Genomic DNA, 72,089 nt, shown 5'->3' with positions numbered 1-72,089 from the left:
AGTGAGTGTGAGGTATGATAAAGCTCCAACAAGTCATCGATACTAACTAGGGTCTTCCATGAGAGTTTCATTGAAAGAATTTTTTGTTTTAGCTTCAAGTGTTGTACTCATGGGCTTACAATCAACCATATTGGAGCGTTCAAATATGGTAAGAGCATAGTGTGATTGAGATAGAAGAAGTCCATTGGTTGTTGGCGTGATTTCCATTCCAAGGAAATGATGAATTGGCCCCAAGTCTTTCATCGCAAATTCACTACTCAGTAGTTTAATGAAATTTGCAAAAAGTGTCGAAGTGGATCCTATGAGCAATATATCATCCACATAAAGAAGTAAAATTAATGAGCCAATATCAGAGTGAAAAATAAATAATGAAGGGTCAGCTAGACTATAAAAGAAGCCATATTTAAGAAGAAATGCACTAAATCGATCAAACCAAGCATGTGGTGCTTGTTTTAATCCATAAATTGCTCTTTGTAGTGTACATACGTATGTTGGATGTTGCGGATCTGTCATTCTTGGTGGTTGTTGCATATATAGATCTTCAGAAATTAAACCATGCAAAAATGTATTTTTTACATCTAGTTGACGAATAGACCACTATTGAACAAGTGTTATAGTTATAATCATGAAAATTGTTCCTAGTTTGATAACTGGAGAAAAAGTTTCAGTGTAGTCTACTCCATCAATTTGATGATACCTTTTTACAACCAAACGTGCTTTGAGTCGATCTAAAGTGCCATCAAGTATAAGTATTGATTTGAATACAATATAGAACCAATGACATGCATGTTAGACATGCGAAAAACAAGTTTTCAGGTCTCGTTTTGATGTACAGCAACAAGCTCTTCATTCATGATTGCTTTCCAACCAAGGTGTGCTAAAGCAGTTTTTATGTTGTGAGGCTCACAGGGTATGTTGGCAGAGGTAATTGTGGCATATTTTAGATTGGGTTTTACCACACCTAGTTTAGATCGAGTGACCATAGAATGTGTTTGTTCTGAAGAAGTAGGTTTATGATGAAATGATTCTAGTGGTGCAAACACAGGTTGTAGGGCTACAGGTTGGGATATTTCCAAATTTTCAGGTGTGTGTGACTTGTGTGATGGTGATGTTTCTAGTGAATTCATGCTATGAGGTAACTCATGAGGGTCATTTGCAATATTATATGCTATGGTATGAGACACTATGCTAAGGGGAAACAGAGCTAAAGGTTTGGGTGACATGAAATTTTGTGAGGATGATGCTATATCTTGGAGTGGTAGACAGGGACTTAACCATGGAGGTGTGGAAGAGTCCAAAGATGTCCCTGCATAAGAGTAAGTGTCAGTATGTGGTAACCAGGTTTCAAAAATACTAATTACCTGTGGCTTTCTTGTTGTCATGCAGGAGGTGTTTGTAGACTTATAAGAAAAAACTAATTGATCAAAGAAAACATGCTGGGAGATAAAAGAGTTTTTTCTTGATGGATAAAAACACTTATAAGCCTTGTGTTTTTCACTATAACTAACAAAAATGCAAATGAGTGTTTTAGGGTCAAACTTATGGTGTCATGTGTCCCAACTGTATGGAAAACACTTAGACCCAAAGGCTTGAAGTGAGGAGTAAATCGGATGGGTTCCATGCAATGTAAAGTATGGGGTTTCAAAGTTGAGAGTTGATGAGTGTAGTCGATTCATGAGATAAACAGCTTTAGTGAAAGCTTCTATCCATAAAAATAAAGGAGCACCACTATGAAACAACATAATCATACATAATTCTCTTATAATCCTATGGCATCTTTTAACCATACCAGTTTGCTTTGGAGTATATGGAGTTGATACTTGATGGACAATGCCTGTGGAAAGAAAGTTAGTTGACAGTTTGGAATTAATGAACTCACCACCTCCATCTGAATGGAAGATTTTTATTTGCTTGTTGAATTGTCTAGCAACATATTTTTCAAAGGCTAGATATACATTGAAAAACTCATATTTTTGACGTAAAGGAATAATCCATGTATACTTAGAGAAGTCATTAACCAAACAAGCATAATATCTTAATTTTGCAATAGAAAGAACAGGAGCTAGTCCCCACAAATCACAATGAAGTTTTTCAAAAATATTAGTACTAGAGTGTTCTGAATAAGAGAAAGGTAAATAACTAAGCTTTCCTAGTTGACAACTATCACAAAGATGTTGAGATCTTGTTGTCCCTACGACATCAATTAGTCCCTTATTTTTTTGCAATTGCAAAGCTGAAGAGTGGGGGTGGCCAAGGTGTTGATGTCAAACTTTTGCAGTGCTAGATTTGAACTGATGAGTGAAATATAGTTTTGGTGAAGTGGGAAGGACATAGAGATTACCCTTGTGCTTCCCTGTTATCATTACTTGTCTTGTTCTCTATTCCTTAACACAAAAATCAACATTAGAAAATCCACAATTAATAGGAAATTGAGAAGTTAACTAACTTACAGAGAGAAAGTTCTTAGTGAGGTTTGGAACTAATAACACAACATTTAGAGATAAGGCAGATTTTTTTTTTTTTTTTTATGCTTTTATATAAGGGTCTCCAATTGCACTGAGTCGGAACTGAAATATTTTCAAATGTTAGTTAACATGCCTGGCTTACCTATCATGTGATTGGAAGCGCCGTTGTCTGTAGTCCATTGTGTCTACAATGGTGTTGTCTAGTGTTAATGCCGCAAGTGCTTGTGGAATTTCTTTTTAAGGATCTAAGTTTTTTGGTACCCACCATCATATCTTAGCTATATGGCCCATCATGCTACAATATTGACATTGTTGGTCACGATACTTGTCCCTCTCAGTAGGTGTCATGAGGAGTTCACCTGATGGTGGAGGGCAGCATTGTGTATTTATAGGAAATGAATTATTTGTGTAGGCTTGACTTAAGTCCCTATATTGTTGTGCCTGGAATCTATGTCCAGTTGATCTGAATTTTTGTGTTGGTCCATAATAGCCTGAAGAGTTCAACTGGGAATGTTGTTGGTGTTGTCCCTAAAATGCCACTTGATGAGTGGGAGGTGAAGCTTGGACATTAGTGTGGCTAGAGAACTAATTGCGCCTTTGATTGAAGTTTTGGAGTTGAGAAACCAACTTAGAGTAAGATGGTCTCGGGGGCTTCAACATAGTTGTTGTGAAGATTTCATATTATGGACCAAGGTTGGTGAGGAGACAAAATACTTTTTCTTGGTCTGAAACGAGCTTCCTAATTGCTACTAACTTGTCACAGAGACCTTTGAAAGTGCAGATATGTTCTATGATTTTTGTGTGATCTTCTTTTTGAAGGGAGGTAACCTATTGATGTAAAGTAAATTCACGTTCTTGTGATTCTTAGGCATATGCATTCTTGAGAGCCTCCCACACTGCATGAGCTGCGTCGAGGCCAATGACGAGTCTAAGAGTTTCTTGAGAAAGTATCCCAGTGATCCACCCTCGAAAGAGATGGTCAGACTTTCACCATGCTATGAAAGCATATGTTAATTGAGGAATGGTTTTGTCTGCATTTGTGGAGTTGCTTGGGTTTGGTATGATGTATTTGTTAGGTGCAGGATCTTCATTTGTGAGATGCCCCACTAATTCTTGGCTCTCAGCAAGAGCCAATGCTTGCTCACGCCACAAGGGATAGTTATTTGGGGTGAGTCTAAGAGTGTTGAAGTTGCCAACATTGAGGCATAGTGTAGCGATGGTAAAAGAAAAAGAGTGGAAGATAAGCAAGGGAGTTGAAGAATAATGCAGGAGCTGTGATGTTTTTGCCTAGTGTTCACAATGGCTCTTGATACCAAAAAAAGAAAATGGAAAAACATAGGATTTGTTCTGAAAAATAATATTTCTTATTTCAATAAATGGCAACATGAACACTTAGGCAACAAAAGGAAGAGTATTTAAACAAAGTTACATGATACAATTGTAAATCAAAAAAATATTATGAATTCCATAAAATCTGCTTTGTTAACATATGCTCCTCAATTTTGCGATTGACATCTGATCTTCTAGGGTTGACAGCTTCATATTAGGATATCCCTTATCAGTCAAAACTAATAGATCTTCATGCTGATTTGAATTTTCCTTATCTGTAGGATTTGTTGAATCATCACTTTGGTTTGAATTTGTTGCCGTTAGAGCTCCAATATCTGATTTTAGTTAGATTGTGAGATTTTTCAACCTTTTTTCTCCAAGAATCCTACACTTCCTCATTTCTCCATTGACTCTCACTGTTGTTGATTATGCCGAGTTGTGATGTACTGCTCATAGGCAAATATTGGAAGTGTCTCATTTCCCACCAAGTGTTAATTATCTATTTGGTCCTTAGATTTTGAGTTTAAAAAAAAAATATGTTCTCATTTATTTCATAAAGTAATAAATCTTAGGATTCTATTCAAATTCGCAATTGTAGCGAAGCATCATGTCAACGCCAGCAAAAAGCTGATGTGTGCCTTTACCATACTAACTTTATTCAACATAGGGCTAAAAATCGAACTCACAGATTTTTAGGGCTAGTTTAGTTAACAAAAACCAAACTATTTCATCTCATATAATCATTATAATTTTTTCAAATTTTCACACAAAATATAATAAACAATTCAACTTCTTCAAATCTCAAAACAAGATTAATATTATAATAATATTTTATTCAATTTTTAATAAAACAACTCATCTTATCTCATATGTACTGCGTAACCAAACGAGACCTTCTAAAACTGACCGAAATCAGTCGAAAGGGAGAGAGAGAGAGAGAGAGAGAGAGAGAGAGAGAGAGAGAGAGAGAGAGAGAGAGAGAATTGGCTAGAATCTGACGATCAGTACCAATCGATTTGGTGGTTTGGGGGTTGGTTTTTTAACCCTATGAATTTTGCTTGAATTCCTATCCCGATTTGCTACATCACAGATTCATAAATTCACAAGTTTCATCCCAGATTCACAAGTTCACAACATTCCAACTCCAAGAATACATAATATGATTTCAAAGGGAAAGTTGAAAAGAAGAAGATAGCAATCGAACAAGAAACTAACATGGAAAGTTGAAATGAGCATCACTTGAAATGCTGAAAGTGGCTGGGGCTTGGCGAGAAGTTGGAAGAAGCGATAGAGAAGGAAGAATTTCCATGGGCGGCGATGTTAGCAGTAGTGAGGGACTGGGCTCCCCTGTCTTCAGGAGGGAGAGTCGAGAGAGATCAAAGACTTTGAGTGATGAGAGAGAGAAACAGCAGAAAGAGGAAGAGAAGAAGTAAGGAAGAAGGGAGGGGCATCAAGATTATTATACCCTCTCTCAACACAACGTCATTTAATATATTAAAACAAATGATATCATTTCATATGAATTTTATTTTTCTAAAATGTAGTTGTAAATCGATGCCGTTTAACTTAAGAATAAAATAATATATATTATGAGTTGCTTAATCGGTTTGAACATGGTTCAAACTAGAACTAAACCAGTTGACATCGGTTCCAGAATCTAGCTTCCAATTCCAATCGGTGATGGTTGGCAATGTTGGCTTTTGTAAAGCCCTAATTCAAAATGTAAACTACTACTTTACAAAATAAAAATAATATAAAAGCTAAAATAATTCAAAAATACATTTTTAAATATTGATATATATAAAGTCTAAATGTACAAACTTTGCAGGTTTTTATATTAAAAAAAAAAAAGTAGACTCCACCATAAAAAAGTGTGAAAAACTCACTTTTTCTTAGTAGGGTTCATTTTTTTACAAAAAACTTGTGCAAGCCTTGTGCATTTGGAGCATGTCCCTAGCATTACTCTTCACTTTTTTATGAAAAACACAAAAACAATTAGGGAAAAAATTACAAAAGAACTCAAGCATTGGGACCTTGTTTTGACCACCTTCATGGCCTGGTGGTACTATCGAGCGTGAACTTTTACCTATGGTATATTGGGCATGCTACATGCATAAAGGCTGAGGCTTCAACTATAGTCTTGGTTTATTGGGCCAACAATGATGTTGGAGGCCTCTCTTTTAGGTGCAATTCATTTGAAGGGTAGGGGGTGGACGGATGGGGTGTCTGCCCCTGCACCTAGGTACTCGAATGGGGTACCCCAGCCCCGCACACCAGGGGCATGTTCCGGGGTGGAAAACCCCATCCCCTCCCCCCTCAACCCATGTATTGGGGTTTTGCTCATTTGTCTTAGTCTTACATTGGTTGGGAATGAAGAAGAAGCAAATGCCCAAGACCTATAAAAGAGAGTTTAGCCTCCTTGATAAAGTACACTCGTCAAATGCTTAGCTAATAACTTTAACTCCAGTTAAATTCTTCTGTTGTCTATTTTTGTAAAATGGGAAGAGGTGTGAGTTAAAATTTTGCTAGTGGGAAAAGCATTATGGGTGTGTTTGGAGTGAGGAAAGAAATTGTGTAATTGTAACAATTTTTCACGTAGTGAATTTTCTTCTCTAGGTCTGGTGGTTTTTCTTATGTTTTATGAGTTTTCCATCTAAAATTTTGTATTGTTATTATTTCTCTATTTTTCTTGATATTTTTGCAAAAGGTAGATCCTATGGGATGAATTTAAGAGGTCCAAATTTCCAATAGGTGGGATCAAAGTCTAGGTCCTTTTGGTAGGGATAGAGCTTTGGTGTGGTAGTGTGAATACGTACTATCCAATGAGATCCTGTCTAGGAGATTGGAATTTAAGCGGGATCATTGTGACTTTCCAATTTTTCCAGGGAACTTACTTAGTGAGGTACTATTCATTCCTATGGTAAAAATTTATCAAGGCAATATTAAGAATGAGGTGGAGAAATTGGATTACACAAGACGTTGAAGGACAGATCAACCCCTGAAGTCAACAATGATACTAGCAACTAGTGAAATGGCTAGTACAAGGAGCAGGTTCGGCAAGTGACTCCAAATCAGTAAATGGAGATATTGGTATTGATGTTACGTTATGTCTCTCTCCATAAAAAAGAGACCTGTATATTCTTATGACATGCTGCTAATTCTCAAAGTTCTTATGACAGAGGATATGTTAATGTTAGCAGGTCCACAAATTTGCACATAGAACTTAGTTTGGCATTGGTGCAGGGTGTGTGGTGGAAATTAATGCCAGTGGGTGATAAACTTCCAGGAATGCCAAATGTGGAAGTTACACCATAACTTTCAATAAGGTTGTTTTCGACATGGGCCGAAATGAAATGCTTGGAATTGATTTATTTTAAATGGATATACTTTTATGGTGAAGCATGATAGAGAAAATTATAAAAATCTTCATTGAGGTGGAGCTTGGTTGTGGGACCAACCAAAGTCGCAAGGTAGAGATTGTTGGGGTTTTGCTCATTTGTCTTAGTCCCACATTAGTTGGGAATGAAATAGGAGCAAATACAAGGCCTATAAAAAAGGATTTAGCCTATTTGGTAAAATGCATCATTCAAATGCTTAACTGGTAACTTTTAATTCTAGTTAAATTCTTCTGTTGTCCATTTTTGTAAAATGGAAAGAGGTGTGAGCTAAAGTTTTGCTAGTGGGGAAAGTTTTGTGGGTGTGTTTGGGTTAAGGAGAGAAATTGTGTGATTGGAACAGTTTTTTACATAGTGAATTTTATTCTCTGGCTCTAGTGGTTTTTCTCCTATTTTGAGAGTTTTTCACGTAAAATCTTATGTTGTTATTATTTTTCTATTTTTCTTGATATTTTACAAAAAATAGATTTTAGGGGATGAACTTGGGAGGTCCAAAGTCCCAACACCATGCAGGGGTGGGGGCAGGGATGGGGCGACGTCGAGTGTGGGTAACACCCTTACTTTTACCTATGGCATGTTGGGCATGCCGCATGAATATGCATTCACCCTTAGGGTCAATTTGAGTATCCAAACGCAACCTTAGTCTTGTTGTATTGGGCCAATTAATTAAGGTGGAGACCTCCTTTTTAGGTATAGCTCATCTCGACACATGAATGCACTTTGGGGGTCCTCCACACCTTATAGAGTTTGACAAGATCCATCCCACAAGGTCTAATCTTCAAGGTTTTGGATCTACGTTGAACTCCTACATCCAATAAGAGTAAGTAGGTAACCCCACCCATTATTCCCCAAGGCCCATTTGACCACCTTGCAAGTAGGGCTAAGCACTGATGAATCGGAGTCGGTATTGGAGCCATCCGACTCTAACTTTCCGGCTCCAACGGCATTAGACTCCACTCCAACTTTGTCTCCGACTTGTCGGAGCGGAGTCGGAGTTGGGCAACAGCGTTGATTTGGTTGACTGCAACGGCGTTGGATTTGGTTGACTGCGACAGCACCGTGCGATGACCCAGATTTGCGATGGCGTTGGATTTGGTTGATTGCGACGGCACCGTGCGATGACCCAGATTTGCGATGGCGTTGGATTTGGTTGACTGTGACGGCACCGTGCGATGACCCAAATCTGCATTGGATTTGGTTGACTGCGACGACACCGTGCAATGACCTAGATCTGCAACGGCGTCGGATTTGGTTGACTGCAACGGCACCGTGCAATGTCTGATGACCCAGGTCTGCTTTCTTTGCCGATTTGGGAAGTTGGGAACTGGGTATGGGACTGGCCGACTGGGAGTGGGGAGTGGGGACTTGGAGCGATGGGGGCTGGAGAAAAGTTAAAACTCTTTAGGACTTACCGAGTCAGGGCTGTAGGACAGAATTCATTGAGGGCAATAGATGCTACGACGCCGTTTTGGTCAATTTAAGGAGCAATGGGCTGGGTTTTGAACTTTTGGTTGCAGGCATGTAGGAGTGGCCCAGTGGGCAGTCGGTTGGCCTTCTTCTATACATATTTTATGCTTTTTAATTTTTATATTCCCATATCCTAAGCTAAACCATATTTTAAAAAATATTAAATTAAATTTTAATCTTAAAGTTTGTATATATACTATTATATAACTAATAGTATACTATTATATATATATATTAGTAATACACTAATACTAATACTATTAGTCTATTAATATATAGTAAATTAGTAATATTTATTAACTTATTTACTATAGTCTAATAACTAGATAGTCTAGATGTAATGCTAGTAACTAATAATATGTAATAACTACACTAGTACTAATAGATAATAACTTAAAGATATTAATTTAATATATATATATATATATATAACTAATAGTATACTGTTATATATATTAGTAATTTACTATATACTATAACTTACATGTTATTATGTATTTCAGTATTTATACATTATTATTACATGTAACACACATATTTATACATTAGTAATTTAGTTTTACTGTGTTACATGGTAGTAATATTGAAACAACATGAGTCATGATGTGATGTTTACATATACTAAACTATTATTAGTTAATTTAGTCTATATATTATAGCATAAATATATTATTTTATAATAATTAACCCATGTAGCTATGCTAGTATATTATTGAGTTTAACTAACTATATAAGATATAGTTATATAAAATCTATATTCTATATAATCAACTTTAATTATTATACATTAGTATTACATGCTATAATAAATTTATTATTTATATATTAGTGTTACATGTTATATTATACATTAGTATTACAATGTTACATGTTATTAAGCATTTTAGTATTTATATATTAATATTACATGTTATTATATTTATATTTATATGATTAATATATAGAAAAACACATTTGTTTTTATAAAATATGTACATTAGCGGAGCGGAGTCGGATGAGGAGTCGGAGTCGGAGTCGAATACAGATTTTCGGATTTTTGCTCAGCCCTACTTGCAAGGGTGACCTTAGTAAGGGTGACTCACGTTAATTACAAAATTAATACCTAAATTTTTACATTTTTAGTGGTTGTAATTATAATTTTTAATTTTTAAAATATTGATATCTAAGAATAAAAAAAGAAAAGTTATATATGTTATACTACCATATCACTTTCATCTCATTATATATAAATATGTGACATATTTATCACCATTAAATTATTCTTTATCAGATGATTCTTTATCATTCAATAGTGATAAATGTGTTACATTTTAAATAATGAAATAAAAGTAGAATGAGAGTATGGTGTATAACAATACTCATTGTCTTCCGAAGGTGTGTCAAAATAGAGTGAGGAGATTTGAAAACATGAAAATTGTGGGTTTGTTGATCTTAACGGTTTTCTTAACAGTCACCCAACTCTTGGCAATATAGAGATAGTAATATATGACACTACTCATAAATTTGATACGTATTTGATACAAAATAAACGGATTTAAATTTAATAAAAAATGGGCTTGAGTCAAGATTGTTTGATTCAATAAGATATTAACAAATGAATCAATTGCAAGTCAATCGGTAAAATCTTCAATCAATCTGTAAAATAAGAATAAATTATATTTTTAAATTTTATAAATATTTAGTTTTATATGTATTTTTTATTGTTAGAATGCAATATTAGTATTACTTAAGATGAATATCAATATGTATTTGACTGCTAAATATCTCAAACTATTAATTTTTTTTGTTAATATGTAATTTTATTTTATGAAAATATTAATTTTCCTATATATTACTGATTTGGATATTGATAATAAAATATGTTATAATGGATCCAATTGTGACTCTAATGATTTATATAGTTAATCATTATATTATATATGAAATTATATTAATTGGATTAAACGAGTTAAATGGGTCATTTCTAGATTAACCTAATAAAAATTAATGATTAAGCGAGTTAAGCATATCATGTGGTGTCATCCACTATTTATATGGTCATATTAAGATTTTAGGATATTTATATGGTCATATTAAGATTTTAGGATTTAATCCGTTTAATTAAACTGATCATTTTTTTAATTGATCCATATAATTTAATGTTCATGACTTGACATTAGGAGTGTAACGGGTCCAGTTCGATCCGATTTTATACGTTTCTTATAACTGAGTTGATATACACTAGTTTTAAAAATTTAATAACCGATACCAGACCGATTTACTACTGAAACCAGAAACTTCTAATTTTTCTGATTTCAATCCGGTTTTTTTCGAATTATCTATATTAGTAATAATATAATATTTGCATATAATAAACTATTAATCTATTTATATTATATTATAAGTATATTATTTTACAAGATTAATAGATTTGAATAATAAAATTAAAATTTTACATCATATTTATTTTTATATTATATTAATTAACAATTTAGCATATAATAAATATGATATAATATAATAAATTATATATAAAAAAATTATAAATATATATACTAATCTGATTCAGTAAACTGATTTTTAAAAGATGAAAATTGATACCGCAATAGTTTAAAACCGATTTCAATTCTTAAAAGTCGGTACACCACCGAATCGCTTACAAGCTGAGCCGTTAAGCTCGATCCGGTCCGGTCCTATTCAATCAATGTCTGGCCTACTTGACACCATAGAATTTGATCGGTAAACAATAATCTAGAAGAGTTTTGCTAAATACAAGCAAAGTCGCGTACTAATTTGCGTACCAATACTGATTCTTTTATATTTAAAATTTAAATTAGCACTGTTTTCAATAAAATCTACTTTTTGACCAATTACAATAAATTAATGCATATATTAGTGCACAAATATACTTGTAACTAGAATTTTTCAATCTTCTAGAATGCAACTTTTGGCTACAACAACAGAACCGTTTATGGATTAGATAGATTTTTCCTTTATTACTCTGTATTTCGTTATTGCTTGTAGAATAATAAAGAGAACTCTTATGATATTAATTTTAAAACAAGTCGATTGGTGGTAGCATAATATATATGGATTGAGTGGTTTATCTTAATTAATATAAGCTAATTGTTTTAATTTAGCACAAATCATTGAAACATTTGAATCCTTGAAAATTGCATTTAATAATTTTGTATGCATCTAGCTCATTTCTACCTGGATGATTCAGGTGCCTCAGGATTATTGTTATTGGCCAAAAATGAGATAAGGAAATAATACATTTCCAATCCTGAAATTGATATCCAACTGATAATGTGATATTCAATTTAGGGTGGCACTACAGCCACCGCTCTCAACTCTCGCTACTATTAGTTATTTTAATGTAATTTTTTATAACTTTTTTTTGCATATAAATTTTTCTTAATTTTTTTATTAAAAAAATTCACAATATTATTAAAAAAAATATTTTTTTAATCATGGAGTAAAAATAAAAATAAAAATAAAAGGCCAGCAATAGCTCCCAGCTCCTGTTGGCTTTAGCATTATTCTTCAATTTATGTGACGCAGTTTTAACTGCCAAATCTTAATATAATGGTATATTTCTTTTGTTGTTTTGGGTGTTAAATATAACTTTGATAGTTTAGATACGGAGAGAGTATACTTTGTACCCTCAAATCACAAGGGTTTTGTACTTAGGCTCATTTGGAAGTTGAATTACAGTCTAATTTTAAATTAAGTTTAACATTTAAATACTAAACTCTTAAATCACTAATCTTATTTTAATTCATAACCTTTTTACACGTGAGACTCACAAATTTTTTTAACTCAACACATTTTTAAATGCTGGACTCACAATCTTTTTCAACTCCCATAAATATATTTTCATGTTAACATTCAATTAAGTACATCTAAACTCATCTTAGATAGATTTTATAAAATTCATTTTATCATCTCAACTCCAATCTCAAGTTATCAAAATTGACAAACTTGATCATCAAACTATTAAAAACTAACACTTTACATTCTCATTTAATCCTAGCTATTAAAAATTGTGTTACAATCTCAACGATTGACCCTCGAGAGGGGTCCTAAAATATCAATTTTTAGTAATTTAAAAATACGACAATGTCAATTTTAATATTTTAGAATATATATATATATTAACAAAACCCCTAATAAAATCATGGTACCAAATCTATTTATTCCTTAAAATATCATATTGTAGATTGGTGGTTGAGAATAGTATTGTTCAACTGGGTTGTTGGTTCGAGTATCTTTCTATATCCGGACCTGTAACTAGATGTGTAATATGATCTAGTATCTGTCAAGAATCAAGATTAACTAGGGTTATGACCTGGGCGGGTACCCGAAGTTTTTGAAATGCAGAATAACTAAAAGTTATTTTTTTTTTACGTAAACTTTGTATTTTTTTTTTAAAGATTTAAATCATTTAGCAGGCACCAGATTTTAAATCTGGTACCCATATCAAATACTTATATACATCCTTAGATATGTGTGAGTAGATAATCAAATTAGGGCGTTGCTACTCGGCCTTATGATTTTACCACATCAAATTTACAATTAGTACCATTATATTTTTTTTCCTTATTTTTGAAAAACTTTTTAAACATTTAAAAAATATACACACGTTCATTAATAATCACTTTTTTAATCATTAAAAAAAATTAAAATACCCAAATAGTAATTTTGAGGGGCACAATCATGGGCCAAGTATCATTTTCTATCTAGTTATCAGCCTCGATCGAATGAAGAGTACTAATTGAAAATGAAAATGTTAGTTTATCCCCTGAATTTCCCATAGGTTTGACCACTAATGCATTTTTTTTTTTAATGTTTAAAAAGTTATTATTATTGAATTTCTGTTTATTTTTTAATATTTTAAAAAAGGGAGATTATACTATGGCCATGTTAGCAATAAGAACTAGGCAACCGAGTAGAAGAATGCAATTAGGGCTGTAATCGAGCCGAGCCAAGCTGATTTTTGTCTTGTCTAGCTCAGCTCGACTTGACTCAAAATATTTAAGTTCAAGATTTTTTTTTTTTAATTTTTTGTTCGAGTTTGACTCAATAAATTAAACTCTCAACTTGACTTTGAGTTCGAGCTCGAGCTTAAATTGTTTTTTTTTTTGGAATAAAATTTAATAATTAATAAATTAAATAAATAAATAAAAAGAACTAATATTGAATTTATACAACTAACAAATATAACCTCTATTAAATTACAAAATTTTAAAAAATTTATAAATAATTAATATCTAACTAGTTGATATTTATCTAAAATAACAATATAATATATGCCTACATATATTATTAATACATACACTTAATATGATAGTATATATCTATTTCATATATGGTTCACACATACTAGTATATGAAATTTTTAAATTTTATCAACTAATTATTATATAAATTATAAAATATACCTATAAAATATATTCACTATATAGACATAAGTAATTAGAATACATATTATATATTTAATTATAAAAGTGGTATGCTTATATTATTAACTAATACATATATACATGCATAGATGTATGTATATATTTATCAATATATGAATAAGTTTTATTCGAGTCGAGCTAACGAGTCGACTTGAGCATAAACGAGCAAACCTTAACCGAGTCGAGTCTAGTTTTGTTGAGTACGTATTATTTACAAATCGAGCGGGTATCTACTTTCACGAAAGAGTTTTTTTTTTTTTTTTTTTTTTTTTTTTTTTCACGAGTCAAGTTTGATTCAAATTTAATCGAGCGAGTACCGAGTGAGCTATCGAACAGACTGGTTCATTTACAGTTCTAGATGCAATTGAATAGCTAATATAAGGGTACCTATTACTACCCTATTACTAAGTTGATTTCAAGTTTTTTTTTTAACTTTTTTTTTTATGATTTTTAAGTATTTTTAAACATATTTAATCGCTAAGAAAAATTAAAAAAAAAATATAACTTTATCAATACTCACTTTTTTAATCATTAAGTAAAAAAAAAAAAATATAAAAAAATAATAGATAAATAATAATAGAATAATAAGCTTATCATTATTTTTAATATAATATCCAATTGGGTATAAACGAGAGGTGTAAAGTAAAAACATTTTTCCGTGTAGTTGAAATTGTGAATGTAAAACAATAACTAGCATGTTAGACGTTGACTGCATGGAGCTCAGCCGAACCGGACGCAACGGCAACGACACTGTTTGACTCGTCAACGTCTGGAAGACACAAACTCAAAGGAGAAATGGCCCAACAGACTCTGTTTCTTTCTTCTTTCACGGCTGCCAAACAGAGAACACGTGGCTTGTGTAACATCTGAATCATTCATCTACGTGCGTACTCGTAGCGAAAGCCACACACATTTACACAAAAAAACATACAGAGATACGTACAAACAAAAGTAACATCCAAAACATAAACAAAAGAAAGACAAAAAAAATGAGAAGAAAAGAAGCAGAACACGGAGTTACCAACACCCCGTCACAGCCTCCCACAACACGCGGCGAAACGAACGTTCACAACCTCGACACCTTTTTCCTTCCTTTGAACAGTCACTCGAAAAATAATTTATCTTCTCAAAGCACTCTCTTTCTTCCTACCCGTCACTATCTCTATCCTCTGTATCCTTTCAGTCTTAAAAGAACAAACGAATTTAAGTCCGTTTTCTGCTTCGAGCTCAATCAATTAATATATTCTTCCAAGATTTTCAAAGGTCAATGTTGGATTCTGATCTCCGCTCGCACTTTCTGAACTAGAACGAACGTTTAACTCTCCATCTTCATCGTCTGCTCCTCCTTCTTCACTTTTCCTTAATTAAAGTGGAGGGATTGGGATTAAAGAGTAGAGTTTGAGGTGCTCTCTGTCTCTTCCTCTTCTATCCTTTTTCTTCTTTATTAATGGTTCTGGATGGTGACAATGCCCTTTTCCGTTAAAAAGGAAAGTGAATTTCTTGTTCTGGGTACATTCCATGTTTGGACTTTGGTTACCCATTTTGAGAGAACTAGCTCAAAAGGGCATCCCAAAACACAACCCATAATTCAAGCCGTTGGATAATCACTCACGACCTTTACCAATTCGTTTTTCCTATATAAACGTTCTTTGCTGTTTCAGAGGGTTTTCAAACAGTACCTATCAATGTCTTCTCTCACATCGTTTTGTTCCTCAAATCTGGAGCTGTTTCTTCATCACGTGACCCCCACGGTTCCCTCACGACCACTTCCTCAGGTAAATTAATGTTTCTGTTCTCTTTTCAATTCTCTTTCTTCCCTGTTATTTGTTTTGTTTCCGGATTGTTGGTTTCTCGTTTGACTGTTAATTTCTGTGTTTTTTGTTCTCAATAAAAAATCACTGTAATAACATGTGATACATATTTTATTTCTGGGCGGCAACATTATGCGGTGGGCAACCTACAGAGGTGATTTTATTTCCGATCGCGAGTTGGTTCTGTGAACACGTTTTGCATTAATTAAAAGAAAAAAAATGGATTGAAAGAAAAACATTTTAATGTTTGATTAATGTAGGGACCATTTTGATGATCCGGATATTGCGTAAATATGTATATTTAAAGGCAGGAAAAAAATTTAGTTATTTATTGGTCGTGTCTGTTGCATCTGTCTGGAAGAGAAGGAGAGTGAGTTTGTGCAGACTGAATAGTCGGTGTCCCCAGACCCAGTCCCAGTCCCAACTCCCAATTCTGTCCATGCATAGTGTTGGCCAAAGGGAGATCCTTTTTAGGGCCACTTTGGTATTATTCCTCGGAGGCTTCGAATATTCTCTAGTTTATTATTATTATTATTATTATTATTTTATTTTAAAATGATATTTACAGTCGTGGAATGCGCAACAACTGAGTAATCCCTTTAAAAAAAGTGATTAAATACAAGACTTCCGTGAAAAAAAACTAATTTTCTAATAGTCGACCCACTCTTTTTCAAAAGAATTGCGCGATACTTGCGTACTTCATGACTATATTAACATTAGTCTTAAACTATTATTTAGTTTTTCTGTTCTTTATCTAAAACATTGAAATATTTTTTATTATTATTTTATTCCTTATAAAAAATTTATATTTAATTCATCTAGCTTCCAACAAATTTGTAATATCTTCAAGTTTTTCAGAATTAGTAATGTCCCTCTTTACAATGTCTTTATCCACACTAAAAATAGAAAAAACCCAAGGAAAAAGTTGAAAAGAATAAAAAATAAAAATAAAAATCGCTCCTTTTTTTTCCTCGCTTTCCAAATGTATTTTTGGTGAACTTTTTACCTTTATTCGTGCTGTATAAAGTTTTTATCATTTTTATTTTTTTCCTCTCTATTGAAATATAATCTTCTCATAATATTATAGCTTTTATCATGTTTATAAATTTTATAATGAGTATTTTTAAATTGCAAAAGAAATATGAAGAAAGAGAATAGGAAAGAGAGAGATAATAATAATTTATGTGTGTATATATATATATATTAATGGTTCAACCCACAAGTAGCAAAGCACTGAGACACAAATGCAATTTGCATTTATTTTGCATAATCCGATGGAGATTTTGACATGTATTTTGCAGTTAAATGCGAAATGCATAAATGTATTCGCAGTTAAATGCCAGATATATAATCCGGTGTGAGTGCTCAGCACTTGTCAACCTTGTAAGCTTTCCCTGCATTGATAAGATTGATAACCCTGTCAATTTACTGCTATTTGAGGATTTCAAGTTGTGCATATGCTATCAGAAAAATTTATGATAGCATCAATCAAGCTCTCATATTACGGATATTACCTATAAAGATAAAAGCTTTGGCATAAATGAAATGAACAATTTTGATTCTGAAATATATAGCTTCTCTTTAATCACTTCCAGATGTGGTATGTTGGCTCCTTTTTGTTAATTTAAACATGTTCTTTGTGCTGAGAAAAAAAAAAATTAAACATGTTCTTTGCCATTTTTGAAGTTAAATCTAGGAAGATATACTAACTTTCGTGGCACAAACATATATGAATACATACAGTTGACAACTTTTATTAATCACTACAATTTCAATTTAAGACTTCAAGAATATTAACGTATTCCCCGATTCCTTTGTTTTGTCAAATATTTTCCAGAGCTGCTTTAATGATCTAAATATCCTCTGGCAACCACCTGGTAAAGACATAATTGAATACTTCACGTTGAGGGATCTCTGGGACTGCTATGACGAATGGAGTGCATATGGTGCTGGCACCCCAGTACTGATGAGTGGTCGTGAAACCGTGATGCAGTACTATGTTCCTTATCTATCTGCCATTCAGATATACACTAACAAATCAGGTGCCACTTCCAGGTATGGGAACCATTTCATTTTATGCTTTGTCAATCACTTTGACTTGATCATATTTGCTGCTAGCTGTGTATGATATTTTCGACATGAAATCGAGCAAGCCATCTTTCCTTCATGTAGGAATCGTAAAGATGACAGTGATGTGGCAGAATTTGAAAGTGATTCTTGGAGTGATGACAGTGGGAGTGATAATCTATCAAGGTCGCTAAGCAACCACTCTAGCAAGGCTTGGGATGCGGTTTCTGAAGATTCAAGCTTAGAGCAAGAGGGTTCATTGGCAATGAAGGATAGGCTTGGCTGCCTTTACTTACATTACATTGAAACCGCTTCCCCCTACTGGAGAGTCCCATTCTCGGACAAGGCATTATTCTTTAGATGTTTTTTCTAGCATTTTTTTCTTCTTCTCTTTTTCCAGCTGTTGTACTTGCCTATTAAGCATGGTGTTAGTCCTTATCTGTGCTTCTGTCTAACATTCAGAGTTTAGTTATTTAATTTATGCTTTTATAGTATTTTAAAAATGTATATATAATGAAATTTCCTTTCAGATAACTGAATTATCTCAAAGTAGCCCCGCGTTAATGACACTCAAGAGTGTGGATCTTTCCCCTGCGAGTTGGATGGCTGTTGCTTGGTAAGCTTGATTAATTTTTCTTGCTAAATGCCTATCAGGATTACAACTATTTGTCACTGGTAATAAACTAATTGCACCATTGGGAAGTGCTATTAGGCTGTCTGGAGTTTACCGCCCCTTTTGCCTGTTTGATGTGGCTCTGCCATGTGTTAATTTATTAAAAAAAACACACCAAACCAAGCGGCAGATCAATTTTGAACCGTAGACAAAACCGACCATCCCTCATGTCCCAGAACCCCATTTCCGATCTCCCTTCCCTCCCTTCCTCACAAGTGGCTGAGCAACCATCCCCCCCGGTAACACTCTGTCCAAGAAAAAAACCACGAAAGAGTAAAAAGTATGTAAGATGAGAGAAAAGACGAGCTGCACTGCAATGCTTAACCACTCATTTAAAGGTGTCGGAAATGAGGCAGAGATGTTCGGTTTCCTTCCACTTATTTTCAAGATTACAGGTAGAATAAATATTCAAAATTACAGCTGGAGTGAGCAAATGAAATCCTTGGACATGACAATCAATGTCACCAAACCACCAAACCTGGTTTTGTGTTTTCTCTCAGTTCTTTGCCACACAAAAACTAACCCCAAAACCGGGGGCATATTTATCTGCATTTCATGTGTGAAAAAAGAAACCAGAAAATAGCCGACCGACCCTTTTGCACGAGGACTCAGTTGGGGCTTTTCTACTAGGGTCCTCTGAAATGAGCTATTCATGGAAAATGGAGCCTCCATTGGGTATATTGTTGGACCGAAATAGTGTACAGCAGCGACCAGAATGGTAACGAGGTTCAGATCCTTTTGCATGAGGATTCAGTTGCCCTTTTGCCCCTTTGCTCTTCATATTTTTTTTTATGTAACCAGGTGGTGCAGTATAACTCAAGGGGCCGACTAGCATTTTCCGTGTCCATTTCCTTGACCAGGCTAGCAATAGAAGTTATTTATTCCTACTTGTATACTCCCAAATAGTCAAAGAAATGTGGAGCCATATATATCAAAGCCCCTGCATTTCAAAAATAAAGCTTGAAAGCCGGCTTATGATTTTAATTATATTACTATATGGTGCACACAGCATAAAAACAATCTGTCATAAAACAATCTATCATCGGTTGTGATGGATGACCATCCAATGTCAGTTAGCAATGACATAAATCTGCAGAGAGCTGCACTCTTTGGGGACTAACCTGTTACAAGCTTTCTCTTCACTCTAAATTTATAGATGACCTTAAGTGAGTTAAAGGCCACCTTTGTACGCATATTCTTGCAACTTTTAGGGGAGGCTTGGATAGTGAGTTGAGATGAGATGAAATGAAAGTTGAATAAATTATCATTAGAATACTGTTTTTGTTTTGGGATTTGAAAAAATTGAATTGTTTATTGTATTTTGTGTAGGAGTTCGGGAAAGTTGTAATGATTAGATGAAATGAGATGAGTTGAGAGGCTCTCTCAATCCAAACAACCCCTTATCTACATTAGCGAATGTTCTTTGGGAAATACATCAAGGGGGAGAAGTTTTGTGGAATCTGTGTACTTCTACTGTCAACTTTTTGTAATTCTTTCCTTTTTCATTTTTGTCACTGAATAGCATCTGGAGGGCTTGCTTTTTTAACTTGTTCTTTATGTTGGCTGAGAACAGTTTGCTTTCTTTTTTCCTTTCTGCTTGATTAGAGTAACTATTCTATTGTCTGATTTTATTTATTATATATTAGGTATCCTATTTATCACATTCCAAGTCAGAAAAATGAAAAGGATTTGTCGGCATGCTTCCTCAGTTATCATACTTTGTCCTCAACTTTCCAAGGTATTCAACTATTTACTACCAATTTAAGAAATATGAGCAGCTGTACTGGAAAAAGATACAGATGAAGAGTGGATTTGATAATTCTTTGTCGAGTCCCATTGTTTGAAGAAATTATTGCAAAATCACGTATACAAGGGGCCAAAAAGAGTTATATGGCTTTTGATTGGTAGTTTATTGGGAATCTATGTTTAGCTTCCTGGACTCTACATTTTTTTAATAAGTTGTATTGTACAACTTCCTATGCATTTTCAGCGTGCACTCTAGGAACTGCTGTTAAGGCACCCATATTATATGGGTACCATATTGCGTCTTATATAATTTAATGTCTGTCTCAATTTTCAACTTATGCTGAGGTTGATACATTGTATGAAACATGGTTGGCCTGCAATATCATTAGATTGACTATGATAAATTTATTGGTATTATGCCCGTACAGCTTTATTTGGTTAATTCGGGGCTTTCTGTGAAATTCTGAATTTGGTATTTCATTAAAAAAAATCCTGAAGACTGGTGGTACATATCTAAAGTAATATGTTGAGACAAGACATTCTAGGGCCGATGCCATTGGTGTTAGTTTCTCAAATTTTCTTTACCAAATTTATGCGACTTATATACTTGCAATAAAGCAAATTATCTTATAAAGAATATTTGTCTGGGTTGATCCCATAGCTCATAGTCTATCATATCATTTTTCATCTCAAAAGTTCCACCTTTCTTGTTTTATGTTTCTGTTCTAACAATTCTAAATTAATATTGTTATGAACAACAGTTACTTGTCTTTTCTCCCAATCTTTAATAGATAAACAAGCCTATATTCACCTCTTCAATATATAAACAAGAAGCCTATATTCATTATTCACCCATTTTTCCATATTTCTAAATTTCCCAGTTGTAAACATCTGGGCTAGTCCCAATTGTTGTTTTCGTAGTCTTTGAGCTTCTATGTTTCTTTACAAGTTGAGGTGATAACAGCCATCTTAGATAGTTTTTGGAACTTGCTTAACTGGTTACAAGACTTGTAACTCGTCCATGGAATTGACAAGATATGGAATCTGAAAATCTCCTCGTTCTGAAGTACAACAATATGGGCTTCTTGAGATTGCACTCAAAATTACTTCAATTACAACCTTATTATCCGTTATGGTGCTACAAACCATTTCCACCTTCGCTATCCTTCGGTTTTATATTAACTTTGCATCTTAACTTTACTTTCATTTTTGGGAATTTTGTTCCTACATATTTCAGAAATCAGTAGCTGGCCCAAAAACATGCAGATGTGTAATGGATGCTTTATTTAGGCTGGAAATATATTATTTTGTTATTATTGTGTTCTGCGCCTGATAATGTTGACACGTCACTAGTGTGATGTACCATCCAGTATTTCCAAAATTTTTTTGGTTTGTGTGGACAGGCAACATGGAAAACACTCAAATTTAGTCCAGGAATTTCACTAACACTTGCATTGGACCAAGAGGGGTCTTACTGTTTAGGCTCTCCATGGTATTTAGGTGGCTATGTGGGTACTTGGCCGCTATTGTTGTACAAAGGCTCACTTTCAATTTGAATTGGCATTTATGAACTGCATATTGTCATGAACCGGTGGATCCAGTGTTGGGAGTGCTTTTTTTTTAAACAATCTACTGCTTAGGTGTGTCTTCTTTGTTTCTGGCATGTTCTTGCAGACGATACATTGGAGAATGTTGACACCAATATCAAACATGCTAAGTGCCATCATGAAGTAATGGGAAACGTAGGACAGAAATCTAAGGAAGAAAGCAATGGTGGGATTTCTCTTCCTCCCTTTGGTCTAGCTACTTACAAGTTACAAGGAGATCTTTGGATAAAGCCACAGACATCTGATCGTGAAAGGATAATCCATCTCTACAGCGCTGCAGATTCGTGGTTGAAGCAGCTCAGCATCCAACACCATGACTTCAACTTCTTCACTTTTCATGCCACCATGTAAGTTAGCATGCTTCCTTCCGTTCAGTGCTCTAGCAAAGTCCTATTAAAATGTTCCCCAGCTTAAGTGCTGAAACATTAACAAACTACAAGCTCGAATGCAAAATTTAATTCGGTAGAATAGATTGCTTCCGAAGTTCTGTGCGAGGCAGACTGTACATTTTGTTTAGTAATTTACAACAGACTTAGATAGAGGAAGAAGTTGAGAGGCACGTTGGTTTATTTTCCTTTTGGCTCCTAATTTTTTTGGTCTTCATGGAGTTTATGTGGATAAATATATCATGTCTATAGGCTGATCATCAACCTTTTACATGATATGCTTTTTCATTTCCAGAAAGAATGTGTATATATGAACTACTTTTGTCCAATATGTTTCTCTTTGCTGGAATATGGAGGCCTCAGTTTACAGTTTGTTGGTGTTTGTTTTTATTAAGAACCTGAAAAGGGAATATAACAGAGGGCAATAACTACTGATCTGGAGATCAAGAACATCATATTGTGTTTTTTTTTCCACTTTCCTTTTTATTTTAGTTGAAATATAGATCATGAATATATGGAAAATTTCCAAAATATATTCAGCTATGATTTATGAGCATGCTTAATTCAAACTTGGCCAACAAAGACAATGAAATCAACTCTCACATTCATACATGAGTAGTGCTACATATACTTACAGTTTTACTTATACTTTTACTTACCAAACTCATTTTGTTACATTTTTTTTTTTAATTCACATTTTGAATTTCAAATTTCATGATTTTCAACATATCAATAATTGACATGTGGAAAAGTAAGTTTTTCTCAAGTACATTTAACATTTTCCTTCAAACATATAAGCATAGACAATGGGTATTGCCATATAGGACTAGGTGATCATTTCTGAATGCTGTTCTCATGGTAAACAATTTTGTCCTAACATCTTTTTTGGATAGGTAATTTCAATTTTTATCTCAACTCACTATCCAAATGGCACCTTAGATATCCTAGAGTTCCTGGCTGCTTATGGTTGGAAGTATAAAATGGGTCCCACAATCTTTATATCTGTCCAAGGGAATTCTCCAGATAGTATTAAATGTTCAATAGATATTATAGGACTCACTTTATATATATATTTCTCACTCTAAAAACTAGAGTTCCACAAGAATTCTAGAGGATTTAAATCCCTTTTTGAGTATGCATTCTTTTCTTTCCATATTGCCATTACCAAGTCGTGGCTTCGAATTCCAACAAAATCTATAACTAGCATAATTTCCATAGCAGGAGTTTCTCTTTTATGAAATCACGTCATACATGCAATCCAACCATGGTTTTATTATAATCATGAATTAAATCATTTGAATTTAAAAAAAAAAAAAATTGAAAGGTCATCAATAGTATAAACACTTTATATTCTTTCCTAAAGCTTAAAAGAACAACTATTTGATAAGGTGTTGCTAAGAGACAATAAATACATAGTCCAGCAACTACCCTCATAATGCATAGATAAGCACCATAAGACCCTACTTTGCCTTATTTCGTCTACATTCATTCACTTCTTTATTTATTTTATATTTAATGATCGAAGAAAAACCACATTAAAACTACATAATCTAAGTTAAAAATTAAAATTAAAAACCCCATGAATCAAACAATTTGTTAGCATGCTGCTAATTTGCCACTTCCTCCTTGTGAAACGTTGATCTTAAAAATTTAAGGTTTGAATAATGAGATGAGATGAGATGATTTTAGATTAAAATTAAAAGTTAAATAAAATATTGTTAGAATTTTATTTTTTAATATTATTATTGTTTTGAGATTTGAAAAAGTTGAATTGTTTATTATAATTTATGTAAGAATTTGAAAAAGTTGTAATGATGAGATAAAATCGGTACTGTATCCAAACTAAGCCCAAGAAGACTTGTGTCGTGCCCTCCTTCAACTTCCTTTTCTTAAATGTATGGCAGCACATTGAACTACATTGTTGGCAATATATATCGATCAAATTTATTTTGATCATATTTTTTAAGAAAGCCAACTCTCTTTATGTTTTCGAGAATTGATGCATGTTTCTTTACTGTTTTATATTATTTTATTGATACCAAATGCCCAGAACCAAGTATAGTGTTCACTTCAGTAAAAATGAGTCCCCAAACCACCTCAATCTGTCCACCATCCTTGGCCTCAAAGTCATGCCGAGCACAACAAAGTAATTAGGATTTCAAATCTTACTTCATAAATCCAAGAAAGATATATGATTTTTATAGAGTTTATTCATGAAAGAAGCTGGCACTTCTCAAGAACAGAAAGAAAGAAAGGATAATTAGTAGAAGATGGAAGGGTCCTCTCCTTCACTGAAGGGTGAGGTTTTGTTGCTTTGCTTGACAAAGCTCGTCTCTTAGACTTTAGTCTTAAGAGGTCATTAAGGATGGCAGAGGAAATAACAAGATGCGAGATGGCTTAACACTTTTAGAAGAAGAAAGTTGAGATCAAATTAACGGATGATGTTGTCAATGTCTTTAAATCTAGAGGAATGCGCACTGCCTTTTAGCCTTGATCATTATAATGAAAATAGTGAATAAAGAGGCATTTAGATCAACATTAGCCAAGATTTGAAACCCAAATGGATGGGTCACCTTCAAAGAGGTGGGAGAGAACAACTCTTTATTGGAACTCCAGAATTTTATAGATTAGGAGAAAGCCCTTCAAGGCAGACCATGGTCTTTCGACAGATATTTGGTGAGTTTTTAAGAATTTGGAGGACATTTGCCACCCAACGAAATTCAATTCACGTAAGAACCTTTTTCGGTTCAATTACATAATCTTTCTTTAGCAGGCATGTCAAGGGAGATGGGGTGAACTCATTGGTTTAGCCATTGGTAATATCCTCATGGTGGATGTTGATAATGAGGTCTTCATTTAGGGAAAAGTTTTGAGAATTAGAGTGGAACTTGATATCTCCAAACCTTTGGCTTGTGGTAGATTTTTAAATCTTGGTGACAAGAAAATGTGGATTAGTTTCAAATATGAAATATTACCTAACTTTTGTTTGAAGTGTGGTACTTTGAAGCATAATGATAGAAAATGCCTTCAACCAACATTTGGTTTACACCCTTCAGTGGCTCCTCAGGACCAATATGAACAATAAATGCATGATGCTTCAATCCTTTGTTCTAGTATAGGGGCCAAAAAATATGGAGGCACATCAGACTCAGCAAGTAAAGCTCCATGCCAGCAATGGAAGTCCAATGAGGAAGGTCGTCGAAATGATGGAAAAGGAAAGAGCAATCAATTGGAGAGGGATGAGGCACAGTCCAAGGAAGTTAGGGAGGAAGATCTACTGATTCAAATAGAGAAGTCCTAGGAAGTCAGGGACTTTGAGAAAGAAAGGGAAGTCCTTCCTTTTCAAGCTGATAGTGGTCTTAAGATGGTAAATCAATCTTCACCTTGTGCTAGTGACAATATGCAGGCAAATGTTGCGGCTGGGAAGAATACTTTTATGGACCTTGAATTGGGAGTTCTTTCCAAGATCTTATTTCCAATATATCCACTTCATGCAACAATTATAATAGTCCTTCAAATCTGTCCCCACCAAATCATGAAGCCCATCTTAATCAGCTTGTAAAAGTTACCACTTGGAAGAGAAGAGCTAGGGGCCTCCCTTTAGTAAATCATAAAGATGAGACTAAGTTGGTTAACGAGCCTACATAAGGGACGTTAAAGAAAATGTCATTTTCAGTTGGTACTGAGGTTCTGATGGATAGTCCTTAGGCAAAGAAGTCAAAGTCTAGGCTCACTCGTACAAGGAGCATGACTCCATTTGTTGTATTGGTGGAGGCTGCTGTGCAGCAATGATTTGCTTAAGTTGGAACTGTCCAAGAAAACTGATGAGCTTAGGAACCTTGGGACAGTTTAGCAGCTTCACCACCTGGTGAAAACTAATTGCCCACAGTTAGTCTTTCTTATTGAAACCAAGTGTTGTAGGGAGAAAGTGGAACTGATTAGAAATAAAATTGGTTTTGACAATAGCTTTGTTGTTAATAGTAAAAGATGGAGGGGGGGTTAGCTCTACTTTGGAAATCTCACATGGAAGTTAAGCTGGAATCCTTCACCGAATGGCACATCTTTGCTATATGATCACTACGCCAAAAGGTTGAAGGAAATGGCTGCTTAGAGACTTTTTTGGGAATCCTATTACTAAAAAAAGGATGGAGAGTTAGCATTAATTCGTGCTATTAAGCCTCAAGAGAATATAATTTGGATGTGTGTTGGAGATTTCAATATGAAATCCTCTTAAAAAAATGAAATGTATAGGGCTGTTAGAAGACTAAATGCTTATATGGAAATATTTAGATTAGTGTTAGAGGAGTGTAGACTAGGTGACCTAGGCTACCAAGGGGACAGATTCACAAAAGAAAGATTTGATTGTGCACTAGGCAACTCATAATGGCTTAATTTATATGACACGTATACTATTAGAAACTGGGCTGCCAACTATTCATATCACAGTCCTCTACTTATTTCTTTGAAGGCTCATAATGGACACAAGAGGAAGGAGAGAATCTTTAGAGACGAAGCTAGTTGGGCAATACGATAAGATTGTAATAAAGTGATCAAGGAAGCTTGGCATTTTCTAATGAGCTCTTCTACTTTGTTAAAAGAAACTACTGTTGGATTAAGAAGGTGTCAATCGAGACCAAAGCATTGGAGTAAGGATCTTCATAGAGCTTAGGCTAGGCTTATCAAGACAAAGTGTGACTTGATCAAGTGCTTACAAGACACTAATGATGGTAGTCTTAATAATGAGATCAAACATTTGCAAAGTGAGATGGGCTTGTTACTAGAAGAGGAAGACACTAACTGGAAGCAAAGGGCTAAACAAGTATGACTGAAGGATGGGGACAGAAACACCTAACTTTTTCACAAGTGTGCTAGCCAAAGAAAAAAGGACCAACACATTCACAGAATCATAGATCGAGAAGGTTATATCACAACAGAGCCTATAGAGATTAGTAACATTTTTCAGAGGTTCTTCCAAGAGCTGTTTTCAACTTCAAACCTAGAAGGCATAAAGTCTTGTCTGATATCATTGGAACTCATTGTAACAGTGGATATGAATATTATTCTTATCCAAGAATTCTCCGTCACAAAATTTAAGGAAGTTTTTTTCAACATGAATCCCCTATGCTCCCCTAGACCTGATGGTTTTCTTACTGCCTTTTAGCAAAAACCATTGGAAAACAGTGGGACTAGAAGTCTATGCTGCTGTTTTAAAGGCTTTTACCATATTGGTAGATGCTCAGAAGGACTTAATGATCTCACATTGCCCTCATTCCAAAGACAAAAGTCCCTTCAAAGTAGTTGAGTTCATACTGATTAGTCTTTGTAATGTGATTTATAAAATCATTGCTAAAGTTCTGGCCAACATAGTGAAGTCTATACTCCCAAATATTATCTCTCTAACCCAAGTGCCTTTGTCCCAAGCAGGCTCATTACTGATAATGTGATAGTGGTCTTTGAGTCCATGCACATAATGAAAATCAAAATAAAAGATAGAGATGGTTTTGAAGATCGATATGAGCAAAGCATATGATAGGGTTGAATGGGTATTCTTGAAGGCAATAATAGAGAAGATGGGTTTTGCTAAAAAATGGATTGATCTTATTATGCAGTGTGTGTCCACAGTGTCATATTCCCTTATCATTAATGGCACTCCATAAGAAAGTTTCACTCCATCCAAGGGTGATCCACGTTAGCTCTACCTTTTCATCCTTTGCTCCAAAGCTCTTAGTAACCTCCTTAACAAAGCTGAAAAGTCAAGTTTGATTGCTAGACTTCCTCTGGCCAAGGATTGGATTCAAATTAACCTTTTTCTTTTTTAGATAATTGTTTTCTCTTTTGCAAGGCTAGTTTAAAGGAGTGGAGCAGACTTTTTAATTTTCTGGACTCTTATGAGAAAGCCTTAGGTCAAAAACTAAGAGTTGATCTGGATAGTGAGTTGAGATGGTTTGTGAATAGTAATGAGATGGTTTATGAATAATAGTAAAATAGTTTGATTTAAAATATCTTATGGGGTTTTAGAAAATGAGAGAGAAAAAATGGAATAAAAATATTATAAAGTTAAAATATTGTTAGAATATAGTTTTTTAATATTATTTTTATTTTGAGATTTGAAAAAGTTGATTTTTTTTATTTGGAAGTTTGGAAAAGTTTTAATAATTAGATCATAATTCGATGTTAAAATTGAAGATTTGAAATTGAAAAATATTTATATTTATAGTGTCTGGTTATTGAGATGAGATTGAAGCATCTCTTTATCCATACCAGGCTTAAATAAGGACAAGACCTCAATATTTTTCAACAAGAACACAAGAGAGGAGACAAAAGTCACTAGCAGGCATTAGAGCAACTTATTATCATGAAAAGTACTTGGGCTTGCCAGCACTTGTAGGGAGATCTCAATCTAGCTCTTTTAGAGGTGTACTTGATAAGGTGAGAACCAAATTGAGTAACTGGAAAATGAAACTCCTCTCACAAGCAGTTTAGGAAGTCTTGTTTAAATCAGTAATCCAAGCAATTATTGCTTACTGCATGAGAATTTTCAAACTTCCAAAACACCTGCTCTAGGAACTTAATTAGGTTATGAAGAACTATTAGTGGGGTCAGCAAGCTCAGGAAAATAAAATCCATTGGGTTAATTATGATCAAATGAGGAAGGCAAAGAGGTTAATGGTCTTGAGTTAAGGAATTTTGAGAATTTCAACATTGTAATGCAAGTAAAGCAATGTTGGAGAATTGTTCAAAACTCTCTTTCACTAGCATCACAGGTTCTTAAAGCCAAATACTTCCCACAAGCTACTTTCTCTCAAGCAAAACTAGAAAGCAACTCGTCCCATATATGGCAAAGTATGCTGGTTGCAAGGCCTCTTCTTGGAGAATGCCTATTTTGGAGAATAGGAAATGGTGATTCTATTTGTATATGGTATGAAAATTAAATCCCACAACCTAATACTTTCAAATCTCAAAGCTCAATCAGATTTCTCTATGAAGACAAAGGTTTTAGCTCTTATTAACAAACACACTAATAGGTCCCAACACAGAATGATAAGCAAATATTCTCTTCGGGTGAGAACGTACCACAAAATAGTTTCTCTTCGGGTGAGAATAGTACCGTAGATTGAATAACAAATGATTACCTCCTTCATTACGAAAACAATGACTGCTTAAATAAGCAAAGCCAGTTACAAACCAACTGGAATAAAAGGAAGTTACAACTGTCAAATGAAATTTAACACACGTAAAAATGGAACATAAAACAGAGCATTAATCACAAACAGAAGAAAATGACGTAAAACTCGCAACTACGTATATGCACATAAACAGCCACGACCCAGTCCACTCCTGCATGGATTCTGTCTCCCATCTACATTGCATGCATCATGCAATGGTTCTGCACGTCCCAGCTCTCTCTCATCTACGTTGCATGGTCTTCACGTGCTTAATGACCCAGTCCGCCATCTACGTTGCATGCATACTGCTTGAAATATTTGGAATTTTGGCTTAAGGGACTTACGTGACCTATCAATGCCTATTGATCAGTGATTTCCTCTAGTATCACTTTGCCAGCTCTCGCATATCCTTCCAAGAGTAACAATTGTGTTTTTTGGCATTTATGTCCTGCTTTGAATCGTTCATTGCAGTTGAAACGGAGACCTCGAGCCCTTCTCCTTTGCAATTCCTCCCATGTTAAGCGCCTGATTGGAACAGCAGGTGTTGTGAAAGCTACACTAGCTGCTGGTGGAAGAGCTAGAGCTACTCGTGTAGGTAGGGGTTCCAGTAAGAACTCTGGCTGCCGTGTAAGTTGATCGTCTAGCATCCGTGCCAAGTTAATGGCATCCTTGAGGGACTGAGGTTCAAACATCCGAATTCCATCAGCAATTTCAGATTTTAAGTCGCCCATGAATGTCCCCACTAACACCTTTTGAGTCCATCCTTGAACCCTATTGTCGAGCTTCTCAAACTTGCATTGATAATCATGCAAAGTCCCTAGCTGTCAGACACGGGAAAGAGCTTTGTCAAAGTCCTCACACTCTAATGGTCTGAAGCGAGCCCAGAGTTCTTCCTCGAATTTCTCCCATGAAAGCACGTGTCCTTCGTCCCGAAATGTCCTGCGAATCCATTGCCACCATTAGTTAGCCTCGCCTTCCAAATGGTATGCTGCCATGGAAACCTTTTTGGCTTTTGCCATGCCCTGGTATTTGAAAAACTGGTGCACACTGCTGAACCATTTTGTTGGGTCATCCCTGAAAAATCATGGGAATTCCAGCTTCGCCGTTTTGGCAGAGATGATCTGTCGACCCCCATCGTTGCCTTCTTGGTGATGGTCACCATGGTTGGGATTCTCCTGATTTGCCATCAACATACTCGAAAGTCGATTAAGAGTTTCCTCCATTCGCAGCAGTAGTTCCTAAACTATACCGAGTCCAGACTCCAAGTGCTCAATACGCTCCTTGTTAGTTCTCATAGTAACCTGGCTAACCTGGCTCTAAGGCCAATGACAGGTCCCAACACAGAATGATAAGCAAATGTTCTCTTCGGCTGAGAACGTACCACAAAATAGTTTCTCTTCGGGTGAGAATAGTACCGCAGATTGAATAACAAATGATTACCTCCTTCATTACGAAAATAATGGATGCTTAAATAAGCAAAGCTAGTTACAAACCAACTAGAATAAAAGGGAAGTTACAACTATCAAATGAAATACAACACACGTAAAAACAGAACATAAAATAGAGCATTAATCACAAACTGTAGAAATGACGTAAAACTCGCAACTACGGATCTGCAAGTAAACAGCCATGACCCTGTCCACTCCTGCATGGATTCTATCTCCCATCTACGTTGCATTCATCATGCAATGGTTCTGCACGTCCCAGCTCTCTCTCATCTAGGTTGCATGGTCTTCACGTGCTTAATGACCCAGTTTGCCATCTACGCTGCATGCAAACTGCTTGAAATATTTGGGATTTTGGCTTAAGGGACTTACGTGACCTATCACACACTACTCAATGGAATTTGTCGTTGGTGAATCATTTTTTTTTAAAGAATAAGCTAATATTATTATAACTATACCTGTTAGTCCCTGCAATAGACATGACAAATTGATTTGGAAATGCACTAACAATGGTCTCGTTTCTGTTAAAAGTGCTTATCACTTCTAGGGACAGTTACAAGATCGTATCAAAGGCCAACCCTCAGTCATGCAAGCCAAGAAAGAAGATTGGAAAAAGATATGGTACATGCCATTTCTAATGCTAGCAAAACCTTTATGTGGAAAGCTTGCTTAAATGCCCGCCCTACTAGATCCAAGCTCCTCAGGAAAAAGGTTGTTGACAACTCTATGTGTCCTATTTGTCATCAAGAACCAAAGAGAGTGGAGCATCCTTAATGAGAATGTACTATAAGCCCGAGATGTGTAGGGGCAATGTTCTAACAAGCTTTAAAAAAGTATGATTCAAAGGCAAGCATTCAAGGACATACTGGATGCAATGTTTGGAATGTTAGATAAGGAAGAAATGGAAGAGTTTGTAGTGACCTCATGGAAGATTTGGAAAAGAAGAAATGATTTTAAGGATGAATTCACACATCCAAACAAACTAGTGCAACAATCTTTGCAACTTCTGCAAGAACTCAAACAACTTGAAGAACCTACTAGCAATTTTGATGAAAGACAAGAGGATGTGAATGTAGGCTAGAAGGCTCCTCCTCAAGGAATCCTTAAACTCAACTAGGATGTTGTCGCAAATAAACTTCACTGCAAGGTTGGTATTGGTGCTATAATCCATGACTAGGAAGGTGCAATACTAGCAACTATGAGAATGAATAGAGATCTATTTCTTGATCTGCTTCTAGTAGAGTCTTTTGCAATGCTTCAAGCAATCCATTTTTGCAAGGATTTGGGGTTCAAGAACATTATAGTAGAAGGAGATGCACTTCAAGTTGTTGAGGGGATTAAAAGGGCAGAAGAATAGTATGGGACATGCACTGGAATGATTATGGCCGATACTAGAGAAATATTGGCAACATTTAATCAATGGTCGTCTAAGCATACTGGGAGGGCAAAGAATAAGGCTTCTCATGCCTTGGGTAAAAATGCACTAGGCATTACTGATTCTCTTATTGAATTGGAGGAAATTCTACTTTGTATTCATTCTCTTATATATAGTTTATCAATAAAGTTTGCCTTTTATAAAAAGAAAAGAGTTTCTTCATGAAAGAGTTCAAATTTGAGCTACAAGTTGGAAGTGTTAATTAAGAGAAATTGTTTAACCATAAAGAGATTTTACAAAAGTAAATCCATAAAATAACGTGTTTTGATGTGGTACATTAGATTGTAAAATTACTTTTATTGTAAAGTAATTTTACAATCTAATATATTATATAAAACATGTCAGTTTGTGGGTTTACTTATTTATGAGATCTCTTTAGATGTAACATTTTTTTTATTAAGGATATAAAGGCTAAAATACTATTGCTCAAATAATAAATACTCTTTCAAGCAATTCAATGCACCCATAAACTCATATTTTACTACTCTCTATGCTAGATCCAACGGTGAAAAACTTTCTGTTTTTTTTTTTTTTTAAGAAAAAACATCGTCTACACTCCAATATAGGCCAAAGACAGCATATCATGTAATTCAAAAGTATGTCGAGACAGTGGGGAATTAGGGAAACAAGACTGAATAGAGAAACGAGACAATTGGAGGTTTGCCCTATTAAAAAGTATGCAAAGCTAAAGGACCAAAAGCTTGTTCTGACTGAATCAGATGTTTTAGTAACAAGTTTAGCTTCATGAAAATGCAAGTAATATTGCCTTTGCCAGACTTGATCCTCTACTGGGTGCATGCTATTGTAATTTTGGCTTAATAGTTGTTGACTTCCGTTGGTATATTTACTTCATGGTATACTCACAATTTTTCAATTATTTTTGGTTTGTTTGAATAAGTTTTGAGACTTTGTTTTTCTGATTCTCAATTTAATTTCATGTATGCTTTTCATGGTTTATTCTAGACTAGATATTTTTATTTTTCTTGACACATTTTTTTCTAAAAAAAAAAAGAGAGAGGATAGTCACATGTCCAAAAGTGACTTTTGCTCAAATTTATTGATAAACCCTCATTTCTAGCAAAGGAAAACCATGGTAACAAACTCAAGCACCTAAGGGTTTACAAGATCAAACAAATAAATACCAAACCCAGGTGCTAAAATAAATTTCAGAAATCATAAAACAAATAAAACAATACAAATCAGCATGCAAAACACCTCCACTAAACAACCAGCAGCTTCATCTTTGTCTAATACAAGGCATACCCAATCTGTCCATACGAATTAGCCTCGTATGTGGCCCTGTAGTTCATCGAACCCATAAATTCTGAATTCACGCCTTGAGTTCCATTTTTGACCAAAAAATCTGCCACCATGTTTGCTTTACAAAAAATGTGACAAAAACAAGCATTAAGCTCATGTGCAATCTATTTGACTTCCTCCCAATAATCCCATAGAAACCAGTATCTAAAAATTCCTGATGCTAACCAACCAACAATAACATCTGAGTCCAATTATACTAAAACATCATGTAATCTCAACCTTCGGAATAAACGAAGACCATCAAGTAACGCTCTACATTCTGCAATAGTATTGGTAGCATGACCATAAGATTTTGCAAACTCCGCTATGGTTCTCCCATTAGAATTTTGAATGATACCTCCACCACCTAACTCACCCAGATTATCACATGAACCACCATCTACGTTCAACTTCATCCTTCATCTCTCTGGTGGCTTCCACTTAATTAATTGCAGTCTTTTATTTACAATAGGAGCAATTGGACAATTCAACTTTTCCATCACCAACTGATCATTTTTCCCCAAAGACCAAAATTTTTTTAATTGACAAGAGACATCTTTAATTAAGAATTTCACATTACGAATAATATCATCAACGTTAAAAGACATACATTCCATTCTTTCCGCACATCAAGATCTCCATAGAGCCAAAGAAATTACAATCGGAAGAGCACCACGTAGCCAACCTACTTGAGAATTGAAATACGCACGCTGTCATCAAAATCTCAACATTCCTTCCCAATTTTGTATCAGCGGTAACCTAATATGGCAAAGGTTTGTAGAACAATTCCACACAATTTGAGCCCTTCCTCCTCACATAAAATATGATGTAGAGTTTCCACTTACGGCGTTCCACAACAATGACACTTTGAAGCCATTAGAATGCCCAGGTATTGTATAATATTCTCAACTGGAACTGCTCTTCTCTTAGCCCACCAGTAGAAAAATGACATTTTCTTCAGTTAAGTAGCTTGCCAAAGCCACTTCTTCCACTCAAAGACTTGTCCAATTGTCTAGAAATATCCCAAGTAGATTTAGTAGTGAACTCCACATCAATAGAGTGTTTCCACACACATAAATCTTGCCCCTGTCGAAGACAAACACCTAAATCACAAATCTATTTCAATATATTAGGCGGGATTAAATTCCGAATGACTTCAATTTTCAAACCCCTTTCATCAATTACAGCACTAACAGATAATTGACTACTTCCGACCACCAAAATTGATGCTATCAGAGGACCATCCCCCACCCAATTATCCATCCAAAACTTACTTTGACCACTAGAACAATCCACTTAGCATTCCATAAAACTTTAGGCATAAGGGACATAATTCCCTTCCAAAACCGAGTACCTTTCTGCAACTATATAACATTATAAATATGGTCACGTCCAATATACTTTTTTTTGAAAAATTCCGCCCATATAGAATCTCCTTTTAACAGTTTCCAAGCGAATTTCATAAGCAAAGATTCTTGGACCTCAATAAGGTCTCGAATACCAAGTTTACTCTCTTCCACTAGTTTACAAATAGACTTCCATTTATTCCATTTGTGCTTCTTGGTTTCCAACGTGGAACCCCAAAGGAAGTCTGAATTTTTTTTTTTTTTTAAGGGCCGTAAACACTGTTTTCTGTAAATTCAAAACCAATAACATATGAATTAGCATGCTATTCAACACATGTATGATAAATATTATCTTCCCACCAAAGGATAGGAGCTTGCTTTTCTACCTTGCTAATTTTGTACGACTTCTTGCCAAAAATGAGTCAAACATACTTATCTTCAAATGCCCCACATAAAGAGGAACTCCCAAATAAGAGCAAGGCTAGATACCTTCCTCAAATCTGGAAATCATTTTTAGGTCGTTTTTATGATTCGTAGAAGTCAAAGAAGAGAAAAACATAGAGGACTTGCTTGGGCTAATCAACTAACCAGAAATTTTATTCATACCGATGTAATGTTGCCATAAGATTCTTGATAGACGACTTCCCACCATTTGCAAATATCAGGATATCATTCACATATAACAAATGAGAAATAAGGCTTCCCCCGCTAGGATGAAATGGCTTAATATGACCCACACTGAATTGTTTATGCAGCATACATGAAAGAACCTCTTCAGACAAAATGAATAAATAAGGTGATAGAGGATCACCTTGTTGAAGCCCACACGACACCTGAAAAAAACCCTTAGTACAACCGTTTAACATCACTGAATAGTAAAGGGAAGAAATAGCATTACAAGTAAGATTTCTCCAATTTTTGAAGAAACCCATTCTATATAAAATTTTCAAGAGGAACCGTCAGTTAACACAGCCATAAGCCTTGGCCATATCAATTTTTAACATCACATTACCACCTCGCACTTTTTTATTTATACCTTGAGCCATTTCCTGAGCCAAAGACATATTATCAAAAATGCTCCCAACTTGATTAAATATTGTCTGCCAAGAGAAATTATTTTTTCAATGATAGGTGCCAACTGAGAAACCATAATCTTCATCATAATTTTATATACAACCGAGCAAAGATTGATAGGCCGAAATTATCCAAATCCCAAAGCTTTATCCACTTTAGGAATCAAGACCAAATTTGTAGCCCCAAAGAAAGACGCAACAGGTTGTCCAACAAAAAAATCTTTAGCCATCTCCACAAGGTCATCTTTAACAATATCCCAAGCAAGAATAAAGAAAGTTGCTAGAAAACCATCAGGACTTGGGCTGCTATATGAAGAAATAGACCAAAGAGAATTTTTTATCTCTTCTAGAGATGGCATTGCACACAAAGCTTCATTCTCTTCAATCGTCACTGACAGAACTAGCATCTCTAACTTTGACGCATGTAGATTCACATCCGTGGTTGATAAAACCTATTGAAAAACACCACGGCACCTTCATGCACCTCATCGACACCAAAACTCTCCCATCATCTGGTGTCATTATTTCATTCTTTTTATTATTTTTCTTCATTCTCATAGAAACATGAAAGAACCTTGTATTAGAATCACCTTCAATAAAGCCATTTAACCCTAGATTTTTTACAAGCCAAGATTTCCTCCCAGTGTACCCACTTCAAACGATCTTGTTTGCAAAGAAGCATCTCATTTTTGGGTTGGTCTGAATAATTTCTGCTCACTTCTTCTTCCAACCATATGATCTGATCTTCTAATCTTTTTATTTCGATTTCAACATGGCCACATACTTCTTTATTCCATTTATGCAAGACTCCTTTTAATCCTTTTAATTTACAACTAATTCGATACATGGCATAGCCTTCAACACTAGCATCCCAAACCTACTGCACTAACGGAAGGAATCCTTCATGGGATCCCCACATGCATAAGACTTTGAAAGGCCGAGCAAAGACCTCTCTATCTCTGAATAACTGTAGTAGCATCAGAGCATGGTCTGAACAGGTTCTCGGTAAATAGGTGATCTTCGCATCACCAAAACAATTCAGGAACTACATATTCACCAACACCCTATCTAGGTAAGCCCAAATTCTTCTACTGCCAAGTCTGCAATTGCACCAAGATAAACGATTTTCTTTGCAAGGAAGGTCTACCAGGCACAATCATGAATGCGCCCATTAAATTCAATTTTAGCCCGAGACACTTGCAACAATCCACTAACTTTTTCACTATCATTCCGAATAATATTAAAGTACCCCCCAATGAACCACGGCAACCCCTGAGAATCTTGTAAACTGAGATAGTCTCATAATTCCATTCTTTTAGCTCTAAAACAATTGGCATACACAAAGGTCGCCAACACACAACAATTGTCATAAGTAAACCATCTAGTAATAGCTTGATCTGACATAGAAATCAGATCGAAATCAAGTTCCTCTACCCAAAAAATTCAAATTTTGCCCCCCACCTCTCTACATTATTAACAAAAGGCCACAAATGCATCCATTTTGCTCATCTACTGTATTTATTAGAATTTAAAAAAGGTTCTAAAATGGCCATCACTGACAGGAGACTTTTATTTAAAATATGCTAAAGCCTACTTTTTGACAAAAGAATTCCCCTAATATTCTAGGTAAGAGTATTCATCAAAAAACTTAGAAGAGATTTTTTGGAGTGAGTGCATCGCTTCAAAATAACAATAGATTTTTATGTTCTTACCCCCTTTGATTTTTTCAATGGCACATGCATATCAAGATCTGAATCAAACCTTTTGTAGCCAATTCATTTAATTCTCCCTCAAGTTCCCCACTAGAAACCATCCGGCAAAGAACATTTTCCTCCACCATATCTTTTGCTGACAAAAATACTTTATCCCCCAAACCACCCAATTCAAATTCCAGAGCTTTATCGACCACTGTTAGCGAACTCCTAGGTTCTAAATGAACCTCAAGTTGCTGATTCTTTTTATCCAAAATTTCCTCTATAATGTCACACCACTTTCCTGAATTTTCCAATCAGCCTTAAATAGATGAAAAAACCTCAAGCACTTCTTGCATAACCAGTTGAGGTGTCTGAGTGTTCATCTTAAGCAAAGAACTAACCTAATCTATTTTTCGCCAAGCAGAAATGTCCATCTTTGGCAAAAGGCTGGACTCTTCTCTATGAACCATGGCGCACGTCTCATGCACCACACCCAAATCTGACACAAATAAATTTTTTTTATGAATCCCCAGGAGTTGAGTTCCTGCGAGATCGAATAGCCTTCGGAATGGATTCATGTCTTGTCTTCAAAGATGCACCAATAACCACATCAAAAATTGGACTTCGTCTATCATTTTCCTAATTGCTCGCCACCTTCCAAACTTATTTTGTCAAAATCTTTTTACCTTCTACTATTGCCGCAACCTATTTCTGTATAAACTCCTTATTCCCAAGACCTCATTTGCAGTTATTCTCCATATGTCCCTACTTACGACAAATAAAACAATAACTTGGCACTGCTTCATAGAACACTTCCTGAAAATGGCTTGATTCAATACCAAGAGGACCCATCCAAAAAGAGTGCCGCAATGGAGAAGAAATATCTAATTCAACATAGATACGAGCTGCCTCAGGATGAGTAATACGTGTCGTAGCATTATCTCTCTTCAGATGGCAACCAAATCCATTCCCAATATTATGCAACATCGATCCCTAGAAATAATTCAGAAGTAATCCTGGCAACGTCATCCAAACAGGAACCCACGGCGAGTTCTCATCTTCCACGTAATCTGGAATCTAATGAAATACATGAAACAGAACTCCATGCATCTCAGAATTTCCCCTAGCCATCACAAATATAAAATCCTCTTCTTTTGACATCTGAACTAGAATGTAACATGGGTTTCTCAATTAACCAACCACCGGGACTGATTTCAAGCCCCATCGATTGTTAATAAACCCACGAATGTGATCAAATGATGGCTTTCGATGTAGAAATTTTAGGACCATAGAAAATTGAAAAGGCTCTATGGTTAGCTGCACTTCAGCCTTTGAAAACACAAAAAACATCTCACCATCTTGAAACTTTGGTTCACGCAGAGGGATCTTTACGTCTAAAAGCAATTGTAGATTTGCACCCACAACATCCGTGAAACACCTACCAGACGGCTCAAGCATATATTTCCCAGCAATTCCTGATGAACTCCTCTCTGAAATCCTCATCAATTCCACCCCACCATGGCCTTGGCCTGCCAATGGAGGCATAGGGTCCGTGCCTTGCTTTATGCAGCGAAACCCTAATTGCCTCTAGGTTGAGATCAAAATAATCGAAAGAGAGAGTTTGCATTCATTTTATTTCTCTTTGACACATTTTTGGTTCTTCCCGTTAATAGGCCCCACTTTTAGCATCTCATTTCCATGGAAATGGAAAACTTCTTGTTCGTTTAAATTAGTTCAAAATGTGCAACTCAATCCAGCTACTGAATCCCAATATCATGCACAACATGCATTTTCAATGATCGTTAGCTGCAAGATTTTCTTTTGATTATTTTGTAACACCTCAGAGCCGTGACCAGCTGCCATGCAGCCACTAACTTTCTAGGAATTATATGTCCACATATAGTGCATGGTTATTGTATAAGTATGGGGATTTACTTTTTTATAATAATAAAAAAAATAAATAAATAAATAAATAAATAAATAAAAAAGACAAATTGGAATAGAGATATGATTGTGCAAAAAATTGACCTTCGTTCACCAAATTACTCATACAAATAATGATATAGATAATGAGGTCTATAAAATCTTTTTTGTTGTTGTCTTTCAAGATCTTTGGCTAAATGTTTTAGGTTTAACATCGTACAAGTTATTTCTTTCAAATATCATTAGTCCTATTGTTTAGTGCTTATACATGAGAAATAGTAGCTCGTTCTAAGCTGAATACAGGGCAATAACTTGTTCTAATACCAAAGCTGAATACAGGACAATAGCTCAACTACTAGTTACAACATTGGATTTCCAACTCCTATTCCTCTATTTGTTTTGTGATAATCAAGAATATTGAGTGACATTTCTATTGATGTCCTTAATGTATTTACTAAGTCCTTGTGTCATAATCGGTTAAAAGTTTATAATTTATACTAAGTTAGGTTTATATAATATATGCCCCAACTTGAGACGTGTGAGATGGCATTTTGTAATAAGTTTAACTTCTAAAAGTATAATCATTAATTTTGAGTCAAACTCATCATGTACAGTTAAATGTGAAAATATATAGTTTGTTTTAACAAAAGGAGCAACATACAGTGATATATGCACAATCTGAAACAAATGTAAAGTGTCTGGGATCAAGATTGCCATTCTTATTAACAACTGACTTTAAGTACAACATGACTTGCAGACATTTATTAAAAAGACAAAACAAAGACAAATTAGAAGGAAACAAATTAAAACATCTGAAAAGGAAAAGCACATAGGTCTGAGAGTGTGAGATTGACAAACAAAAGCAGAAGGACCAAACGTCATGCAATTCCTAATTATTACACAATACAAGAAAATTTATCTAGTAATCCTCAGGAGCCAAGGGCTGGTGGGTGTGATGAGGGACTTCTGTGGGTATAACCATGTACTCATACACAAGTCCAGCCAACCCACCTCCTAAAAGTGGACCAACCCAATATATCCATTGATTTCTCCATCTCCATCCAACCAAAGCTGGTCCAAATGCTCTTGCAGGGTTCATGGATGCTCCATCAAAAGGCCCACCCACTAGGATGTTCGCCCCAAGGATAAACCCAATTGCGAGAGGCGCAATCGTCCCCAAGCTACCGCGTTTGGGATCAATGGCAGTCGCGTAAACTGTGTAAACCAGGCTGAATGTCATCACGATCTCCAATAGCAGCCCATGCAACTCCCCAACACCTGATGTTACGAACAACCCCACTGGTCTCTGACATGAACACGACACACATCAGAATAGTGATACAAGTTGGTCAAGAAAGTGTATTTTTGCAAATGGAAATTTGAAGGAAATTATGGCGTACGTACCATGTTATTGGTGGCAAGCCTGAGCAAAAGGGCTGCCACAACTGAACCCAAGAGCTGCGCAACCCAGTAGTAGACAGCAAGGAGTACTGAGATCCTTCCGCCAAGGAGGGTGCCGAAGGTGACCGCAGGATTCAGATGGCCGCCGGATATGTTCAGGCTGGCTGACACGGCTGCAAAGAAGGAGAGTGCATGCGCAAGTGCGATGGCTACTAGCTCGGACGCAGTTGTGCCAGCTGGTTCCTTGTAGATTTTGCCTGCCAAAACAGAAAGCAGTACATACGTCGTCACAGACTATAGAGACCACTTATTCTAAGCTTGCACTTAGGAATTTACAATGAAAAAGAAATTTGGAGTGCTCTTGGTCACAGACACAGCGTGCTTGTGGAGATGGACATACGTACCAAGAGCAAGTAAAGAGCCTTCGCCAGCAAAGACAAAGATGAAAGTGGAAATGAATTCTGCCAAAGTGGCTCTGATGGAATCAGGGTGAGTGGCCTCTTCTGCCCTCCTAAACGCATATCTTCGAGGCATGGCGACAAGGAATTATTCTTATATCTGTTTCTTAATATTTTGCAGTTTTTGAAATCTTTCTTTCTTCAGTTACTGATATCAGCCCGCGAGCAATCCAACTTTTTGCTGCAATAATCTCTGCTATTTCCTGCTGAGGATTATGCTGTTCTAAACTTCTATATATCCCTTCGTTAGCGAGCGAGCTTGTTTACCAAATAAAATGGAAAGGATGGGGGAAAGAGTAGATCAATATGAGGAAGATGCAAGGTGGATGAGGGTCTTTGCATGGCTGAAAGGTGGAGGTTTTTGCTTAAATCAGCCAAATAGGGGTTGATAGTGTACGGACACTTGGATATGTTGTGCAAGATGGGTGACACGTACGTGTACATATGCGTCAAACATTGATTGCCCAAATTCGAAAATGCATATATCTCTATCTATTTCTTCACTTGAAAGCATTCAACAGTGCACCCGACTCTATCTTAATTCAGAAGTGAATACGTTTGGACACAGGTAATTTCATGTTATCCTTGAATGAATACGCCGGGATTAGAGTTGTCTTTAGTTAGATTTCGGGTCATGAGATATACTACTAGTAGGAGCGCACGTGCCTGGTAGGAGGGGACTATACAAACTATTTTACTGGAGTAATAAGTTACACCACATTACCATCTTATTGCATCTTACTATATATGATGTGGCACATTTATTACCATTTGATGATAAAGAAACATATAATAAATAATCATTCAATGATGATAAATGTATCATATCTTACTTAATGGAATGTAAATAAGATGATAATATAATATATAAAATTTTCCATTTTACATTTGAAGAAAAATTATTAAAAATGCTGTGTGACTTGTGAGGTAATTGCTCGTCCACACGGCAATCAAAGAGTACGCGAGAGCTCACATGTAAAGGGTATCTTTATCTCCAAAAGACTACCTCGATCATCACAAGGGAGCTCGACTTCCGAGCTTGGAAAGCGTAACCTGATCTCTCCAAAAGTATCCAATCTAGCTCATATGAAATTTGGGTGGGACAAACCCCCAACGTGGTAGCTCGACGAACTTGGGACAATTAATGCTTCTAATTTAATAGAAGGCCGATACATACACTGCGACGTGGAGAAAGAAGCAGACGTGTAATCAGCAATCCAGCTGGCACTGAGTTGGAAAGACCGACTAGATATCATGCTTAACAATAAGGGGATTGCAAGCCCCTGGGAAACATCACCAATCTTGACATGTACCAAGTGGAGTTAATCTGCATGGAGCTTTATACGGAATGAAACATGCTGACAAGCAATGATCATTAGGCCAAAATGGACACACACACACAGCATTTCATTATATGCACATCGAGCTCGACGACCATCATGGGAGACCTAGCTGGACACGCCTACACATCGTCGAATGAGGCAATCAATATTGGATTGATGAGAAGTCCTGCACGCATATAAGTTGGGGGTGGCGCATGGAATGCGAGTTAACTGCATTTCCCCACATGGGGTTCCTTCAGAGACGCTTGTCAGTTGCTTTAGAAAGGCCCTTGAGGAGGTGAGGCCTGAGGAAGCTAATGGGATTGTGGGTGAGACGGGGTGTTTATTGCGTGGGACAGGTGCAAGCACAGAAGACAGACGTGGCTGGAGCTGCACTTTTCCTGGCTAGTGGGGATTTCATGGCAACAACATAATCTTGTTCTTGATAGGGGGGATATACTTCTGCTAGCAATACCATGAGATTCATACACCAATACGACGAAGAAGAAAAAGAAAAATGTAAATAGATAAACTCAAAAAGGGGCGATATTTGGGGCAACGTGAGCCTATATATTGAGTCATATATAATAGTACTCACTCTCCTTTACCACCGTTTCTTACCTAATTAGAGACAAAAAGGTCCAAATTAAGAGGCATTCATGATATATTGACATCGATCGGTTATGCTTTTTATAGATCTGAAGAGGTTTACATACTTTCTTGAACCTATTTTAAACACTCACATAGCCCAATCTAGTACATTAAACCCTCGCTACAAAAATAATGACCAGAACAACTAACGGGCAACAAAAATAGTTGTTCGCTTTCAATGAGGTCCGAAGCTCCATTCTAAACTTGATAAGCTCAAAATCTAGATCTTGACGTTGAAGTAATCTGAGTCAAAGTGATGCAATCGTACATAACCATCTTCACCACCGCTTGAGAAACTATTGGGACCAAAAATAAATATATCAATTAGGTAAGAACTAAAAAATTCAAATTGCAAGTCTAGACATCATGTAATTTTGAACTACTACATGATTCCGGCACATAGGAAAATCTTGATCTATACAGATTATAAAGAGCTGTATGTGTAGACTACTAAAAAAAGTTAAAAGAACTACTATCAGGACAAATAGAATTTGCCTTGATTTAAATTGAGGAATTGCATAAAGCTGATTTCAATGAACAATTACAAAATAAAGCAGCAAAATGGGGAAGAGAGCCATTAAGAAACTGAAATGATGTTGATGCATGCCATTTCTCATAGAAATGAAGCTGAGAATATGATTTAACTCCAATTCCTTTACTAGGTACCCAAAACTACCATCCACTAGAACTAAATCTTCCATTGATGATGCCAGTAAAACCACCAACAAAACCATTACCGACTTCAATTAGCCTACCAGCCTATGTTACCCCCCCGTTAAGACCTTATACAGGCAAACATATGTCTAAATAACTCTGCTCCCTAGTTAGGTGTTTTCTTTCGTATACATCCAGTGTACTTGGGCCTATTGATATTAATAAATTTTTATTTATCAAAAAAATATTTTTCTAAATAACCCAATTCATCAAACATTATCATAAGTTTGTACACAAATATCCCTGCATCTAAACTTTTTTTTATTTTTTTTTTGTCAGAGAACCTCTCAAAGGCAGGCTCTTCAGACCCACCCCCACCGAGATAATGTTTACAGAAAACAAAAAAGAAATTTTGGTCCTATTTCATCAAATACTGTTTCTATCAGGTCCAAATCTTCCAAATGCAGTTGCCTTTCCAAAAAGAGAAGGAAGAAAAAAGAAAAGAAAAAAAAGAAACTTCTAAATGCAGTAATGTCACCCTTCAAACTCGGCCACTTTCAATCTACTACATCCGTCTTTAGCAATTAAAACCAAGTTAATGAAATTAGTCACATACAAGTGATATAATTTTTTTTTGAAAGGCACATACAAGTGATATAAATACTTTAAACAGTTATAAATCCCTAACTAATGTTTAAAAAATAGCTTAGCAAGTAAATTGAAAAACTTTACTAGCGTTTATATGGCAAATGGTTTAGGATACATCCTTTTCTGGGTCAAGGGCATGGGACCAATTGCTGAACAATTTAGGACAAATTGCTGAAGAAAACAAAGAAACTATACCTTTTCCCATCTGGGTTGAAAGCCAATGCATTTATTGGTCCAAAATGTCCTTTCACACCTCCAATTTCTTCTTGAAGTATCTAAGCAAATCAAAATGAGAGGACATCATATACTGACGAAACTAAAATAGCCACAGACCTATACTGAAGAATGATTTACCTTGTCAAAGAATTTGGCCTCAAATTTCCCAGCACGATGATCAGTCGTTGTGACATGTGATGCATCTTGACCACCTCCAAGAACCACCTGGAAAGTACAAAAAACATTTGAGTTGATCAAATGATATATATGCCTAAATTAAAATAAAATAAAAAGATAGGTGAACTTTTAGGTCGGTGGAACTCAAGACTTTAAATTGAAATTTCAACATTAGGTTGCTTATTTTGACAAGGGTTGCTAATTGGGATGGAAAAGCACGTAAAAATGCTGCATATACCATGCCGGAGTTGTTTAAGACTTGATATTGAAATTTCAATGTTAGGTTGCCTATTTTGACGTTAATTGGGTCAGGAAAGCATGTAAAAATGCTGGCATATAACCTGTCAGAAATGGTTTCCCATAAGGGGCAGTTTCATAAATCCCCCATATTATGAAAATTGAATGTAAACGAATTGGAAGTACGCTTCTGTATATGTAATGAGTATATATGTTATAATGAAGACAGAAAAATAAGTAAAGGGGAAAAGAAGAAATGAAAGAGGAGAAAGAGGTAAGAAAGGAAACTGAATGACTATTTAACTGAATGCAGGAAGGCTAAGCAGTGTTATTAAAAGTGCTAGGTGCACGTAGGTGCAAATGCTGTCTAGAGCCTCCACGTGCGCCTGATTGAAGAAAAGTGCATATTTTCAAAATTAATGTATAACAACAACAAAAAAATAAAAAATAAAAACCACAAAATACAATAAAGAAGATTTAAAAAGCAATATGGTAATATATTTAGCCTATCAACTCAATTTATCAACTCAATTTATTAAAGTAATTCAATGTGAAAATGAAAATATCAACAAAGTACGTAGATTTAGAAAATTTTCATCAAACACCCCTTTTTTATATGGGTAAACGATTATATTATATTAATACAAATAGGCTTAGCCTAAGTACACTGAGGTTATACAAGATATAACACCTATTTAAGATATGGGGCACTTACGTTTAAGATCCTATGAAAATTTTCAAGAATTAACCACATATATGACTTATGAGTTAATTAAAAAGAGGAACCTACATTGATTTTTTTGTCCATCAGTGTAAATCAAAAATAGGTGGCAGCTTCACAGATTGATTGCCACGTCAACTTCTTTTTAAAAGTATAAATAAAGAAAGATGGAAATAATTGATGGCCGCGCATCAACTTTAATTTTCAAAATTTAATAATAAAAATAATAATAAATAAACTTTTTATAATAAAAACATATTTAAAAAAAAAAAAAAACCCGAAAATGCCACCATGGTTGATTTGCTTTCAATATCATATACTTAGGTTTAAAAACATATTTAGACAATAATTGATTGCCCCATGATGTCAGCAGCCACATGGTGGACAAGCTTTACTTAAACATAACATTTTATGCAATTCTCTTGTGCTTTATTGGGGGACCATGGGGAGGGTGGTGTTTCTAATGAGGTGGGTGGGCCTTATGGTGTGGGGCTTTGGAAGCACATAAGAGGAGCTTGGGACACATATGCAGCAGATACTCGCTTTACTATGGGTAACGGATTGAAGGTCAAATTTTGGCATGATGCATGGTGGGGCAATAGGGCACTCAAGGAAGTTTATGCAAAGTTTATGACTTAGCAAGAATGAAAGAAGCCTTGATTGTAGATCTATTAATCATCCCCAATGGAGTGTTACATTCCTTCAAGATACACAAAATTGGGAAATTGAAGTTTTTTCGGCATTCTTTGACCATGTGTACTCCACCCAGTTATTGGGGGAAAGTGAAGACAAGATATTTTGGTGCCCCTCTAAGAAAGGGATATTCACAGTCCGATCCTTCTACCACACCAAAACCACACACCACATAAATACATTTTCATGGAAGAGCATTTGGAAGACAAAGGCACTGCTAAAGCAGCATTTTTTGTATGAACAGCTTCGTTGGGAAAGATTCTCACTGTAGACAACTTGTGGAAACGTAGAATCATAGTCATGGATTGGTGTTTATGTGCAACAAGAGCATAGAGTCCATTGACCATCTACTACTTCATTTTGAGATTGCTATGACTTTGTGGAATGAAGTTTTTGCTCGTTTGGGATTAGCTTGGGTGATGCCGAGGAGAGTAAGTGACCTATTAGCTTCTTGGCTAGGCATTCAAGCAACTCTCAAATTGCATCCATATGGAAAATGGTACCAATATGCCTACGGTGGTGCATTTGGAGGGAGAGGAATGGTATAAGCTTTGAAGACCAAGAGGGTCAATGGAAGAGCTTAGAACTTTGTTTTTGAATACTTTACTCCATTGTTCAATTGTAATTGATTTTCACTGCATGACCTTCCATGATTTCCTTGTATCACTAAACTAGCATGCCTAGGCGTTGCTCTTATATATGTCCTGTATACTTGGGCTATTGCCTACTCTTTTGATCAATAAAAATTTGTTTACCAATAAAAAAACACTCTCTTGTGCTTTACTTTTTTTGATGAAGGGGAACCACCCCACGGCAGAGCCCTTACGACTCACCTATGGAACCTAAACCCCCAAGGAGACTAGCACAATAGCTCACTGCCATGGCCTCCCACTTAAATTGCAGTTTGATCTCAGGGGGAATCGAACCTGTGGCATGGGGCTCATGCACACAAGTTTGTTCTGTTGATATACATATATATGATATTGATTGCCACTCATTAAAAAAATATTTTTTTTTTTGATAAGTAATCAAAAGTGTATTAATCAAAAACAGGCCTAGCCCAGTATGTACATGAAACTGCCCCTTTAGGTGGGAACAAGAGAGAAGAAAATCATGAAGGACCATCCCATTGAAATCAACAGCAATGGCCCATTTACAAAGCGTACTAAAGAAAAAAGCCAGCAGCTCCTCTCGTGTTCGCTACATGTCTTCAAAAGTCCTAGCATTCCTCTCCTGCCATAAAGACCACATGATGCAAATAGGTATCATCCTCCAGACTGCTGAAATCTGAGGCTGGCCTCCTATATTGGGCCAGCAAGCCAAAGTTGCCGCCACTGTCCCCGGCATAACCCAGCCCATCTCAACTCTGTTTAGCACCTCATCCCACAAAACCCTTGCAATCTTGCAATGAAGTAAAAGATGATCTACAGACTCACCCCCTTCCTTGCACATACAGCACCAATCTACCACAATAACCCTTCTTTTTCTCAAATTATCAGTTATGAGGATCTTACCCAATGCCGCCGTCCATACAAAGAAGGCCGCCTTAAGAGGCGCCTTGTGTTTCCATATCCTCCTCCAAGGGATCTGACATTGGGTATTCCGCTCAAGAGCTACATAGAAGGAGCGAACTGAGAACTTGCCTTTCCTGTGCGGGATCCACCACAACCGATCCTCATGGTGATTACTCGGCTTCACGGAGTAAAGGAGACTGTAAAAAGCCACAAAGTGATTCACCTCCCAATCTTGTGCCGCCCTGATAAAGTTTATGTTCCAATGAAGATGTCCTCCCGCTACATCCATTACCTCCGCCACTGAAGCCTCTTTAAGGCTGGCAATTTGGTAAAGAGAGGGAAACAACTTCTGTAACGACACATCACCACACCAAGTATCTTCCCAGAATTTGATCCGGGTACCATTCCCCATCTGAATGCGGGAATGCCGAAGGAAGACCATCTAGCCTTTCCTGATATGTTTCCACAGCCCCACTCCATCAGCTCCTCTAACTTCCTTCGTACACCATCCACCCCATATAACTCCATATTTGCACCCAATCACCCCTCGCCACAAGGCATCCGGTTCCCGACTATATCTCCACAACCATTTACCCAAAAGTGTCTGATTGAAAACCTTCACATTTTTTATACCCAGACCACCCATGGAGAAAGGGCGACACACTGTTCCCCACTTGACCAAATGGTACTTGAACTCCTCCCCCAAACCGCCCCACAGAAAGTCTCGCTGTAATTTCTCAATACGGCTTGCTACTCTTGCTGGAATAGGAAAAAGAGATAGGAAGTAGGTAGGCAAATTAGAGAGAGTACTCTTAATCAGAGTGAGCCTTCCCCCTTTCGATAAATACATTCTCTTCCAGCTCGCCAACCGTCTCTCTATTTTCTCAATCACTGGTTCCCACAAGAGGGGCGATCTTGCCCCTATCCCCAATGGCAGACCCAAATATGTCATCGGGAACGAGGCTAATTTACACCCTAGCAATCGAGCCAGTTGTCTTAAATTTGGCACCACTCCAATTGGTACTATCTCGGACTTATCAAAATTCACTTTTAATCCAGACACTGCTTCAAAGCACAGAAGCATTGCCTTCAAAGTCCGCACCTGACTCTGATCTGCATCACAAAGAATAAGGGTATCATCTGCAAAGAGTATATGAGATATATTAGTAATGCCTCTCGCCTGGGTTCCAACTGAAAAACCGCCCACCAAGCCATTTCGACTTAAAGCCGACATCATCCTGCCCAACCGTTCCATCACAACAACAAACAAAAGTGGCGACAACGGATCACCCTGTCTCAGGCCTCGTGAACTGTGAAAAAAACCAGCTGGACTACCATTTAACAACACAGAGAATTTCGCCGTTGACACACACCAACGGATCCATGCTCTCCATTTCTCGCCAAAACCACATCTCCCAAGGATATATAGTAGAAAATCCCAATTTACATGATCATAGGCCTTCTCCATATCCAGCTTGCAAATGATTCCATTACCACCATTCTTCATTCTACTATCCACACACTCATTTGCAATAAGAGCCGCATCGAGGATTTGTCTACCTTTAACAAAGGCATTTTGAGGCTTAGAGATAATCTTCCCTACCACCTCACTAAGCCTGTTTGCCAACACTTTAGAAATAATCTTGTAAACACCACTAACCAAGCTGATGGGACGATATGCACTTACCTCATTAGCCCCCACCTTCTTCGGGATTAATGCTATGAAAGTTGTATTTAGGCTTTTTTCGAATTTTCCAGCCTCATGCAGTTCTTGAAAAACCTTCATAATGTCTTCCTTAACCACATCCCAGCATTCTTGAAAAAAACCCATAGAGAACCCATCCGGTCCCGGAGCCTTATCCTCGGCCAATTTTCGCACGACCTTCGACACTTCCTCTTCTTCAAAAGCCCGCTCCATTCGAAAAACATCACTCTCCCCAATGGAGTCAAAAACCAAGCCATCAGGGAATGGCCGCCAACTCATCGGTTCAGTAAGAAGTTGCTCGTAGAAGCCAACTATATGGGCCTTAATAGCGTGTTCTTCCCTGCACTCTGTACCATCAATTTTCAGCATCTCAATATTATTGTTTCTCCTATGAGAATTTGCGACCCGGTGGAAAAACTTGGTGCAACGATCTCCTTCCCTAAGCCACAAGGCTCTTGATTTTTGCCGCCATGAAATCTCTTCCATCAGAATAATTCTCTCCAGCTGCTCACCCAACAAAGTCCTCCGCTCAACCTCTACTTGGGTAAGAGATCTAACCTCTTGAATTTGTTCAATTTCCTGAATCTCCCTCATTTTCCTTTCTTTGTTTCCCTTAGATCACCGAAAGAATGTGTATTCCAGAGCTTCAAATCTCGTTTTAAAGCTTTCAGTTTGCCCGCAAGGATAAAACTAGGAGTACCCTGAAAGTGATAGGACACCCACCACTGTCTTACTCGTTCCACAAAGCCTTCCGTCTTCAACCACATGTTCTCGAATTTAAAATATCTCCGGCCATTTCTCACTCCACCACAATCAAGCAAAACAGGCCAATGATCTGAAATAATTCGAGGCAATCGCCTTTGCCAAACATCAGGGAAATGACTTTCCCACTCCGGGGAGATGAGGAAACGGTCAAGACGGGACCACGTTTGGTTGTTGGCCCACGTGGCGGATCCCCCAGCTAACGGTAGGTCTACCAAGTTCAAATCAGAGATGCATTCAGAAAATTCAATCATAGCTGGTCTCCCCCTTCTATTACCAAAAGATTCACTTGGGAATCTTGTGACATTAAAATCACCCCCAATACACCAAGGTAGATTCCACCAACTATGCAAACCCGCTATCTCCTCCCACAACATTACTCTGTTACTATCCAAATTTGGCCCGTATACACCTGCAAAAGCCCACAAAAAGTTATCTGACACTCTCTTAAACGAGCATGCTACTGTGTACCTTCCTATAAACTCCTCCATTTTTTCCACCACTCTCTTGTCCCACATGACTACCACTCCACCTGACGCCCCATTAGAGGCCAAAAAAACCCAATCTACATGCACTCCACTCCACAAGCTTCTCACAATTCGCCTATCAATCTGCTTCAGCTTGGTTTCTTGCAGGCAAACAATGTCTACTTTCCACTCCCGAAGTAAGTGCCTTATCCTCAAACGTTTCGTAACCTCATTTAGGCCACGAACATTCCATGATACTATTTTGGGTTTCATTGAGAAAGGGCTGGCCCCTTCCCTTTCGGCCGACTCCTACTCGAACTACCCTCGGTGTTCAAAGACCACATCAACCGCTTAAGCTCTCTTTGTTTTTTCGAAACGGATTTCCGTTGGTGTTGATGCCCTGCTTCAATAGCTGTTAGTAAGGCCATAAATTGTTCCTCATAACCCTCGCATTCAAGTCCCACTACTTTCTGAATCTCCTTCACCTTATCGAACACCCATCCGGAAACTCCTGAATGAACAGGAAATAGTAAATTAAGAGGTGTCGGCTCCACCTCTCTAGTTTCCTCTACCCCTGTAAAAACCATCAAATCTAAGTTCTCTTTCAAAGCCAGTGCATACTCATCATCAATAGAGACCCCTTCCAAAGAACCGTACATAGATCCCTCCATTTCCGAGTCTTCCACTCCTTCCCCATCCCTCACATCCACTTCAAGATCCCTCACATCCACCGTCGCATGCCTATCTTTTTTTCGGATCTCAGAGCAAGCCCATACGGGATCCACATAACCCATCTGTTCATTCACGTCTGGAACAAGCCCATAAGTTTTCTTGCTCAAAATCGGCGTTTTCTGGGTCTGAAGAGGTGCATTCGGCCCTCCCTCTCGCTTCGTCGTGCCCTTAGCGTGATCCACCTCCACATTCCGTTCATCCCACACCTGTTTGCCGTCGTCGGAAAGCTCCACCCAAGTCGCCGGCACGTTCTGTTGCTCCTCCGACGTTTCCTTGCTCAAAATCGACTTTTTCTGGATCTGAAGAGGTGCGTTCGGCCCTCCCTCTCGCTTCGTGCCCTTAATGTGATCCACCTCCCCATTCCGGTCGTCCCACACTTGTTTGCCGTCGTTGGAAAGGTCCACCCAAGTCGCCGGCACGTTCTGTTGCTGCTCCGACGTCTCCTCTTCCGACAACGGCACGGGCAGCGTTACTAGCTGGGTTGAACCTGTAAGTTCAGCAACCCGCGGATCAACCAGGTCACACGGGTCCAGGCCTTTACGCGGGTCCAGGCCTTCACCCGGCCCACTCGATGAGGCCCTTACGTTGGATGGGGCCCTTTCCATCGGCTGTTCACCCAGTTGGGTTTCATTAGAAACCCGCTGGGCCCTTGCTTGCGGCCCATTTGTTGTTAAAGTCCCATTCTTTTTAATCCACATACTGCCTTTTCCATTTCTGCCCCTGTCCTCATACCGGTACCATCTCCTTTCCTTTTTCAGCCCGACATGCCAACGTACTTCCTCCAACTCCTTCTGCAGCTTCCTCACCTGCCCCTGCAACTCCATCAACCTCCTACGAGTCTCCCATGCCTCCTGTCCAGCACGCAACCTGCTAGCTTCTGCATCCCGTACATGGTGTGAGGCTCGATGCTCCTCTTCGTCAGAGGCCCTGTCACCATCATTTCTCTGCACCTGGTTAGGACCAGCTGTCGTGAGAACTTCCTTGAATGACCGGTTGGTCACCCCTCTTCCAAGGTTGCTCGCCTGAGGTCCGATGGCAGTTCCAATCCTAGTTCCCCTTGTCTGGATAAGCTCTGCAACTGATTCTTTCAGCCTTCTCCATCCCCAACCATTTTCACCTTCAGGGAAGCAAAGCATGCCATTTCTTCCTGTGTGACCATACTCTGCAATGGACAAATAACGCCCACGCCTATTCTCACACCGTTGAGCCACGAAGCTTCGAAAGCTCTCCCGTATCACCGAATAAACCACCTTTTTTCCCCCTCTCAGACACTCCTCCAGGACTCTCACAAGCCACGAAGCAGTATTGAGTCCCACCAACACATCATATCTCTCCTTCCAGCCCCATTCAACAATACGTATGTTTCCCCCCTCCTTCACCAGCGTAAGCAACTTAGACTCTACTACTAACTCTCTGAACCCACCCATTCTGTGAACCACATCCCGATCATGAAGATACATCAATCCATTCAAGATCTGTCTTGTGTAAGCAGAGACTTGAGAATCCCTCAACTAATATTAATGGATAAGAAAGCAGATTTTATGGGGAAAAAACAAAAGTAGGAAAAATCTCTTGCATAATCAAGTCAACTTCTCCCATTAAAAAAATATTTGATAGTCCATAATCAAATTAAAGTATGTAATGCCCCAATAGAAGGCCCAAACCACATGATCTATACTCTAAAAGGACTAGTCAATGATACAATTGGTGCCCCCATTAAAACCTTTATAAAGAGCAAGAACATCTCTTTCCCAGGCAATGTGAGATCACATTCACCACCTATCATTATCCTTATCACATAGGGTATCACAATCTCCTCACCTTAAATTCCCGGTGTTCTCGTTGAACCTGTTCTTTGTAGATGGCACGGCTCAAGTTTCACATTTCTGGTTGGGATAGGCTCTGAAATCATTTTGTAACACCCCAATAGAAGGCCCAAACCGCATATCCTATACTCCAAAAGGACTAGTCAATGATACAATTGAAACCCCATTGAAACCTTTATAAAGCAAGAATTTCTCATTTCCAAGCAATGTGAGATCTCACTCACCACCTACCATTATCCTTATCAAACGGGATATCACAGTACATGTTTGAATCAAAATACACCAAAAGGGTCATGACCAAGTAGGACTATTTTAGACATGGTATGCAAATTGTCCTACTTGGTCATGACCCTTTTGTCTAAATGCTTGAGAATATTTGTACACCATTTTTTGGGTTTTGAAATGATCATAATTTTTTTAAAAGCGCGCTATTTCGCACTTAATGCTCACAAAAAAAAAAAAGCCCCAAAAAGTGCACTTTTGTAAAGCACTTTGGCCATGGCGCTTCGTGCTTAAGCACACTTCTAATAACATTGATGTTAAGGTTTTCTAACTAAGCCATTTGACTCCTAAGGATTTACTATACTAGAGATTGAGGGGCAGAAGGCAATGCTAGGAATGGCTCACCCAAATGCACCTAGTATATTGAGTGATGCCCATTTGTTTTATACCAAATTCCACCTGAGGTCTTGGGTTGGAACTATGACCTTTAAGATCACCAACCCCAACACTCATGGTGCAATTGTGTGTTGGCCATTTAAGGATATCAAAAGATTGCATGCGACGTGTGTGAAATAATGTTTAAAGTTATGCGTGTCATTTAAAAGTGAAAAATCTCTTCTATCATGTCGTTTACTGTGTGATGTAATTGCTTAAGTATTCGATTCATTCTTTTATGTTTTAACAGTCAAAGTCATTTAGAAGAAAATAACTGATATTATTCTGAATGATTTGGGAGAAAATAAATGATATTATTTTGAATGATTTAGGAGAAAATAACTGATACTCCATATCAATTTGGATCTGCACCATAATGTAATGTTTATGTTAATATCAACTCTAACGCTTGAGTTAGGGGGTGTTATATACAGCCATAACAAGTTCTCTGAGAAAGTTGCAAGAGCATCAATCGGAATATTTGAGAAAGTTTGTGTAATAAGAAAGCAGTATCTTAGTTTAAATGATATAGCCATTAGGTCCCACAAACATATGACAGCAATAAATATTGTCCCATGCCCAAACTTATCTGTAATTTTATTAGGTATTTATTTCAGAAAGTTATAAACTACGTAAACAATATCTATTAAGGCAAATGAATTTTGAAATCCCAAAAAATATTAAAATCAGGAAGAGTATATCCTGAAAAGTTTGCTCCTATATGATAAATTGACAACAAATGTTTCTCCCATGATTTAGTTGACAATCTACTGGGTCAAATATATAACCTATTTTTATGTCATCCATTTGTCAATGAAAATTATCATACATAACTGATGGGCACCATGGTGGACCAAGTCTTGAAGATCCCTTGCAAGTTCCAAATGGGCCAATCACAAGGTCAAGAGTTAAAAAGATCAAGGAAACAATGTAAGAATTAGTGCAATCCACTTGGACCGAGTTTACAAATTCATCAAGCAAGACCCCAACATTCAAGATGGGCTTGAAAGAAGAAAAATCAGCTTTAATCCATGTGATATAAGCTACAGAGAGGGGCGGTATAGCCTAGTGGTTTAGTATAGACTTTTTTTATTTCATTAAGAGTAGATTTGGTAAATGATAATTCTCATCTCATCATTACAACTTTCCCAAATTCCCACACAAAATATAATAAACAATTCACATTTTTCAAATTCCAAAACAATAATAATATTTTAAACTTTCATCTCAAACTCAAAATTCTCATCTCTACCCTCAAAACTGCCCTAAGTATAGGCATGTGGGCCTATTTAATTCATTAAGTAGACTTCTTTTATTAGCTATAGGCGTGTAGTCTAGGATGTCTTGGCCTTGAAGATGTCCATCTCATGTCTTTTAATTGATGTAGGCCTTAGTCAGCCCTAGGGTTTCATGGAGGGGTTTAAAAAAAGACTTGTAGCAGCATTTTCTAAAGTAGTTGAATGTGAATGAAGTTTCTTCATAGAGAATTTTAAATTTTCTCTACTTGTTCTTGATTGAACTAAGAACTTATCAAAGGCAAACCTTTTGTGGCGTTCTCACAAAATCTAGGTTCTTGAAACAATATTTCAACAAGTCTAGATTACCTTGACTTGATTCTTGACTTTCTTGGATAAGTTTCAATTTCTTGTGGGCTCAAGAAATTTTAATCCCACAGGTTCACATCATTTGGTATCAAAGCCAGGCTTCGACACTGGGACTTGTGGGTTATGGGCCCAAAAAATGATGGACATCATGGTGGATCGAGTCTTAAAGATCCCTTGCAAATTTCAGATGGGCCAATCACAATAGCCTAGGAGTGTAGAGGATTACCATAAGGAGATGGAGGTGGCTATCATTCAAGTTAATGTAAAGGAGGATCGGAAGGCCACAATGGCCAAATTTTTAAGTGGTTTGAATAGGGACATAGCCAATGTAGTTGAATTGCAGCATTATGTGGAGATAGAAAACATGGTGCACATGGCTGTGAAGGTAGAGAGGCAGTTAAAGAGAAAGGGGACAGTAATGTATACTTCAATTTCTAGTACTCTTTGGAAACCAAAGTGGGATAGATATGATCGAGCTGTAAAAAATGGGAAGACCGAACCACATAAGAGAAAAGATGAAATAACTAGCAAGAACAAACCCAAAGTAGATTTACAACCTTCAAGGAATAGATATATTAAATGTTTTAAATGTTTGGGTTCAGGGCACATCTAGGAGTGTAAAAAAAACCAAGAAAACCAGTCAAGACCAGACCGGTCCAAAACCAAGTCAAGACCGGACCGGTTGGACAGATCCGGTCTGGAACTGGTTTCCAAAAATGAAAAATCAGCCGGAACTGGTCCGGTTTTGGTTTTGGAAATTTTTTGCCCAGACTGGACCAATTCTATTTAATAAATGTTTTAATTTTTTAATGTTATAATATGTTTTATATTTTATATATAATATATATAATAATATAAATTATAATTATATATAAGATCATGTTATTATAATTTATAAAATAAAATTTTAATCCTAAACATCAAAATTTAATTGATCATATGCTTTAAATATAAAATATATATATTAATAACATTTTATCATAAGAAGCAAGAAACAAAAAAAAAAAAAAATTCACTCAAATATTATTATTACTAAATTTTGATGGCCCAGTAAATTCTCAATATTTTTTTTGATAAGTACATAAGACATTCGTAGATTAATAATACTAATATATATTAGTATATAATTTATATTAATACAATTTACATTTTATGACCTAATAATAAATACTAATAGTCGAATACTATATTACTATTAGTATTATACTTTATGTATAAATTAATATATAAATCAATATACTAAATATTCAACATATAAAATAATGATATAATAATACTAATACTAAATTACTATACTAATACTATCAATATAGTCTATCAATAATATATTTATAATAAACTAAACTCAATATAACAATTAAAAAATACTAATATATAGTTATTATAATCACTATAATTAATACTAATATTTATAATGATACTAATAGTCTAATACTATATTACTATTGGTAATAATTAATACTATTGCTAAATCACTATACTAAATAATCACTATATGTAGCAGTAACACTATAATAGTATAATATATTAGTGAGGTAATGTTAGTATAGTCAACTATCATATTATGTTAGTATAAAGTATATTAACTTTTTTATTTCAAAAAAAAAAATATATATATATATATTAGTAAATAGTTTTTTATTTTTTGTTAAGTAATAAACTTTATTGAATAGAATGAAACAAGGGAAATCCCATGTACACAGGAAGTATACAAAATGAGACACCTACTTACATTCTAAAAAACTTGAAAAAAAAAAAAAACAAAAACTCATTAACATTCCCTCCCTTAAGAATAATAGCAAAACACCACTGAATAAGAGAAAACACAAAGAAATTCCAGATTTCCCCAACTGCTCGTTCCTTAGTAACTTAATAGTATTAGTATTTATACTAATGATATATCACTAAACGATACTATAGTTATACTAATGGTAATTTATATGTTAGTATCATAATATGTTAGTATTAAGTATTAGTAACTTAATAGTATTAGTATCAATAGTATTACTAATATTTATATATGTTAATATATATGTTAGTATTAAGTATTAGGAGCTCTTTTTTTTTTTTTTTTGATAAATAAGTGTTAGTAATTTATTAGTATTAGTAGTTATACTAATGCTATATTACTAAATGATACTATAGTTATACTAATGGTAATTTATATATTAGTATCATGGTATGTTAGTATTAAGTATTAGTAACTTAATAGTATTAGTATCAATAGTATTACTAATATTTATATATGTTAATATATATAATATTATAGCAGATTCTTTTTTACAATAGATTTCTTGTTTTGGTTTTTATTTTATAGCAGTTGTTTTTATAACAGAATTTTCTTTACATAGCAGATTTTTTTTATAAAGCAGATTTTTTATAGCAGAATTTTTTTACATCACAGATTTTTTTATAAAACAAATTTTTATAAACAGTAACAGATTTTTAATAAAACCGAATTTTTTAAATCAGTTTTTCGCCGCACATCGCGTATCAGTGTCCAAACAAGGTAGAGATGGTTATGTGTGACAATGGGGAGGTGATAACTAAGAGTGAGAATGATAGTGATAAGATGTCTGAGTTGGTCGCTGCTAGTGATGATGGTGGAGTGGAATACCTCGTAGAAGGTGAGTCTTGTTGCCAGGCGTACTCACAATACGCAAATTAAGGTAGATGGTATGGAGCAGCAGAGAGCATATTTCATACTAGATGTTATATAAACAACAAGGTGTGTAGTATAATTATAGAAGGAGGAAGTTGCACCAATGTAGATAGTATCACCCTAGTTGAGGAGTTGAGCTTACCTTTATTGAAACATCCTAGACCTTATAAGTTGTAGTGATTAAATGAATGTGGAGAGGTCAAGGTCAATAAGTAGGTTTTGGTGACTTTTACCTTTGGGAGGTATAGTGATGAGGTGCTTTGTGATATAATTCTTATGCATGCTGGCCATATTTTATTGACTCTTGAGATGCTTCAATGATTCATAATCAGTGTAAATCACAAACTCCTTTAGCCAAAGGTAGTGTTGCCACAAAAGCATAAAATTCTTTGTTATAAGTAGGGTAATTCAAGGCCGCCCCACCTAGCTTCTCATTGAAGAAGACTATAGGGAGGCTGTGACAGTATGATAGAAGGGTGATTCATGACGGGTTTAGAAACAGGTACAGTTTTGTAAAAGATGGAAAAACAATCAAGCTTGCTCCTTTAACCCCAAAATAGATCTCCGAGGTCCAACTAAAGCTGAAAAGTGAGATTGAGTAAAAAAAAAAAAGGGGCAAGGCCAAAACCTCAAGAAAAAAAAAAAAAGAGTGAAAAAGAAAATGGAGAGGTGGCTAAAAATAAAGAAAAGTGAATGGAGCCACAAGAGGAAAAAGAAAGAGAACCTGCAGAGAGAAAAGGAAAGACAAAGATGGGTTTTTATACAAAGGAGAGTGGGGTTAAGAGTGCCTTTTTAGAAGATCAGCCTATGATTTTTCTTGTTTACAAAGAATCTTATCTTAATCTTGATGAAACTAACCAATCTTTTCCTAGTTTGGCTGTTTCTTTGTTGCATGAGTTCAAGGATGTATTTCCGGAGGATATGCCGAGTGGGTTACCACCCATTAGAGGCATTGAGCATCAAACTGATTTCATACTCGGAGCCGCTATTCCAAACTAACCAGCCTATAGCAATAATACGGAGGCGACAAAGGAGCTTCAAATGCAAGTTGAAGATTTAATGAGAAAGGGGTACGTGAGAGAGAGCATGAGCCCATGTGGAGTACCAGTACTATTAGTGCCAAAGAATAATGGGACTTGGAGGATGTACGTTAATTGCAAAGCAGTCAACAATATTACAATAAAGTATCGTCATCCTATTCCTAGATTAGATGATATGCTTGATGAATTGCATGACTCGTGTATTTTCAATAAAATAGATCTTAAAAGTGGATACCATCAAATTAGAATGAAATAGTGAAATGAGTGGAAAAATGCTTTTGAAACTAAATATGGACTTTATGAATGGTTGGTTATGCCATTTGGACTTACAAATGCGCTTAGTACTTTCATAAGATAATATGAACCATGTATTACGTGCATTCATAGCAAAACATAACCTTTATTTAATAGTAGCAAATGTATTCGCTTGATCAATTTCCCAATAAAATCCAACATTCTTTTTAATTATTTCAGTGAGTGGTGTAGCGATGGTGCTAAAATCCTTAACAACATTACCAAGAAAAACAACTTTTTCCATACAAAAAGTACATATCTTAAAATTAGCATACAACTTTTCCCATCGAATACATCTCAAATGCTCAATATGTTCATCTAAGTTCTTGTTGTACACTAAGATATCATCAAAGTACACGACTACAAATTTGCCTATAAACGCACATAATACACGGTTCATTAATCTCATGAAAGTATTAGACGCATTTGTAAGTCCAAATGACATAACCAACCATTCATAAAGTCCATATTTAGTTTTAAAATCAATTTTCCATTCATCTCCCTCTTTCAATCTAATTTGATAGTATCCACTTTTAATATCTATTTTACTAAAAATACATGACCCGTGCAATTCATCAAACATATCATCTAATTTAGGAATGGGATGATGATACTTTACCATAATATTGTTAACAGCTCTGCAATCAACGCACATCCTCCAAGTCATATTCTTCTTTGGCACTAGTAGCACTGGTATTGCACAGAGGCTCATGCTCTCTCTCACGTACCCCTTGCTCATCAAATCTTTAACTTGCCTTTGAAGCTCATTTGTCTACTTCGAATTACTCATATAGGCTGGTCGGTTTGGAATAATGGCTCCAGGTACAAAATCAATTTGATACTTAATACCTCTAATGGATAGCAACCCACCTGACATCGCCTCCGAAAATATATCCTCGAATTCATGTAACAAAGAAATAGTCAAACTAAGAAGAGATTGGTTAGTTTCATCAACATTAAGATAAGATTCTTTGTAAACAAGAAATATCATATGTTGATCTGCTAAGAAGACCCTCTTAACCTCACTCCTCCTTTGCATAAAACCTCATCTGTCTTTCCTTTCCTCTCTAGTGAGAAGCTAAGTAGGCCGGCCCTGAATTACCCCACTTATGAGAAAGAACTTTATGCTCGTGGCAGCACTACCTTTGACCTAATGAGTTTGTGATCCACATCAATCGTGAATCATTAAAACATCTCAAGGGTCAACAAAATATGATCAGCATGCATAGAAACTACATCACAAAGCACCTCATCACTATACCTCCCCATGGTAAAAGCCACCAAAACCTACTTATTGACCTTGACCTCCCCACATTCATTCAACCACTGCAACTTATAAGGTCTATGATGCTTCAGTAAAGGTAAACTCAACTTCTCAACTAGGATGGTACTAGCTACATTGGTGCAACTTCTCCCATCTATAATCATACTACACATCTTATTGTTTACATAACATATAGTATGAAATATGTTCTCTCTGCGGCTCCATATCATCTACCTTAATTTGCATATTGAGAATACGCCTGACAACAAAAGACTCACCTTCTAAGGAGTTTTCCACTCCATCATCACTAGCATCAACCAACTCGGGCATCTCATCACTATCATCCTCACTCTCAGTCATCACCTCCCCATTGTCATGCATAACCATCACCCGCTTGTTTGGACAATGAGATGCGATGTGCCTTGAACCTAAATATTTAAAACATTTAATCTCTCTATTCCTTGAAGGTTGGAAATCTACCTTAGGTTTGTTCTTGCTAGTTCCCTCATCTTTTCCCTTAGATGGTTTGGCCTTCCCCTTTACTATTGCTTGATCATTTCTATCCCAGTTTGGTTTACAAGGAGTGCTAGATATTGAAGCATACCTTGCTGCCCCTTTCTCTTTAACTGTCTCTCCACCTTCATAGCCATGTGCACCATGTCTTTTACCTCTACATAATGCTGCAACTCAACTATATTGGCTATGTCCATATTCAAACCACTTGAAAATCTAGCCATTGTGGCCTCTCAATCCTCATCTACATTAGCCTGAATCATAGTCACCTGGTAATCCTCTAAACTCCTAAACCCTTGTGTATGGTTTTGTAATTTTTGGTAGAGGTTTCTATAATAGTGGATAGGTACAAATCTCTGCCTCATAAGAGCTTTCAACTCACCCTATGTTTCTACAGGTCTTTCATGATTCCTCCTCCTATTGGCCACTAATTAATCCCACCAAATGATTGCATAATCAGTAAACTCAATTACTACCAACTTCACCTTCTTCTCCTCTGAATAACTGTGACGAGCAAAAATCAACTCTATTTTCTTCTCCCACTCTAAATAGACTTTAAGGTCATTCCTACATTGGAAAGATAGTATTTTCATTTTGATGCTCCCAAAGTTCATATCTACCCCATCTCAACCCCTTAGATTTCTCCTAGGTCCTCTTCCATGCTTACCTCCTTTAAGTCTACCCACTCAACCCATTCCAACTTCAAATGCCATGTCTTCCTCATCCTCTTCGTTCTCATATTCATTTTCAATGCTAAGCTCAAGTCTCCTCCTATCTCGCCTACCTTACAGATTTCTAATCACTAGCTCTTACTGATCCATCCTATCCTTCACCTCTCCCAACACCAAATTCAACCGTTCAAACTATTGTTGTATCGCTCCTTAGGTGTTGAGTCAATCTTATCAGAAGGGGGCGGCATAGCCTAGTGGTTTAGTGTAGACTTTTTTTATTTAATTAAGTATAGGTGTGTGGGCCTATTTAATTCATTAAGTGGACTTCTTTTATTAGTTATAGGCGTGTAATTTAGGATATCTTGGGCTTGAAGATGTTCAGCACGTCTTTTAATTGATGTAGGCCTTAGTTGGCCCTAGGGTTTCATGGAGGGGTTCAAAAAAAGACTTGTAGCCGCATTTTCTAAAGTAGTTGAACGTGAACGAAGTTTCTTCATACAGAATTTTCAGTTTTCTCTACTTGTTCTTGATTGAACTAAAAACTTATCAAAGGCAAACCCTTTGTGGCGCTCTTACCGAATCTAGGTTCTTGAAATAAAATTTCAATGGGTCTAGATCATCTTGACTTTATTCTTGGCTTTCTTGAGTAAGCTTTAATTTGATTGTGGGTTCAAGGGATTTCGATCCCACGGATTCACATCAATTTCTATCTGCATGAAGAAAGTACCAGAGAGGGCAAGTTTTGCTTCAGAAGCAAAAATATGCTAACGTATAACTAATATCCCTCAGTGAAGTGACAACTATCATAAATTATTTCTGAATATGTGCACCTTCATAATGTCAGAACTCATTTCTTTGGTATTAAAAAAGGAAAAAAGAAATATTGATCAGATTTCACAGGATATGTGGGGCGGAGATGCTAACTAGAAACTCAATTGCATGATAGAGAAAAGTCATTCCCATAAACAAAAAAAGTAACATTAAACTTTCAATACATAATTACATTCAATCATGCTCGGCATACATAAATAAAGGTCACTTCAAGTCACTTTTGATCAAAAAAATTTTGATAAGTAAATCAAGTCACTTTTGATAAAATAATAAATCATAATGCATAGATGAATGATATTAGTATCATGAAATTACATACATGATCAAGGAGTGGAGACATTGTAACAGCATTGACTGGACGTTCTGTCACGTATGTCTTGATAAGAGTCAACGTTCTTATGTCCCACAGCTAAAATATTGCAAGAAACAAATAAAATAAGGAAAAACAATAGATAGAAAAATTCATAAAAGGAAAAAAAAAAAAAATCTAAAATATCATCAATAAACCAAAAAAAATATTTATCAGTACCTTAGCCGATTTATCAAGAGATCCAGTAAGGAAATGTGAACCATCTTCAGATTTTGACAGTGATGTTACTGTCTTTTTGTGGCCTGATTCCTTGTCGGACTCTTTAAGAAGTTTTCCAGTCTGCATGTTTGATGCAAAGCAAACATAAAAATAAATAAATAGGAATCAATCAATTGACAAACATCAGGGAAGAATGATGAGAAAGATGGAAGGCCTAAGAAAAGCAAATTGAAACATAAGTTCCATTTTGATGAATTCCCAGCTCAACCCAGGAAATCTCCATACAGCCAAGAAAGAGTGAAAATCAAAGCATCAGTAAACAATCTCGGTAATGATATCAATGCAACTATTGATAATACAGCCACTTACCTCAGAATCCCATATACGAACCACGGCATCTTCTCCAGCACTTATGAGAGTCTTATTCAGAGGTCCCCAAACAGCTCTATTAATTCTTCCCTGAGGGCCCTTGATGGTGAGCATAGATTCACCCGTCTCTGCAAAATGAAATGGCGGATGATTTTAAATTGGCACATTAATATTAAAGCCGCCAAAAATCTTACAATACAAATACACAGCAGTTATTCTAACATCTTTATTCAAAGCAAAGCACCTGAGGAGAAAAGCAGTCAAAATTGAAATACCAGAACTTAAAAACCAGCAACAGAGGGATACAAATAAAAATTATAACGGAATGCAGCAAAGTAAAAAATTAAGAAATCAGGAAATATCACTGCAAGTTATTAAGGTAAGAAATGAACATCAACAAGACTAGGATTTTGTGGGTAAAAAATTCCAAAATATGTGGGTCAAGTACATGAACAGTACCTCGGTTTGGTATGTATTACCCCCAAACCCCCAGGTTAAGCATTCAATCTTATCAATTCACTGCTTAGGTTTGTCATTTTTTCAATAAGAACCCCAAATCAAATTTCCATGAGATTATCACAAAATATGGCATTGCCTACAACATGACTAAAAAATATAAAATAATTTAAAAAGTGCAAATGTATTATAAAAGTCTAAGGTCTCGTTTGGTTACACAAACCATTTCATCTCATCTCATTTACTCATTACATCTTTGCCAAACTCCCACACAAAAATACAATAAACAATTCAACTTTTTCAAATCCCAAAAACAAAACTAATATTAAAAAATTATATTCTAATAATATTTTATTCAACTTTTATCTCATTTCATATGTATAGACAAACGAGGCCTAAATCAATTAAAAAATCAAAAAATTAAATTTCAAAAACTAGAGAAACAGAAAAAATAAAGCTAAAAAAATGACAAATAAAAAACCAGGGGTGGAAATGAGGCTACTCCTTGCAGAACCAAGCATCACCTGGGTTGTGTGCAACCCAGGTGCCATTAGGATTCAGCCAGTGGTGGTTGCCCGAGTTCTGCCAGGGGTGATATTAGCAATATTTTTCAGGTTTTGTTTTTCTTTTTTATTTTTTTATATGAGTATTAGGTTTATATACGGTTTTTTTTTTTTTGAGACATTTAACGCTTCACATCAGATTCTTATTGAAAAAAAAAAACAACCTACAAACCGAAAGAGATAATTGATATAATTGAAAACCAGGGAATGAAAAGATAAGCAGGCAAAGCTCAGGGACTGTTTTATGCATGTAACCCAGTAACCTAAAAAATTATATTCTAACAATATTTTATTCAACTTTTATCTCATTTCATATGTATAGACAAACGAGGCCTAAATCAATTAAAAAATCAAAAAATTAAATTTCAAAAACTAGAGAAACAGAAAAAATAAAGCTAAAAAAATGACAAATAACAAACCAGGGTGGAAATGAGGCTACTCCCTGCAGAACCAAGCATCACCTGGCTTGTGCAACCCAGGCGCCATTAGGATTCAGCCAGTGGTGGTTACCCGAGTTCTGCCAGGGGTGATATTAGCAATATTTTTCAGGTTTTATTTTTCCTTTTTCTTTTTTTATATGAGTATTAGGTTTATATACCGTTTTTTTTTTTTTTTTTTTTTTTTGAGACATTTAACGCTCCACATCAGATTCTTATTGAAAAAAAAATAACAACCTACAAACCAAAAGAGATAATTGATATAATTGAAAACCAGGGAATGAAAAGATAAGCAGGCAAAGCTCAGGGACTGTTTTATGCATGTAACCCAGTAACCTTAAAAAGTATCATGACATCTAAGAAAAGGAAAATGCTAGTGTGCTCCTGGGTTTGACCACTAGTGTATTTTTTTAATTATTTTTTTTAAATGTTTAAAAAAGTTACCACTAGTGAATTTGTGTTTTCTTTATATGTTTAAAAAATGTTAAAAAAAGAGCAGAATGAACTAGCGATCACACCTAGTAGATATTTCCTTCCCAGACAACACTCAAAGACAAAATACTTTTCAATTTCAAATCTTCAACTTTTCATCTAATTATTACCTAATCATTACAACCTTTCCAAATTCTCAAACAAAACATAAAAAACAATACTACTTTTTCAAATTTCAAAAAAAAAAAAATTATATTTAAACAATTTTTTAACATAATAATATTTTTATTCAACTTTTTTTCTCTCATTTACCAAAACCCAATAAAAACATCTTTAACTTAAACTATTTCATTATTATTTACAGATGAACTAAGATATTTTATGTATCCAAACGATCCAAATGGGCCCTAACACTCAGCAAATGCGATTCGCCTACACTACACTACACTCTGATATCCTTGGTCCCAAGAAATCTCTAGGAACCAAGCACATAGATTTCTACACAAACTACATCAGGCGTAAAAATCTCACCCATTCTACAGTGTTATACAAGACATATATAAATGTACGTACACACTGACTTTATTGGTTAAAGAAATCTACTTTGGCTGGACAGACCGACAACAATTCCAGTTGGATACGTTCACCAAATTCCTTTCCAAGCATAAATTCGTGAAGAATCTACAGCCCAAGTGCAGAAGCTCTGATACATGCACAAAACGGTAGCTATAATCCATATAACACATAATATTTCAGAAAAAAACGAAATTGTATAGCATATTTATCTAACTTATCAAACAGAAAATTAAGCTTACGGTCACTGGGGTCTCTGGAGATCTGTTTGACGTGAATAGCAGAAGGGGAATCCATGAAAGGATCGGTGGTAATCACAGCGAGCTTATCGCCCACGGAAAAGTCCACAGCCCTAGCCGGAGAACCGAAATTAAATGAGTACAATTGCTCCCCCGTCTGAACATTCCATAGCTTAACACTCTGATCCGCACTACCCGTAATCAGTCTCATAGAATCTCCTATATTTAAAAAAAAAAAAATGCATAAATATTTAGTTTAAAGAAAAAAGACAACAGAACTCAATGCAAAAAGAAACCAAAACTATACGAGAAGCAGGAATAAGAAAGAGAGGGAGTGACTTGCTTGAGACATCGCAGCACCAAACAGCGCCGTTGTGGCCTCGGTAAGTACCGAGGCGCTCGCCGTTGTCGGCAAACCAGGCGGTGGGTGTGTGGTCCTTGGCACAGGAAAATAATATGTCTCCGTCAAGGTTGTATTTAAGAAATGTCAAAGGCCTTTCATGGCCTTTCATCAAGATGGGTCTCATGGCTGTTCGTTTTCTTCCTTTCACGCAGATCTCGCCGGCTTACGGAGATAGACCAGGAAAAACAGCTCAACCCTCAACTAGGGTTTATAAACCAGGCCGGTATATCAATCAAATTGAATCAATCTGTTCTGCACTTACCTATTCTCTTCTCAATTTTCTATTCAGAATACAGGCGTACCACCTTCTTCGACTCTTCGTATGTTATTATGGTGTATTAGAAATTTTTATGTTTTTTAATTATTTTTTTAAAATATTGTTTTAACATCCTTAATTATTAAAAAAATTTTAAAAATATATAATTTTACTAATAGTCACTTCCTTCACTATTAAATAAAAATTAAAAATAAATAAATAAATAAAGATAATAGCAAACAAGTAGTAAGAGATAGTAAGTCTATCATTATCCTTTTTCTATTTCTAATCTCTATAATAAATATAGGGTTCTTGCCATATTCTTGGCACTTGAATGGATGGAAATTGGAACTGTCTTCTCATATGTTGCCTAGGATTAATTTGATAACTCTTTTAGTAATTTTGCATGCCCTCTAGGTCCTACCAAAGTATGGTTAATGTGGTATCTGTTATGGTAAATCAGCACCTAACAAAATTCCTTTATGATTTCTGCAAGATTTCACCAATGCCAATTTCCCCAATGTGGTTTCTGCAAATTTTGGCCCTATGATCAATTGAACTTGTCCATCCACTCCTTAGTCCTATTGTTTATATAGTGGCCGTTCAAATTGGCTCTGGTCCTCATACTTTCAGCTCGCCTACAATCTAGCAATCCTTCAAAGGGACCAATCGATGGCTAGGACCATGGGATGAGAGCGTCTCTTCCAAGGGACTAGTCGATGGTTGTTTGTCTTTGTAGGCCTCCTTACCATGTTTGGCTTTTTTAATTTGATCGAGCAAAATCGTCGCCTATCATGTATTTGGTTGATTGATGAGATGGGTTCACAGGTCTGGACACGGCATAGCTGTATCTCTAGGCCAGCAGCACAAGGGATGGCCCTTCTTCCCTATCCTTTTGGCCATGTATTTATCACTGTTGTGTTCTTTGGCTCGGTCAGAAGCCTTGCAAAATCTCTCTCATGGTGCTCTGTTGTTCCAAGGTGTAGTGTTGATTCACATTTACGCGGGTCACAAGGTTCACAATTTTGCTTCTGGTTTTGGATGTGCTTCATTTAAGCTTTATTTTTGTTTGTGCTTCCAACTTTGGAGATTCATGACAGTTCACGGTTCCTATTATGCTTGCTTTTAGTTGGAGAGGGGTGGTAACTAGGTTCCAACTTCCATCAATACAATTGGAAAGCAAAATGGCCCTCTTGAGCAAAACAATTCATCAAATGGTTAAGGCTACTCACAATGACCAAGCACAAGATTTAGGTCACAACAAATGACCAAAACCGCGCCCAATACTCTCAACGAGATTCCTCAGGAAAGTGCTCGTGATTACCGAGCACAAAATTGTGGTCAAGACAAATTGCCTAAACTTTGCCCGACACACTTAGAGAGTTTCCTTAGAGAAATGGTTGGGATAACCAAGCAAAATACTCAACTCCCTACAAAGGACCTAAACCTCACCCAGCACACTTCGAGAAGTCCTTTAGACAAATGATCAAATAACCATGTAGAATATTAAGGTCACATAGAGTACACTAAAAGTGCTCATCAAGCACAACATTAAGGTCGCGACCAACAGTTTAAACCTTGCCCAACCCACTCTGCGAGGTCTCTTAGAAAACATCTAGAGATAACTGAGCAAAGTGTTCACGACAAACACGCATTTCCTTCAAGGCAAGGTTCTCTCATGGCAAGTGATTTTGGGTGAAGTTCTTTCCACGATTTCACTTTGAGAACCCACTTTTTCTCGAAGCCCTTCTTGTTTCAGGCCTAAGGAATAGGTTTGATTTATTTTGGGTCCATTGGGTTCATCTTCCCCTCTAACGGTATCCCCAAATCTTTGCTACCACCAAGGGTACAACGTACTCCTTCCAGCATTCTCTTTTACAATTATTGTTATCTGCAGAATTCACTCACTAAAGGTATGAAAAATGTTTTGTCTACACAAATTCACTACAAAAGAGACTTACATATTGAAGTGGTACTACAATTTGTCATTGTCACATCAAGAGTTCGAGTTTGAGAGTTTGTAAAGTGCTTGAAAATGTTGAGCATACTTGCTCGAAAAAGTGATATAATTATTCATTAATAAATAATGCTATTGTGACTTGGAAATGACATTTTTTACAAACTAGATGACGTAGTGATACGATAGTGTATAATTTGCTTTTGTTGATGTTGTGTGTGATGTGGAGGACTAAATAAGTACCCCTTCCCTGTTTCACTTTACTAATAAGTTTTTACTCTTTCACATCCTATTTTCATTTTTACTCAGTACAAGAATTGGCTTCAATTTCTTTGTCATTGTCTCTTTAGTTTCCTTTCGTTCATGCATGCCAAGGTAACTCTATTTCCAAGAGAGCTTCTTAGGCCACCATCCCTCCGCCCAACTTCGACTTTGTTAATGACCCTAAGTTTTATGCGAGTAAGGCTTGACACTCCAGTGTCATTTCTAGGGATTTGGATCCGTTTCGCTATAAGTTTCACATCCCCAAATCCATTGTCTTGCATGCTCCTAGGCTAGATGAAGGTCTAATTTGACCTAACGGCTCCTATGACAAAGTTGGTCTGTTCATTGAGCTATTTTTTCTTAAGTTGCGTCCTTTATTCGTTGGGACGATAACGAAGATCCTGTACATGCTTGAGTTTGCCCCAAGCCAACTCATTCAGAATGCCTAGAGGTTGCTATTCTATTGTTAAGTGGTTTGGTGGCAAGTTTTAGACCCGAGTAGGCAAAATGTATTGGATGTGACTCCACGTGAGTTTCTTGCCTTTTACATAGGGTTGAGCAAAAATCTGAAAATCCGACTCCGATTCCGACTCCGCTCCGGCTCCGACAAGTTGGAGCCAGAGTCGGAGGATTTTTCCGATGGGAAGTCGGAGTCGGTGTCCAGGCGGATCTGACTCCAACTCCGCTCCGATCCGACTCCGACTCCGCCTCTGACTCCACCTCCGATTCCGACTCCGACTTCCCACTGACTTCGACTCCGACTCCGCTAATGTATATATTTTATAAATAATATATGTGTTTTTCTGTATATTAATCATATAAATATAAATATAATAACAAGTAATATTAATGTATAAATACTAAAATGCTTAATAACATGTAACATTATAATACTAATGTATAATATAACATATAACACTAATATATAAGTAATAAATTTATAATAGCATTTAATACTAATGTATAAAAATTAAAATTGATTATATAGATTTTATATAACTATATCTTATATATTAACATCATTAGTTAATTCAATAATATACTAGTAATTCACACTAGTTATTATTATTATTATTTTTTTTTTTTGATGGAAAATGCTTCATTGCATTCATTCATAATCGAAGTTACAACTGTGACTTATCAATACAGGAAAACCAGACTATAAGTCAACTACCGCATCTGCTCAGGAGCTTCCCCGTCAACAAATTACTTTGTGACGGACATTGTCTAAACTTCTATACCTTCTCTCCTAACAATAGTCAACAGAGAAATCGCTCTGTCAAAACAGAGCTAAACAATCTTTATTTCAAAGAAGAAAGATACACCCACACTCCATCTTCCTAAAGAGGAGGAGTACTTCCACACTCTCTCTTCTCCAAAGAGGAAGAGTACCACCACCTACCATCCTCCAAAGAGGAGTAGGACAAAAACCCACAGTCCTCCAAAAAAGGAGTAGGACTCCAACCTATTTATTATTAGCAAACTAAAACAGAACAACAATTAAAAAACAAAAGCAAAAACTGATATCAGCTTGTATTCCCGTGGGCCTAGCCCAAGCCCATGGGCCCAGCCCAAGCCCAACCCAGCTTATGTGCCCGTGGGGGCCCAGCCCAAGCCAACCCGTTAGGGTTGCATCGCCTGCATCTCCCGCCGCCACCCCCGTTAACCATTCTGCCCGAGCCAGCCTCTCCACCACGATGCATGGAGAGCACCACCGACCCAGGTGAAATCACGGCATCCGTGGGTAAGCAGCCAAAACCGCGCACCAAAACCAGATCGGCCAACTCCTTCGTCCCGGCCAAACCGAAACCATCGCCAGCCCATAACCACCGAATCCATCCTTCCACCACTTCGGCTAGACTAGAGGCCGAAGACAAAATCAATCAAGCCGGCGAGAAGCTTATTCCATACACCCAAACCAGACCAAAAAAGAAACGAAAAAGAAAGCAATCTAGCCAAACGAAGAAAGAAAACAAAAACGAAAGCAGAAACGTAACGGGAAAAAACCAAAACGAAAATAAAAACAAAGGGAACACTGCGATTCCGGCCACCATCCCAAGGAGTGAATCCCATGAGTTACATCCGGATTCCACCCCAAACCCCTTTGAAACCACCATGCA

At 36.3% G+C, this 72,089-nt stretch overlaps 3 protein-coding genes and 1 pseudogene across 3 annotated transcripts; 2 read left to right on the top strand and 2 right to left on the bottom strand.

Moving 5' to 3' along the window:
• The first annotated feature begins 15,142 nt into the window (after window positions 1-15,142).
• Window positions 15,143-22,842, top strand: LOC122299781. Its single transcript, XM_043110217.1, has 6 exons — window positions 15,143-15,875; window positions 17,749-17,966; window positions 18,084-18,324; window positions 18,509-18,594; window positions 20,298-20,389; window positions 22,072-22,842. The coding sequence occupies exons 1-6, from the start codon at window positions 15,786-15,788 to the stop codon at window positions 22,353-22,355; spliced, it is 1,011 nt and encodes a 336-aa protein (XP_042966151.1). The 5' UTR covers window positions 15,143-15,785; the 3' UTR covers window positions 22,356-22,842.
• Window positions 22,843-40,470: 17,628 nt separating this feature from the next.
• Window positions 40,471-41,927, bottom strand: LOC122299122 (probable aquaporin TIP3-2). Its single transcript, XM_043109091.1, has 3 exons — window positions 41,577-41,927; window positions 41,176-41,429; window positions 40,471-41,077 (listed from the first exon to the last, which is right to left on the bottom strand). Exons 1-3 carry the CDS (start codon window positions 41,704-41,706, stop codon window positions 40,691-40,693), a joined length of 771 nt encoding a protein of 256 aa, XP_042965025.1. The 5' UTR covers window positions 41,707-41,927; the 3' UTR covers window positions 40,471-40,690.
• On the top strand, window positions 41,915-43,667 carry LOC122298904 (annotated as a pseudogene).
• On the bottom strand, window positions 43,599-67,792 carry LOC122299121 (eukaryotic translation initiation factor 3 subunit I-like). The gene is made up of 8 exons (XM_043109089.1): window positions 67,433-67,792; window positions 67,093-67,308; window positions 64,390-64,517; window positions 64,021-64,140; window positions 63,811-63,900; window positions 45,260-45,346; window positions 45,101-45,180; window positions 43,599-43,899 (listed from the first exon to the last, which is right to left on the bottom strand). Exons 1-8 carry the CDS (start codon window positions 67,614-67,616, stop codon window positions 43,824-43,826), a joined length of 981 nt encoding a protein of 326 aa, XP_042965023.1. The 5' UTR covers window positions 67,617-67,792; the 3' UTR covers window positions 43,599-43,823.
• Between the last annotated feature and the right edge of the window lie 4,297 nt (window positions 67,793-72,089).

The sequence above is a fragment of the Carya illinoinensis genome, chromosome 16 (assembly GCF_018687715.1).
Source record: "Carya illinoinensis cultivar Pawnee chromosome 16, C.illinoinensisPawnee_v1, whole genome shotgun sequence".
NCBI lineage: Eukaryota > Viridiplantae > Streptophyta > Magnoliopsida > Fagales > Juglandaceae > Carya > Carya illinoinensis.
Note: the sequence above shows the minus strand (reverse complement) of the source record. Positions and strands in the feature narration are given on the sequence as shown.

What these genes read in the sequence shown, in the direction of transcription:
- LOC122299781 (XM_043110217.1), top strand. Translation starts at nt 15,786, where the DNA reads ATGTCTTCTCTCACATCGTTTTGTTCCTCAAATCTGGAGCTGTTTCTT. An exon ending in AAATCAGGTGCCACTTCCAG is followed by an intron (nt 17,967 to 18,083) that starts GTATGGGAACCA and finishes TCCTTCATGTAG; the next exon opens with GAATCGTAAAGATGACAGTG. An exon ending in TTTGTCCTCAACTTTCCAAG is followed by an intron (nt 20,390 to 22,071) that starts GTATTCAACTAT and finishes ATGTTCTTGCAG; the next exon opens with ACGATACATTGGAGAATGTT.
- LOC122299122 (XM_043109091.1), bottom strand. Translation starts at nt 41,706, where the DNA reads ATGCCTCGAAGATATGCGTTTAGGAGGGCAGAAGAGGCCACTCACCCT. An exon ending in AGGCTCTTTACTTGCTCTTG is followed by an intron (nt 41,430 to 41,576) that starts GTACGTATGTCC and finishes CTGTTTTGGCAG; the next exon opens with GCAAAATCTACAAGGAACCA. An exon ending in GGCTTGCCACCAATAACATG is followed by an intron (nt 41,078 to 41,175) that starts GTACGTACGCCA and finishes TGTTCATGTCAG; the next exon opens with AGACCAGTGGGGTTGTTCGT.
- LOC122299121 (XM_043109089.1), bottom strand. Translation starts at nt 67,616, where the DNA reads ATGAGACCCATCTTGATGAAAGGCCATGAAAGGCCTTTGACATTTCTT. An exon ending in AGGCCAAATTCTTTGACAAG is followed by an intron (nt 45,181 to 45,259) that starts GTAAATCATTCT and finishes TGATTTGCTTAG; the next exon opens with ATACTTCAAGAAGAAATTGG. An exon ending in TTCAACCCAGATGGGAAAAG is followed by an intron (nt 43,900 to 45,100) that starts GTATAGTTTCTT and finishes TGGTCCCAATAG; the next exon opens with TTTCTCAAGCGGTGGTGAAG.